The 72,089-nt window shown below is 42.9% G+C and overlaps 1 protein-coding gene across 1 annotated transcript; it reads right to left on the bottom strand.

Moving 5' to 3' along the window:
* Positions 1 to 11,863: 11,863 nt before the first annotated feature.
* On the bottom strand, positions 11,864 to 57,409 carry LONRF2 (LON peptidase N-terminal domain and ring finger 2). The gene is made up of 13 exons (XM_049856374.1): positions 57,358 to 57,409; positions 55,323 to 56,576; positions 49,285 to 49,403; positions 34,461 to 34,583; positions 32,005 to 32,166; positions 30,235 to 30,436; positions 27,780 to 27,879; positions 27,389 to 27,503; positions 22,754 to 22,872; positions 21,498 to 21,656; positions 17,767 to 17,929; positions 13,463 to 13,612; positions 11,864 to 13,139 (listed from the first exon to the last, which is right to left on the bottom strand). The coding sequence occupies exons 1-13, from the start codon at positions 57,407 to 57,409 to the stop codon at positions 12,948 to 12,950; spliced, it is 2,910 nt and encodes a 969-aa protein (XP_049712331.1). The 3' UTR covers positions 11,864 to 12,947.
* Positions 57,410 to 72,089: the final 14,680 nt, after the last annotated feature.

The following is a 72,089-nucleotide window of genomic DNA, read 5'->3' as shown; positions in this document are numbered from 1 at the left end:
CAGAATCTTTTCGAACACCTTTCCAAGTGAAAGCATTGAACTTGTCCAGGACTGACGGAGTGGGGAATCAGCTTGGACTGAAGAGGGAATAAGGCCGCTGTGCCGTTCGTCAGGCTGCGAGGGCAGATGCAGACAAAGCCAGCAGCAGGAATCACTGTTTCTCTCAAGGTCCTGCTGCAGTTTAAACACCTAACCAGCCCCTCTTGGAGTGGTTTTTTCCCTCCCAATGATGACCTCAGACCCTCTTTGTTGTTCTCACCAGTTGCCTTCAAGTCGATTCCAACCCGTGGCGACTCCACCTGTGTCAGAGTAGAACTGTGCTCTGCAGGGTGTTCAGTAGCTGATTCTTCAGAAGTAGACCACCAGGCCTCCAGGTGGACCGGAACCTTCGACCTTTAGGTTCGCAGCCAAGCGAACCATTCCCACCACCCAGGCCTATCCAATTGCTAAGCCACCCTGGTCTTGTGACAGCACCCTATCCCTAGTGACTTCTCACTTCTCCTAATCCCACCTTGGAAATTGCAGCCTGTGCAGAACTGATCCCTCCTTCCCTTAGACCCTCCTCGGAACCCTTCAGTGGGAGCCCAAACCTTCCAAAGGACACTGGCCTCCTCCAGGGGCTGGTTAACCAGTAAACACTGTATGCACAGGCTTGCACTGAGCAAGATACACATGGGCTTAGTTGTCTTCACTTGCTAATCGTGGTGAGCAATTTCACTTGGGTTTCACCACATCGTTGCTATGGTGGGGGACAGGTGAAATTGTGCACCACATACTGGTGGGAAGGCACAGTTGGGCCCTTGCCTACCTTGCTTATTGGGTAACCCAGCCCTGCCTCCTCCCTCTCTGAGAAGCACTCTGTGGACCTACGAGAGGATGCACCTTCCTACATCAGTAACTCTGATTTTGTCTCTTGGTCATTGGCTGATTGGGGTTCCACACCAGAAAACTCACCTTGTGGCCTGCCTTACAGCTGGGGCAAGGGCAGTGGCCAAGTTCTGTGATTCAAAGCCCCCACTTGGAACTCCAGCAGGGAAGGGTGCAGGAGGAGGAATGGGGCACCAGTGTGGAGCCGTACTGTCACAAACACGGTGGAGGAAGTTTAAGGCCCTTCAGGAACAGCACTGGCAGGGCTGCAGATATCCAAGCTACATGGCCAAGTGCCAGGGCCCCTTGTGTCACAGCACGGACCTAGAGCAGGTCCCTTTCCTGCTCTGGGCCCTACCCACAGTGGGAGGCCTTTCACTTTACCCATATACAGGCCATTACCCTGTCAGTTTGTCCTACTGTGGGGGCTTGCATGTTGCTGTCATGCTGGAAGCTATGCCACCGGTATTCAGATACCAGCAGGGTCGACCGTGGAGGACAGGTTTCAGCTGAGCGTCCAGACTAAGACAGACTAGGAAGAAGGACCCGGCAGTCTACTTCTGAAAAGACTTAGCCAGTGAAAACCTTACGAATAGCAGCAGAACATTGTCTGATACAGTGCTGGAAGACGAGCCCCCCAGGTTGGAAGGCACTCAGAAGACGACTGGGGAAGAGCTGCCTCCTCAGAGTCCACCTTAATGATGTGGATGGACTCAAGCTTTCGGGACCTTCATTTGCTGATGTGGCACGACTCAAAATGAGAAGAAACAGCTGCAAACATCCATTAATAATCGAAATGCGGAATGTGCAAAGCATGAATCTATGTAAATTGGAAATCGTCAAAAGTGAAACGGAGCCCTCCTTCGAAGCAAGGATGGCGAGACTACGTCTCACTTACTTTGGACACGTTATCAGGAGGGACCGGTCTCTGGGGAAGAACATCATGCGTGGTAAAGTAGAGGGTCAGCGAAAAAGAGACCCTCAACGAGATGGGTTGACACAGTGGCTCTAACAATGGGCTCAAGCACAACCAAGATTGTGAGGATGGAGCAGGACCAGGCAGTGTTTCGTTGTGTTGCACACGGGGTCACTATGAGTTAGAACTGACTCAACAGCACATAGCATCATCGTCATACAGGCCTGAGCAGTACTCCCAGGTATGTAACATACTGCCTCCAAAGCCTACAGCAGCTTCCGCCATAGCGTGCTTCTTTCTTCATGGTGGGACGTGCAAGATGGAACCATTCGTCCTTTACTTTGGGTGGGGTGTCCTGCATGCCCCTCATCACCTCACCCCTAAACATTTTACTGAGGTGGCAAGCACCTGAATCTTTGTAGGGTTTATCTCCCATCCTCTGGGGTGTGTTTACCTATTCCTTCAGTCTGCTGGCCACATTCTGTTCCCCCAGTTTGATTAGCATGGTATCAGTAATAGGCTGGATTAAGGTGATGTTCTAAAAAACGTCTAGATGGGCCCAATCTTTTTAGACTATTTATGACAGAGCAGGAGAGTCAACGTTAGCAAAATCTGTGGATTTTTTGTTTCATGTGAATGCAAACTGTTTTCTGTTCCTCCTTTCTGGTAGGAAATGCGTTGGTGAAACCAGTGGCAGTAGGCCGTCTGCCTCGGTCCACGTTACCGTGTTCTGATAAAGCTGGCACACCTGGCCTGGCAGGCTGTAGTCACGGCTAACATGCAATTGTCTGCTCTCATTGTCCCAGATCCACCAGGATTCTGCAAGGCCAGACTAGTAAATTGTATGGAGAAATGACGGGGCCACCTACCTCGCATCCTTTAGATATTTAAATGGCATTAATTTCTACTACCCCTCCTGGGATATGGTATTGTTTTAATTCACCCTCATGGCTGTGAGAAGAAATTCAATTTCAGAGGTTTCCACTTGACCCTCTCCACTGTGATAGTTCTTACTCCTCAGGCCAAGGACCCTGAAAGTATGTCTATTCTGATTATGTATTCTAGGACCAAGAAAGTGAATACTGGCTGGTCTGTAACCCAGTGGACCTACAGTGAACCGGATCTTGACCAGGACTGCATTTATCACTCGGTCCTCGTATTGTTACCAGTTACTATCGATACCCACTCACAACTATCCCATGTGTGTAGAGCATAAGTGCTCCATAGTGATTTCGAGGCTATGACCTTTTGGAAGCAGATGGCCAGGCCTATCTTCTGAGGCACATCTGGGTGGGTTTGAACTGCCATCCTTTTGGCTAGTAGTCGAACACATAGCCATTTGTGCCACCCAGGGATCCCTTGGCCCTCATACCCCACTCTAACAGGGGTGCCCTGATGATGTTTTCTGTCTCTGGACAGCAAAGTTGACTTGGATCAGGTGTTTAAGATTCCTTGAAAGGTTACAGATGCCTCTTCCCGCGGTGCACTGTCCCCTCAGTGAATGGCTGAAGGTACCTTTGGAGAAGACTGGGACATGTATTCCCATGTACACTTGCTGTGATATTGTAGGGCCCTTCCTTCTGGAGAGCTGATCTCGCCTTTAGTCAATCGGTTCTGGGTCTGCAACTGGCTCAGAAATGGAAACGGATCGAGGAAACATGACTTTTTATTGGGGCAGTGCCCCTTACCCCCCTAATCATTGATCCTTAATTCCTTTCAGTGATTCAGACTAAGTAGTGCCTTGTTGACTGTCCGTGTATTTTGCCCCCATGGTACCTTGTTTCGGTATCCATCACTGCACCCACCCATGGCTGAGCAGCTTTCCCACTCCATCCTTCTAATCCTGCTACTCATTGCCTCACTGGGTCCACCCAGCTTCTGCCATCAGGCTCTATTATTCCAGAATCCTGTGACCCCAATCTCAGCTATCAGTGAGCTGAACTCTATGACGGCTTTTCCCAGCATCAGCCCTGGCTTGGATTTCCTAGTGTTGCTGGTGCCTTTTCACCAGGGCACACTTTCAACTGCTGGGGTCCTCGCCAGTGTGTTAAATCCTGAGCTAGGCCCAGGAGAGTGCTCCCAAATCCATCTGCCCTCCCTTATTCAACCCTGTACTCCAATCCCCTTGACACACCTTCAGAATCCCATCCTGACCAGTCTCCTGGCTTCTGCTGATACGTGCTGGCTAGGTTTTAGAACTGCTTTGGGATATAGCGCTTCTCCCCCCTTATCAGGGCCAGAATGTCCCTGGATGGGTTTTGTTTTAATTTACCCTTAGTTTTAGGCCTAGTGACCAGGAGGGGCATTTTAGGCCTGGTGGCCAGCTCCTAAACCTCATCTTGTCGCCTGATTTCTCAGCCCATTCCTGGTACTAACTGTTGCAGCCTGGCTCTATGGAAGCAGAATCTGAGTTTTGCAGGCAAGATGTTTATCACAGTGTGCCCTTGAGATAACACCTGCGGGATCCATACCTGGGGAAGGATGCAGGAACGTGCACAGACAGGCGCCCAGCTCTACTGCAGGCCCAGCAACAGCTTGGGTGAGCTTGCAAAGAGCTCTGGAGCTAAAAGGGTCCTTCAGAGTTGTTCCCAGTCGGGCTGAGATCAGGCCTCGATACTATCACTGGATCAGCCACTCAATGTGAGCCTCCCCAGGAGAGGATGTGGCTTTGGGTGCGGTGGCTCTGAAGACCCAGCAACCCCTGAAGGGGCTGAGAGCTGAAAGCCATTCTCAGCAGCTGGGGCAACTAGTCCTACATTGGAGGGGATCTAGGCCATGTACCACACATGCGAACCACAGATCATCACGTGAGTCAAAAATAAACCTTTGTCATATGAAAACACAGATTCTGGGGGATGCCTGTTAGTATAGCACCACGTAGCCTATCCCGACTGGTGCACTTGACTTCACGCAGAAAAAAGGGAAAATATCTCTCAAGTCTCAAGAACAGAAAGAGGAACCTGTCCTGGAACTACGAACCTTTTTTTTTTAACATGTCAATTCTGTAGTCATTCTGAGCACACACGGGTGGGTGAGTGAGGCAGACTGTTGCAGTAAGTGGCCCCTAATTTTTTCCTGCCTCTCTGCCCTTGGTTAGGCCTCTCCTAACACGCTCAGGCCCCATCCGGCTAAGATCCGCTGAGCTTGGAGGGAGGCCCAGGGGAGGGCACTGTGGGGGCTGCAAGGCTGGGAATGGGCAGCTTTGGGTGAGACTCCAAGGGTTAAAGCTATTGTCCTCATGTGGCATGCTTCTTACGAGTACTCTACACTGGGGTTTCTCAAACTCAGCACTATTGAAGCCAATCACCTCAGCTCACTTAACCAAGGTTTGGATCTATGTGGCCAGATAAAGAGGAAATCCATGCAGTAGTTCTGGCAGCTAAAGGCAGGGATGACCAAAAGAAGGCAGGGCTGGGGACAAAATTGGGTATTGAAGTCATTCACCCTCCCAGCAGAAAGATCTCCCTGTAGGGATTCCCCATTGGAGGTTCTGGGTTAAGGAAAGGATTTCCCTTCCAGTGGCCAAGGGAACCAGAATGACTTCTCTGCTGGGAAGGCCCCAGGCAGCTTATAAGCAAAAGTTACAGACAGCAGTGGGCCCAGACACCCCAGCTTCCCTCAGTCCCATAAGCCACACCCACGGAAACAGCTTTCTTCCCACTCCGGCTTTTTCAGCCTCAGGCAGGCCCACTTGGTCCTACCACCCCAGTACACCAATCTATATACTAACAAGCAGTGGTAATCTTATTTCAACACAGAGTTACATGAAAAAGAATCCCCAGCTGTAGTGGGGGATAGTGTAACTCCCCAAGGAAATATTCTTGTCACTTTAGGGGGGGTCTAGTTCAGGCTAATTGATCACGGAGGCAACACTGCCCCCACATTTTCCATGCTTATTGCTGTCCAGAGCTTCCAGGACCACGTCGAGTAAGAGTGGGGACAGCAAGCAACCTTGCCTCCTTTCTGTTATTTGGCAAAAACCATTCACTGTCACCGTTTAGTATGTCAGCTGTAGAATTTCTGCACTCTAGTTTGCTCATGGAGTTTAACACAAATGAATGCTAGATTCTGTCAAGGGCCTTTTCTGTGTCAATTTTGATATGATCATGTTTTTTCATTAGCCTGTTATGGTGGGTTACATGAACTGATCTTCAAGCATTCAAAGTCTTCAATACTTGCAATAAATCCCAGTTGCTCATGATATGCTAATTTTCTACACACTGCTGGATGTGACTTGCTAATATTCTCTTAAGGATTTTTCTAAGTCTTTGAGGAATATTGCGAAGGATTTTTTTTCTTTCTGATTTTACTGTCAGGGTAATACTGCCTCATGAGGTGAACAGTGGTCTATTTTCTGGAATAGATTGTGTACTGTTAATTCTTTAAATGTTTGGTAAAATTCTTCCAGGGAACCATTGGGTCCTAGAGATTGCATTTTTAGCAACTGTTGAAAGTTTATTTTTTAAATAGTTGTAGTATTCAGATTGTCTACTCCTGGTTGAGTTTCATACTTTCCTAGGAATTGGCCCATTTCTTCTAAATTGTCAAATCTATGAGCATGAAGTGGTAATATTCCCCCATAATCTATTGGCTACAAGATTTGAAGTATTTTCCTTACTTCCTGATCTTTTACTTTCAGCCGACGTCCCACCCCATCCTGCTTTACAAACCAGGCTTCTCAAGAGACACTAAGTGGGGAAAAGTCTGCAGATGAAGCTAATAGAAGGGACTCCATCCTCACTCCCTAGGACGTTTACTTTTATGTGATCCAGGAAATCTCTCAAAGGGAAACACAGCAGCAAAATCACTCCCAGGTTTTAAGCTTTGAATCCACCAACAACTCTGTTCCACTGCCAACTACAAATATTCAGTAACGTGTAACTGGTAGGCGCAAAGTATTAACACAAGAACAAATGAAATAACTATAGCTACTTCTAACGAACTGATGAGACCAGAGAACCCCTACCGAACAAAGTACAACTTCCTGTGAGCTTAGGAAGGTTAAGCTTCAGGCTCAGAGTCCCTGGGTGGAAAGCTTGTCGGTTCAAACCCACCCAGAGGTGCCTCAGAAACGGGCTTGGCAACCTACTTCCTGAAGGTCAGCCCTGAAAATTCTATGGAGCAGTTCTACTACTCTGCACACATGGAGTTGCCATGAGTCAGAATGGAGTTGAGTAACTTTTTTAAATGCTTCAGGCTCCCTGACGCAGGTCCCCCTTTAAGGAGTGCGTGGCGGGGGGAGGGGGGGAGAGATGGACTAGCAATGTGTTTCCATGGTCATAGAAAAAAACCAAAACCACTGCCGTCGGTCGAGTTGATTCTGGCTCACGGCAACCCTCTAGGACAGACGAGAACTGCCCCCATAGTTTCCAAGGAGTGCCTGGTGGATTCCAACTGCCAGCCTCTTGGTTGGCTGGCATAGCTATTGTGGCAAGATCTGCCATCAACAAGACTTCCCTCTATCACACCTCCCCGCGTGCAAGCAAGCAGCTGTATTTCCTTTAGAGAGTGGAGGGGAAAAAAGGCATGATTGTGAATTTTAGGGATTTACTGAAATCACGTGCGGTCAATTCTGGTTTCTCTGGTGGACGAGGAAGGATTAAACATCTCATGTCCAGCAGCAGACCACTCTCTCCTCCTCTGAGGGAAGGTGAGTCTGCGTTTCTAGAGCCGTCGGCGAGGTCAGACGCTGACAGCTTCGTTCGGAGATTACTCACATCAAGATGCACCTCTTAAACCTTCAAAGCATTGGCCCAATTCAACAAGTAGGTAAATCTACAATACAGACTTTGTTTGCCAAAGAAGATTCATTTTAAATATTGTATCTAAAAAATCAGACTTAAAAATTTAGAACACAGTATTTCAAACACATTTAACTGTGTTTTTTTTTTTAAAAAAAAACAACAGTCCCTCAGCTGCACTAACCACACGAAGTGCTCAGCAGCCGCTGTACCGGGCGGCACAGACACTGAAGGAAAGTCCACCTGGACAGTGCTGGAGGGTTTACGGTTAGTCACTGAGAAATCCTGAGAAACGCCTGAATCTTACAAGCTTATAAAAGACATTTGAGGTGCTCCCAAGTTTTACAATAACCCTAACATAAATGGCATTTAAAAATGAAACCTCTAACTACAGAAAAACAATGTTTTTTCAACCAGGCTAGTTCAACTTAGCTTTGTCTTTAGAAATGACAAAATTGTCCTAGGAACAGGTGATTAGCCTGCAGCCACAAAAACAAAGGAAAAAAGATGAGAAAGATGTCAGGCAGTTAACAAAAATAGCTTCCTGTATTTTGTGGAGTGGGGTATATTGGCTTTTACAACTTACCTCTTAAAATTCTAAATATGCATTTGCACACCTAATTCTGTAGTTGTAATTTTGTATTCTTCAAGCACCACCCCTGCCCCTCCAAGCAAACCGTACAAGCTCTGGTTCCTTTGACAACCTGTATCTGCCCTGGACAGAACTTACCTTAGAAAGCGAGCCGCTGACAGGTTCTGCCCTGATTTTTCTACTACTGAAACCAGACGGAACAGTTCTGTGTCCTACGCACTGATCTGATCTAATCTCTACGCATTTTAACCCTATTATCTTGGTGTGATTATTTAAAAAAAAAACATTCACATTGTTCAAGTTTAATCATTTATTCCAAATAGCACACATTAGATAACAATTCTAATGGAAATGAACAGTACAATACATGAAATAAAATTCGCAACATTTAAGGGTAGCCTCACATAAGCAACAAGAAATGCCAAATATTGTTATTATCTCTTGAGCCCTGACTGGAATTTAGGAAATAAAAGGCCAGGCGGATAATCGGTATTACATGAATGTGGTAACACACTCCTTATCTCCGAACAAGTAAAGCTTGACTTTTATCTACCGTCAACTTATCTGTTCAAACCTGCTCTTCTAATTATGGGGGGCGGGGGGGGGGAGGCATCCAATTCTTATTTGGTAAAATCATTTCACAACAGTAAAGCACGATTTCCACTATGCTTGAAACCACTACAGGAACAGAGCACACGGCTTTCAAACCTATTCACGCTTTCTTCCAGAGTGAGCCCATCACTTAGTGTAAAACTTGACAAAAACTATTAATGTTAAAACAGTATGGTAAATGACGACGACCCCAAAGCAACATTCTAGAATGATCCCAATGAACGGCAGAAGGTTAGAGAAAACATCCCGGCTGCCAACTCCTTTTCCTTTTTAAAAGGACTCCCTTGACTTACGCAAACTGTATTACTGTTATTATTATTCAGGTCCCATCTACCCACCTGGGGAGTTGCCATAATGCCAAAGGAGCCTCACAGGGCTCTCCTGGCTCCCTCCCTGCTCTGTGGCACTGAATGAGGACAGGTGGTTCCATTGCTGAGTTTCTGCACACGCGAGCAGTGTGCAGACCCAGGTGTGCACCTCTGCAGAGATAAAGACCCATTCGAACCTTTTCTAGATGCTGTAGGCAGAAACACTACACTGAGCTAACTTCCCCAACTCTGCTGAATGCAACGGTGGCGTTTTAACTTCTTTATTCTTTCACACTACCGCAATGTTCTAACATTCAGACTCACCTAAAAGCAAAACCACTGTTAAGACTATCTTAAAAGACTCAGCAGACTTTGGTGATATCTCTTTAGTAGTTAAATTGAGAGAAAACTTTGAGATGAAGGAGTCAGGTGAAAAGACCTTGGCTTCGGAGTCAGAATTAAACAGCTGATATTTGGCAGCATTCAGAGTGCAGCTTTCCTCATTCCACCTGCAACGGCCACCCTACCCATTCAGATCTAGCTCCCTGGGAATTAGGTTCTGGTAGACCACAGAATCACCACAGCGCCCTGAAACAGGGATGGAGCTAACGCAGCACCACCAACCGACCTCTGCTGGCTGCCGCCCTCTGTGTTTAAAAAAAAAGGGGGGGGGGAACGGAGACCCCCCCCTTCCTTCCCCCACAGCCATAACAAAACCTCACACTTTAAACAAACCACCCATGTTTATTTTTCTTCCTGGTTGTTATTAGTTTTCATATCTCATGTTTCTTTTTTCCCTTGAAATTTTTTTTTTTTTTAAGAGACATCATCTTAAAGAATGGTATTTACCCGAGCAATTTAAGTAGGGGGAGGAAACACAAAGAAACAAACCAGTGCTTTAAAAAAAAAAAAGAAAAACAATGAATTCTATACAACACAGCTAGGATAGGTAACAGTTTGATTCTGACAACTGCCGATTTTCAAATAAAACCTGAAAACCAGAATCTATAGGTTTAATCTTGCATTGATAATCCGAAAGTCATGACACATTTAAGAACTGAGTTCTACACTGTTGGTAGTTTGCCTTTTCGTGGAATAGAGGCGTTCAGAGGAGCCAGGACACCTGTGATCCTAAAAATGGGATTAACACTAAAATTTGGTGTATTAGCTGGTTTCTGGGATTGCAAAGAGAGGCCTTAAAACTTAAAATCTGTTTCCTCATTTGGAACTTCAGAACACTCTAGCTTTCAATTCTGAAGATGAGGACGGGGACACTCACAAGATGTGAGATCCCCAAAACCTCGCATGTTCGGAACACCGTCAGTCAGGATCTCAGCTGCATCTCAGGGGCATAAGCAGATGGGTCAGCCCACCTGGAGGTCAACGGAAAATAACCTAACACAGCATACTGAACTTCAAGAAGCAACATTACTTCCTCACGCACTATGACTACAGTGAGATTCCGCTTTTGTTCCAATTTAATGAGGGCATTCTTGTCAGAACACATTCAGTAAAATTAAACTACAGCGTCCTAACTCTGAATGGGAGATTACATGTTATTTTCTGAGAAACCCTTAGAAATGACTTTCCTTATACAAAAGAGCCAGAGGGAGGACTGCTCAGCTTCAGCTAATCTGTAGCAAACTGAAGTTTGTTTTTTTTTTTAAAGCTGGCCAAAAGAAGCTTCTTTATACCATGACTGGGGCATAGCATGACCATGGTCGGGATTCCCAATAAACGATGTCATCCGGGTGCACAGCACCTACTCCATCCTCGAACTATGTGGAGGTGTGAAGAGAGCATGGAGTCATCAACGTTCATTTCCTCTTGTATAAAGAACAAAGACTTGTGTTGCTGTACTCTGCATCGCTACCGTTGAACAGGCTTTTCACATGAGAACACTCAGAATGAGAAGACTCAGAGGTAGAGAGAAACAGGAAGGAACGTTTCTGGTTTTAAGAACAGGGTTATAACACGTAAGGAGCGAGGAAGAGAAACGATAGTTTCCAACTGTTAAGAGAAAAGCAGTAATACAGAGAAATCTTTTTATCATTCTCAATACAGAAACAACTTCGGGAAGGCTCCTAGAAAAGTTACAATACACTGGGGTTCATTAGACACCCCAAATGGAAATAGCAATTGTAACTATCTGAACACAGATGTAAGAGAGAAAAAGCCTTCCCAAAGGAGAACTGAGAATGGTGAATGCCTAGCAGTTTCCATAAACTACTTCTAACAAAGGCCTTTTGGCATATCAGATGCAGTTTTAACTGATCAGGTGGGGATTTTCATGGCTAATAAAGTTAAGCACCATTTTTAATACATGAATCCATGCAATCCTTTAGAAACCACTCGGCTAAACTGCCTTTAAACCATGTTGAGGATTGGCAATTCAAAATACGTGAGGCACTTGAAAATTCTGATTGGAAAATGCCTTCAAATTTTCTCTTTATACCTATGTTAATAAAAACAGTGTTTTCTAACTCCCACAAGAAACTAAGCTTTAGCTGGAGAAAACTACAATTAAAAAAAAGTAATACAATAATGCCTAATATAATTCTTGATGGACTGATAAACCACCAACATTAATATTATAAGATATATTTCCTAAAACTCGAAGGCCATACACTTTGACCGAATAAAGCAAAACCTCCAGCTGTGATTTGCTTTATATTCTAGTCTCTGTCTTCTTTCCGGTTAAGAACATTCACCTCACAGACCAAGAATCAACCACACAAACCATCTGGCTAGTTGGGCAGAATGGTTCAGTCCTTCAAGTTAAAACAGTTATTCTAATCAATACTTTCAATATGCATTAGAGGTTGGAGATTATACTCATCTTTCTTTAATATATAACACCGGGTCTAGTAACACTAAAACTTGTTTAAAAAAACAAAAGTTTTACCTTAGTGTCAGAGAAAACCTTGCTGAGTATTTATAGTTTATGCCAGCCTCCCTTCCCATCCTATATTCTTTTGGTGTATTTTCCTGGGACACAGTTCCATTCCACAGTACCTTTCTAACATCTTCCCCCATTTTTGGAAGAGTGAAGAACTCTGACTGACTCATGGGTCTATTTTCTAATGCAAATACTGGCAGAAAAAACTAAGATTTCCTAAATGCTTAGTACCCATTGACTCAATGAAATAATGCTTTCAAGATTTTCTGTGGACTGGTTTGATTGTACGTTGGACACCTCAATGCACATACAGCGTTAACTCACTTCTGTTCACATTTTACTGAGTGTTTAACTATTTACCCTCAAACCAACTACACTATTCTGAGAGGCATCTTCTTCAACTCTGACATTTATCTGATGTCAACGTGCAATTTACAACATCTGGGATTTCTATGGGATACTAAGCACCGCTCTGTTCAGTAGCCATTACTTCTTGGATAAAAACTAATTACAATGCCTTCGGTGAACACTGGTTTGGTTTCTCCATTTTGCAGACAATTTCCCAGTGACATACAAAGATCAAGAACATTTTCTGTTAGCCTGTGCTCTGAGAAATCTGCTTCCAGATAAAAAATGTGGTTTTCCTTTCACTGGCCATAATATGCTGTTCCCACCTGGAATAACAAGATACTGTGCTGTGAAAGCAGCCCTTTCTTGCCAAACCCAAACCATGTGTAAACCATCTGTGATGTTCCACTGTTTGCAGACACATCTGCTTTGATGAGATTTTCTTAAGCTGTTTTCCAACCAAGGGCTTCAAACTTCAGGCTAAACTTACAGAGGGTCAGATTCCACCAGGCAGTCTTTTAACTTTTGAGTTGGAGTCAACCTTTGGTAAATGCTCCATTTTGTAACCCTATCATAAAAGATTTTTACAAAGCCAAGACGGGATAGCTACTAACCTGTGCTTAAAAATACGAGGGCTTCCAGCAGCCTTAACAGAAAAAGAAAATCAATTATTTCCCCAACGGGTGTTAGCCAGCTCTTCACTACTTCTCGTCCTAAGTGTGACCCGTTGGATGCGTCGAATGATAAGGAGACGCTCTCTCAGTGAGGTCATGCCCAGGAGAGCCACCTGAGCCTTTTGTTCCAATGGCAACACTGCCAGGACCCACCAGGACCAAGCAGGACCATTAAGATGACTCTGCAAAATAAACAAAATTATTGCTTAAAATATAAGCCTCTTCCCCAGGTTGGCCTCTTGTTTAACCAAGAGACACGTGGCCAAGAATTAAACGCAGTTTCTCGTTTACACCTACCTCACGAAGCATCCAGCCCTCGAAACACCAGTTTAGTTTTACATCGTACATTTAAAGGTGGGGAACTCACATAAGGTCCCTCTTTGGTCTGTTAATAAGTGGTTCATAAGCCATCGTAATGGAATATAAAACACAGTCCTGGCAATAATGTTTCCTAGTACCCTGCAGCAGGAAGTAATGGTATCACAGAAGAAAAAAAAGACTGTACCTGTGGCTCAGAGTCCTTGTCTGGCATTGACCCAAAACGACTTATAAGTTGTTCTCTCCTGCGATCCTGAAGACCAGCAAACCAGGAAACAGACTGTTGGTAAACTGAATCATGAAGACTGACGAGGTTTGCATATTCCGGACCCTCCACCTTGTCAAGGAAAAGGAGACAACCATTTTACCAATTCACCGTTAAACAGGACACAAAGCAGTGACCTCTGCTGCTTCTGCTCAGTGGCTTCTTGGCATTTATTACTTGGACACTATTATCATTTCCTACAACTCATAACTGTTTCGCAAAAATCATGTACGCTCAGTACACAAATTTAACATAGTTGTGATCTATCAACAACCACGTTAGTATTTCTCTTAACAGCTTATCTCCCACACTATCATGAATCATGTTCGATGTCTGCACGCAATTACATATCTGAGATGCACTGTAATTTACTTAACTGTTCATGTAGGATATTTTTTGAACGTTCCCAACTTATTTTTAAGACTAACACAACGACACAAATATTTATGCAAATGCGTTTTTCTTCTCATGGCAGGGAAGAGAATTATTTCTCCCAAATAGTTTTCCAGCAGAATCACCGAGCAGAGTTAGGTATTTAAAGGACCGTATTCCCCGTCACCAAACTACATCCCAGAAGATGTGTTATGGCAACTATACCTCCCATCACCTTACCCTTCTGCTGATCAATCTCAGCGAACCGTGCGCCCTCACACCTCAGAGGTACCACTCTGCTTCTGAGTCCCCATCTCCTCACACCTCAGAGGTGCCACTCTCTGCTTCTGAGTCCCCACCTCCTCACACCTCAGAGGTGCCACTCTCTGCTTCTGAGTCCCCATCTCCCTATAAGTAGTTTTAAGTTACATCTCAGTCCTACTTAGGAAAACCCATCAGAGGGGAAAGAACACTGAACTGGGAATCAGGGAACGTAGTTCAGTTGTGGCTTCACCACTGATGCGTGTGTAAACACAGCCTCGTTAAGATGCCACTTTCTCACCTATGAAGCGAGAAATACACCATTAATGTCCTTTCTGGTTGTGAAACTCCAACACCTGTGACACTTTTTTTAGAACTGAGAAACTACATTAGAAAGCACAGAATCATCTTCAGCTTTTAAAAGGCCGTTGTAGCTGTTAGGTGCTGTCCAGTCGGTTCCAACTCATAGCGACCCTATGCACAACAGAACAAAACACTGCCCGATCCTGTGCCACCCTTACAATCATTGTTATAGCCACTGTATCAATCCACCTTGTTGAGGGTCTTCCTCTTTTCCGCTGACCCTCCCTCCCCTCCCCTTTACCAAGCATGATGTCCTTCTCCAGGGACTGATCCCTCCTGACAACATGTCCAAAGCACATAAGACGCAGTCTCACCATCCTCGCATTCTGGCTGCACCTCTTTCCAAGACACATTTGTTCGTTCTTTTGGAAGTCCACGGTATATTCAATATTCTGGACTAACACAATTCAAAGACGTCAATTCTTTTCCAGACTTCTTATTCATCATCCAGCTTTCACATACATATGATGCAACTGAAAATACCATGGCTTGAATCAGGGAGGACCTTCGTCTTCAAGGTGACATCTTTGCTTTTCGATACTTTCAAGAGGTCCCAGTTTGTTTTTTTTTTTTTTAATTAACTTTGAGCTTCAAGTGAACATTTACAAATCAAGTCAGGCTGTCACATGTAAGTTTATATACACCTTACTCCGTTCTCCCACTTGCTCTCCCCCTAATGAGTCAGCCCTTCCAGTCTCTCCTTTCGTGACAATTTTGCCAGCTTCCAACCCTCTCTACCCTCCCATCCCCCCTCCAGACAGGAGATGCCAACACAGTCTCAAGTGTCCACCTGATATTATTAGCTCACTCTTCATCAGCATCTCTCTCCTACCCACTGTCCAGTCCCTTTCCTGACTGCTGAGTTGTCTTCGGGGATGGTTCCTGTCCTGGGCCAACAGAAGGTTTGGGGACCATGACCGCCGGGATTCCTCTAGTCTCAGTCAGACCATTAAGTATGGTCTTTTTATGAGATTTTGGGGTCTGCATCCCACTGATCTCCTGCTCCCTCAGGGGTCCTCTGCTGTGCTCCGTCAGGGCAGTCATCGATTGTGGCCGGGCACCAACTAGTTCTTCTGGTCTCAGGATGATGTAGGTCTCTGGTTCATGTGGCCCTTTCTGTCTCTTGGGCTCTTAGTTATCGTGTGACCTTGGTGTTCTTGATTCTCCTTTGATCCAGGTGGGCTGAGACCAATTGATGCATCTTAGATGGCCGCTTGTTAGCATTTAAGACCCCAGACGCCACATTTCAAAGTGGGATGCAGAATGTTTTCATAATAGAATTATTTTGCCAATTGACTTAGAAGTCCCCTTAAGCCATTGTTTCCAAACCCCCGCCCTTGCTCTGCTGACCTTTGAAGTATTCAGTTTATCCCGGCAACTTCTTTGCTTTTGGTCCAAGGTCCCAGTTTTGAACACAAACTAAACATTCATGTCTATGTAAGATATTCTTAAAAAGAAACTAATATTACCTTGTGTTGTAGCTATGTAAAGCGCCCCGTCCTAGAACAAACACGTTCAACATGTAAAGCCCTCACCCACGACAAGAGGCAGGAAAATCCTCACCAGGCTTGTTATCGGTCAAGCAGAAGACCCTGAGAATTACCTCATTTAGTTATACAGTCTTAACACCTAACTCTCTGGTCTACAGGCTTTGGAGTCCAAGCTGCCTGTGTTGGCCTCCTCTGCCCCAGAAAGCTGTGTGTCCACAAAGCCTGAGACCACCAGAAACAGTAAACTGGAAGAGGGGCAAAGACAGCTGGTGCTGTAGGTACACTACTCACAAGGATCACAAACATATGTCACTGCCCCCACCTCCCAAGTGATTTCTAGCGTGAACTGTGGCTCATTATGTGGTGTGGCTGAACGTTCTCACTTCTGCATTTCCAATATATACCAAAGAATTAGAAAGAGGGGCACAATAATTCCAAAGATTCCCTCTTTCTAAGCATTTTTAACTTTTTGGTGGCGGTATAATTTATATGCAGGAAGATGCATACACTATAAATTGTTTAAAGAGTTTTGCCAACTGTACATATTCACGTAGACACTGAACAAGACAGGGAACGTCTCCTAAAAACATTCCTCAACCCCCTTCCAGTCAATTGCAATGCCCAGCCCACACCTGACTTCATCGCCAGTTCCACCTGTCCTGGAAATCATTTAAACGGAGCCATACAGCATGTGTTGTGTGTGTCTGGCTTCTCTTGCTTTGTGTAGTGTCTATGAGAGGCACCCGTGTAGTCTCACCTAACAGCATTTCTTCCTTTTGACTTGCTCAGCAGTATTCTATTGCATGAATATACCAGTTTATCTACTCACCTGTTAACGGGCATCTGGCCTATTTCTGGAGTCGTGGCAGTACAGCGGTTTCAAGAGCTCATCTGCTAACTAGAAGGTCGGCAGTTCAAATCCGCCAGCCCTTCCTTGGAAACTCCAGGGGGGCAGTTCAACCCTGTCCTATCTATAGGGTTGCTAAGAGTCAGAATCTACCCAGCGACAATGGTTTTTTTTTTTTTTTTTGCTGTTGTTGGGGTGTTTCTAATTTCTGGATATTGATTAAAAAGGCTACTATGCAAAATCTTACGAGTCTTTTTGAGGATCTCTTCGAATTATCTGTTCTAATATCTGGTAGGCACATAAATAATTCCTAACAGGTAGAGTCCAAGTCTTTATTTAACTTTAAAAGGTATTATTTAAGCACAGCTTCGTATTACTCCTCAATATTAACTTGTTTCAATATCTAGAACAGGGATCAGCAAACTACTACTGCTTGCAAGTCAAATCCTGCTAACTATGTGTTTTTATAAAGAAAGTTTTGTTGGAAACCAATCACGCCCATTTGTTTACATCTTGTATGGCTGCTTTTGCGTTAAAACAGCAGGGCTGAGTAGTCCTAACAGAGGCCGTATGGGGCACGAAGCCTAACACGTTTACTATCTTCCCCCTTTATAGAAAGGTTGCTGAACCCTGGAGTAAACCCAACAATAAATCACACCACACATTCTGCAATGTGCAGGTGGACATGTGCTCTGATAATAGTGAGATGATTTTAAGGAGAAATTTTCTCCATCAACTCCAGGTCAAACATCCACTGAGGTAAATTCTTAAGCTTAAGAATTAAGGAGAAAATAAGCAATCTGATCAATAAAAATCTGACAAAGTTTTCCCACAATGCCGAGGGAAGCAAGGTGACTGACTCCCATTAAATGGGTCAGTAAAATAAACGTTACCTTTTCATCTCCAAAATACTCAATATCCGCAGTGTTGTAACCATCTCTGCGACGATAGCGCAGGACTCTGAACCGACTAGCTCTAAGAGCATCTACGTCGATACTCCCATCGGGCAAACTTCTGACGTCCTGGATCTCCATCGTGCAGCCGAACTCTGAAATCCTGCAAGGACACGTAAGAGAAAGGACAGTGGTTTCTGAAGTGCACGAGGCCTTTTTTTTTCTTCCTGCGATGAGTTTGGGTGAGAGAGAGGTGGCTGTAGCCATAAGATGGTAGCAGAAGGAGTCCTTGGGATGGATCTGTTTTGACTACTGTGATTTCTGCTCTGATCTGTATTTTGTGGTGATTGTGGTCGTGGTCACGTGTTAAAGTCGCAGACAGACGCACACACTACCTACACATACTGATACCAAATACACTAACAAAACCTAAAAAATCCAAACCCGGTGCCGTCAAGTTGACTCAGACTCATAGTGACCCTATAGGACAGAGTAGAGCTGCCCACAGGGTTTCCAAGGAGTGGCTGGTGGATTCGAACTGCCAACCTTTTGCATAGCAGCTGAGCTCTTAGCCAATGTGCCACCAGGGCCCCAAATACACTAAACACATACTAAATATACACGCTCAATGCAAGCTGGTGAAACCTCCATAGGGTAAGCAGATTTTATCAATGCCATTTAAGTCTTGATGGTGATGGTATACTCTAGTTTCCTTAAGTAAAGGTACATATAGCATCTCTCTGTATTATTTCTTAAAATTATCTCAAAAAATTCAAAACGCATCTCACCACAGTCATGATTTGGAATGGTGCACCAGGCAACACAACAACCGGTGTTTATTATATGTTAAAAAAACACAGGAAGACAGTAACTTATAGACAATGGGATTGTCTGGCTATTGCTAAGGGCCACTGCTACCCTAGAAAAAGACAAAAACATGCACAACAAAAATACAGAAATCCACGTTCAAAAGTTAAGAGAATTTCAAGCCGCAATGCATTAAACAGAGTATGGGGCCCATTTGAGTGTGGGGCCCCTGTGCAACTGAAGCCAGCCCGCGGCACAGGAGCCAAGGTTAAAGGGCCTTTGCTCTCATCCGTAGCCCAGTCTCAGTGGGTTTTGACCCTTTCCCTCAGGTGAGAGTTTGATCGCCCACCCCCACGGCCTTAAGACTTTTACTTAAGGAATAGGGTCCTGGCAGGGCCTTTCCCGCAGCCAATGCCCTGCCCTAGCCCAACTCTTCCTCGTGAGCACCTGGCAAGGTGTCTGTGGAGAAGAACCTGTGAGGACAAACACCCCTCTGTCTACACCTCCCGGGAGACCTATACACTCACACTAGCCCCGGTGGTCATTAGTAATTTCATAAAAAAGAAAAACTTAGTCGAATTCTTCTTACACACATTTGTCTCTTTCTCCTGGGGTATGCCCCAGGTGAGCCAGTGCCTCATCTAGTCTCCCCTCGGCAGGGCTCTCTTTCCTTGGATTTCAAGCTACCAGTTTACCTGAGCACCCTCAAGACACTCATGATTCTGTACTTTATCTGTTTGGTTTTTGTTTGTTCTCTATCCATGGTGGAAGTGAACTCCTGTAGCTTGTTTCTTCCCTTTTGCTGACGTTCAATGAACAAAGTTTTAATAGTCAGATTTCTTGGCCTCTTCATGGTCTATGCTCAGTGTCTTGTGTAAAAAAAATCATCTTTTCCTATTCCCTCACTACAAAAATAGTCCTCAATATCCCCTCTTAAAAGTTTCTGTATTTTGTTTTCCACATTTCAAGTTAGAATAGTGTACGTGTTACCCTGTGAATAGAATGTCAGGTATGGAATAGATTTTTTCCTGTTGGGACTACCTACAAAGTTTCTCGGCACTTTCTGCTGACATTTACTTTTTTTCACAGAAATTATACAAAGATCTCAAGTTTATATATGGGTGAACCTGTCTCTGGATCACTATTCTACTAATCTACTCATCTACCCCAACCTACCTTAATATGATTTCTAACCTTGATGTTCTCCCACCTTGCTCAGTTTTTATCTTTAGCACGCCCATGGCCTAGGTCTTCCACTTCTCTATAACCCGTAACAAACCAGACCTGTTGCTGTCGAGTGAATTCTGACTCACGGCAACCCTACAGAACACAGTAGGAACACCCCATAGCACATCCAAGGAACGGCTCGTAGATTTGAACTGCCAAGGTTTTGGTAAGCAGCTGAGCTCTTAACCACTATGCCACCAGGGCTCCTGCTTTTTCATACTGATTATAAAAATCAGCTTGGGAATTCCACAAATAAGCTGCCTTGGGATGTTCAGTGGGACTTACTTTAGATTCATAGACTAATTTGGGTAGAACTGTTATCTCTAAGACATGGAGTCTTTGCATCCATGAACACACTTATTTCTCTCCATTTATTTAGGCTTAATATTTCTCGATAAAGTTATAGAATTTCCTCCATAGAAGTCCTATGCGTATTATAAAGATTTATTCCTAAGTATTTGTGGCAGGAACTGCTGGACGGCTCTAAAAAGTCATTCTCTACTTCTTCCTGGGCACACAGGTGGACTACATTTCCCAGGCTCCCTTGCAGATGGTCGGCAAAACTAATGGGTGCTCTCTTCTGCCACGTGTCTGCCTCTTTCATGGTCTTAATCATGCGCCAGCTACAACATGAGGTAGTCACCTAGTCATGGCTGTGCCAATGCTGGTAAAATCCTAGGGGATCAGGAAGCCAAGTGATAGGAAGGATGCTATGTCCCCAAACCAGATTCACCACTCACTGGTCCGTCTGTCATACTGTGGTGGCTTGTGGTGTTATCAGGAGGGATCAGTCCCTGGAGAAGGACATCATACATGGTGAAGTAGTCAAAAAAAAAAAACACCCAAACCTGTTGCCATCGAGTTATTCTAACTCAGAGCGACCCTGTAGGACAGAGTAGAACTGCCCCATAGAGCTCCCGAGGAGTGGCCAGCGGATTCAAACTGACAGCCCTTTGGTTAGCAGCCAAGGTCTTAACCACTATACCAGCAGAGCTCCTGGTGAAGTACAGAGGGTCAGTTAAAAAGGAAGACGACCTTCAATAAGCTGGACTGATGGACTGGCTGCAACAATGGGCTCGCACATACCATCAACTGTGAGGATGGCACAGGACCAGGCAGTATTTTGTTCTGTTTTATGTAGGGCTGTTATAAGTCAGAGCCAACTCTATGGCACCTAAGGACAATGACGACAAACCATCAGGAAAGATGCCTTCTGACTTGGAACACCTTCCCCTAGGATGAATGATGTGAAACCAGGAGACTTTTTTTTTTTTTTTTTTTTAAATGCCATGAGTTTTGTTAAGAATGCAACTTTTCTGACTGTGGAGATACAGAGAGGATTCATGGAGCAATATTCCTGGACCTTGAAGGCCGAATGGGATTTCTCTGCATACAGAGGAGCTGTGAGAAAACTCCAAGCAAAGGGACATACGTGATAGAGGCACGGAGGTAGGAAACCCGTAAGCTGTATTTAGAAAAGGGCATGTCATACAGTAGCAGACTCACAAGTATGTTTGAAAAAAGGAAGCGGGAGATGGGCTAAAAGCCAGGCTGAGATTAGATCGTGGACAGCCTGAAACGTATCCCGTGTCACATAATGGGAGCCACTGGAGATTTTCAAACACTTCCTAAACTGTTCGAGAAACTACGAATTACGCCACTTAGCTAGGGCCTCTGGAATACCGATTAACTCTTACCCTCTATTTTCAGTAGACAAACACATGCCAAACCGCTTGAGGCCAGTTTCCATGCATCTTCTTATCATAAGCTGATACCACGGCTCAGAGACATGGAGCACACAGGTGATCACAGGGAAGGCCGCGGAACACAAGAAGATGGGAATGTCTCTGGTCAAACTGGAAAGTAAGGAAAAACATTAGCCTAGAAACACAATCCACTGGAGACAATGAAGCGCAAAACCAAACCCACTGCCACCAAGTCCGTTTCAGCTCATAGCGACCCTACAGGACAGAGTAGAACTGCCCCATAGGGTTTCCAAGGAGCAGCTGGTGGATTCAAACTGCCAACCTTTTGGTTAGCAGCTGAGCTCTTAACCACTGCACCACCAGGGCTCAAACTACTTAGTCCCTGTAAAATAAATCTAACCAACCTCAATTTTCTCATTTATACAATAAAACCCTCAGAATGGAGTATTAAGTGGGAGAACAAAGCCAGAGACTATAGCACGAGGAAGTTCTGAGTTCGTCTGGGGTCTTCTGCGAATCCCATGTTATTAATTTTACTAAGAGAACATGCCATGTTATATGACTACACTTATAGACAAGTTACGTCTTATGGCAGCTACAAGTTTCTAATAGAAGGAAAGCTACGTAATCGTCAAAGGTAATGAGTTCTAAATAGAGAAGCGTGGAAGAGGTATCTCAGTAGTTAAAGGTTACCATGACACAAAACTTTAACCACGTTAAACGATTAAAAAATGACTATTATTAATTCTGCCTTGGTGGTATTAGTGGTTAAGCACTCAGCTACTAGCCAAAAGGTTAGTGGTTCCAACTCACTCCGTGGCAGAAAAATGTGTCAGTTTGCTTCCATGAAGATTTACAGCCTTGGGAACCCTATGGGGCAGTTCTACTGTCCGACAGGGTCGCTATTAGTTGGAATTGACTCGACAGCAGTAGGTTTCGGTGAGCCACAGAACTAGGTATTGCTTTCTCTATTTCTGAATACTTTTCTTGATTCCAAAGAAAACTTTAGTTATCACTTATCTAAATACAAAAAGCAACTACATAAATTCTGTTAAAACACTTTAGAAACATTTTCTGGAACTTCTTGCAATTAAGTTTCCATAAACTCTTTGTACTTAATTTTCTCCAATTTACAGGCTTTCTAACTTCTCTGCCAAGACAAAAATCTGAGATAAAATCGTGACGTTAATAATTTTCTTCTTTAATCTGAACTCAAATCCAAGTACGTACAGCATATGAGCACTTACCTGGGTAGATTCATTTCTTCATCGTAAATTTTCTTCCTGTTGTACAAATCATCTGACAGATATCGGGATATTATTTCTTCGATCAGAGGAGTTATTATAAGATTTCTTCTTAACAAAAACTACAACCAAAGAAAACATTATATTATTGTTACTGGGGAAACCAGCACAACTTATACAAGGTAAGGTCGTGGAAGCTCCATAAACACATCCAAACTCCCTAAGGGACTCCCTAAGGGACTGAAGCACTCCCTAAGGGGCTAAGGGGGACCATGGTTTTGGGAAACATCTATCTCAATTGCATAACGTAATTTATAAAGAAGATGTTCTACACTCTACTTTGGTGAGTAGCATCTGGGGTCGTAAGAGCCTCTGAGCGGCCATCTGGGATACTCCACTGGTCTCACCCCTTCACGAGCAAGGGAAAATGAAAAAATCTAAAGACACAAGGCAAAGATTAGCCCAAAGGACCAATTAACCACAGCTTTGACCAGACGAAGTCCAGTACAACTAGATAGTGCCCAGCTACCATTACTGACTGCTCTGAAAGGCATCATAATAGAGGGTCCCGGACAGAGCTGAAGAAAAACAAAGAACACGATTCTAACTCAAAAAAGAAAAGACCAGACTTGCTGGCCTGACAGAAACTGGAGAAGCCCTGAAAGTATGGTGCCTGGACACCCTTTCAGCTCAGTAATGAAGTCACCCCCGAGGTTCACCCTTCAGATGAAGGCTGGACAGACCCATAAACCAAATGAGACTGAACAGGCACACCAACCCTGGGGCCAAGGACTAAAAGGCAGAAGGGGAAGAAGAAAGCTGGTAATAGGAACCTAAGGTTGAGAAGGGAGAGTGCTGACACGTCATGGAGCGGTTAACCAATGTCAAAAACAATATGTGTATTGTTTAATCAAAAACTAGTTTCTGTAAACCTTCACCTGAAGTACAATAAAAAATTATTGTTGTTATTAGTTCCTATCCACCATACAGTACTGTTTTTTGTCTCCACATATTCCCTGACATTTATAATTGAATGAGTCCTAAACACACTGCCAAGTTTCCCTTTCTACACCAGCTAAGGGTACTGCAGCAACGGACTGGGAACTACACGTTCGGCCTTTGGAGACAACTGTCATTTGAGAATGACAGGTAACAGAGTAACTGCTAAAAGAAATCTTTACTTAATTCACAATACAGTCCGTCCCTCGGAGACCATGGGGGATTGGTACCAGAACCCCCGTGGATACCAAAATCCATGGATGCTCAAGTCTTATATAAAATGGCATAATATTTGCATATTAACCTATCCACAGCCTCCCTTTACTTTAAATCATCTCTAGATTTTTTTCTAGATTAGTTGTAATACCTAATACAATACAAATGCTATGTAAATACCTATTACACTGTATTTTTTAGGAAATAATGACAGGGAAAAACTTGTTTCCCCCAAATTATTTTCCCTGTATGGTTGGCTTAATCTGTAGATGCAGGATCCACAGATATGGAGGGCCAACAGTACTGCCTCTTAATTGTTGTTATTGAAGACGTAGGTATTTTATAAAGTATCAGTTTATGACAACCTTTCATTGAACAACACAGAAAGTTTCTTTTACTTTCATTATAGTAACCAAGACATCTGTATGTATATATAATGTAATTGATAGTTCACGTTCATAATAACACGTATGAGGACACATAAGCTCACGAAGTAGCTTCTGAATTGAAGATCAACTTCTGATTTGGCATTTTAGTTCATTTTATTATATTCCGGTTTCTGGAACACTGGCAATCCATGTATACCGTAGTTTCCACATAACCATTCATCCATTCAGCAAAGATTTCTTGAACTTCTGGTATGTGTTCTGGTCCCTGGAGATGCAGTGTGTGTCCTTAAGGAGCTTATACTCCAGTGACAACCTCTAGGCACTGCCTCGTCACACAGCCCTTTACAAGGCAAAGTCGAGCAGAGAAGTGAATAAAAGGTTCTGTGCTACCAACACTGGGCACAAAGATACAGATTTTACTCCTGTGTGAACAGGCAGCAGGTCACATACTAAGTTATTCTGTTAGCGGAAGAGACAGCAAGCATTGTAGGGTAGAACATAAGAGCCACCAAAAAATTGCTATACAGACTACGGAACACATGGGCTTATCTACCCACCATCATGATAGCATATAGGGTGATAACTGATATTCATGATGATAAAAATTGAGATCCAGTATATAATTTAACAAAGCAAGTATGTATACACAGCATTTCAGAAAGGTATAAATCATACTTAAGAAGTCTTGGCAGTAAAGGAAAACCATATTTAAAAACCCACGTGTAACGACTCCTCTTACCATGTCAGATGAAAATATTAATTCTACTGTATTGGGTTGGGTTATTTAAAAAGAACTTACTTAAAACACATATGCGGAGTTCAATATATTATTACTCTTATCTTATGGATAAAGGAGGAAACAAAAACCCAAGAGGTTAAAAATAACTCAAATTCCTTAAAAAGACCAGACTTACTGGACTGACAGAGACTAGAGGAGCCCCAGAAACTATCGCCCTAAAATACCCTTTTAACCTGGAACTGAAGCCAATCCTGGAGACCACCTTTCAGTCAAGAAATAGGTTAGCCTATAGAATAAACAATTAACACCTGTGAGGAATGTGCTCCTTTAAACAATCAACTATAGGACACCAAACAGGCAACACATGCCCAAAAGCAAAAAGATGAGAAGGCAAGGAAGGGCAGAGAAACCCCACGGATGGTGAGACAGGGCAGGGAGGCTGGAAATGGCTAGAGTACTGACCCACTGCAGGGATGGTAACCCATTTCACTGAACAATGTTGTGTAGTATGAACTATCAAATGGGAAGCTACTTTGCTGTGTAAACTTCCACCTAAAACACAATAAGCCCAATACCCGTTGCCACAGTTAATTCCGACTCAGAGACCCTACAGGACAGACTGGAACTACCACACAGAGTTTCCAGGACTGTGATCTTTATAGAAGCAGACCATTACATCTTCCTTCTGTTGAGCGGCTGGTGGGTTTGAACCACTGACCTTTTGGTTAGCAGCTGAGCACTTTAACCACGACACCACGAGAGCTCCTAGAATAACAGTAAAATGTTCAAAATAACTCGTTAACCAAAAAGTCAGTGGTTCGAATCCACCAGGCACTCCTTGGAAACCTTCTGGGACAGTTCTAACTCTGTCGTTATAGGATTGCTTTGAGTCGGAATCAACTTGACTGCAATGGGTTTGGTTTTTTTTTGGTTATACTTCAGTAAAAGGAGGAAGCCCTGGTGGTGTACTGGTTAAGTGCTACAGCCACTAACCGAAAGGCTGAAAAGTGTGAATCCACCAGGAGCTCCTTGGAAACTCTACAGGGCTGTTCTACTCTGTTCTATAGGGTCACAGCGAGTCTGAATCCACTCGACAGCAATCGGTTTGGTTTTAATGGAAAAGGATTGAGTAGTTTACATCTGGGTTAAATAAACATTAACAGATCAGCTTCCCTGCTGAGTTTAGGTTTTCCTGGTTTTGATTTCAGATCAAAGACAGCACCATGGAGGGTGCATGAAAGGGACTCGGGCGGTCTTCAGCAACGACCTAGTCTTCCGTCCTACGGAAACCGAGCAGTGCGGTGTGGCTGCACCTTGAAGTGAGGTCAGAGCCCCCATGGCACATGTTAAACACAGTTACATTTATGTCCCCCTAAAAATGTGTTTATCAATTTGACTGGGCCATGACTCCTGGGTATCATGTGATTTTTCTATGCTGTAAACGTAAACCCCGCCTCTATGTTAATGTGGACGGATGGGCAGCAGTTGTGTTAGTGAGGCAGGACTCAATCTACAGGACTGGATTGTGTCTTGATGCCATCTCGAGATATAAAAGCAGCGAGCAGAGAGACAGGAACCTCACAGCACCAAGAAAGCAGTGCCGGGAGCAGAGCATGTCCTTTGGACTGACCCAGGGTGCCCGTGCAGAGAAGCTTCTAGTCCAGGAGACGACTGATGAGAAGGCCGACGTAGACAGAAAGCCTTCCCCTGGAGCCGACACCCTGAATTTGGACTTTTAGCCTACTTTACTGTCAGAAAATAACGTTCTCTTTGTTAAAGCCATCCACTTGTGGTTATTTCTGTTACAGCAGCACTACGTGACTAAGACACACACACCATAATGTCATCTCGACCATTTACGAACAACACACAGTAAGGACTCGGTAATATTAACCATTTTCAGTATATCCCAAGTATAATCTGGTGTAGTGGTTAAGGGCTACGTCTGCTAACTGAAAGGTTGGCAGTTCAACTCCACCAGGTGCTCCCTGGAAACTCTACGGGGCAGTTCCACTCTGTCCTACAGGGTGGCTATGAGTTGGAATTGACCTGATGGCCACGGGTTTGGGGTTTTTTTGTTTGTTTTCAACTACAATTTATACCTGAAAATTTCCTTGAAATTTAGTTATTTCTGTCTCTACTAAGCCTTCCTGTTGAATTTTTTGAGCAAACACAGGAAAAGGATCCATCTACGGCTGGAAAAACCCCACCTTCTGTAACAGGGCAGAAGAAAACAAGCCAATGAGGCGTGGATCAGAAGAAGAACCGTCTTGCTGTTTCACAGAAACTACTTACTTCAGGAAACGTTTCTCCGCACAATGGACAACGTGGGGCATGGTTGAGGCTGCGCTCGAAGCATTTTAGGCAAAATGTATGTCCACAAGGAGTAGTGACAGGCTCAAAGAACAACCTGGGGGGAGAATGAGTGTTTTCAGCAAGAAAGGTTCATGAAAGACTTCCAGTGATCCTCTATTTTTTTAAATAGGGATTCTTTATGCAATCTTCTTGTCTAGAATTCACTGACACCATTTCCATTTCATAATCTCCCTTATCAACGTTCTGGAAAATAAATCGTAACTGAGATATTAACCAATTTCTGTGATAATAAAACATCCCTTATGTGTAGGTACAGAATTCAGGAAAGCTGAATTTTTCAGAGAGCTGCATGGATTCTAGGTCACCCTACCTCATGCAAAAAGAACACCGGAAGTCAGTCACATCTATGGAGAATCCAGGACTTCCTCTCATTTCTGAGTCCACGCACCCTTGAGGTAAGAAATCTGCATCTGAAAAGAATTTAAATGCTGTTATTAACAGCTGACCATCTGAGTGATAACATGTAATAAATATGCTTCCTCTGGAGATAAAATGTGTTAAATTAATGTAACAGAGGACACTAGGGAGGAACAGTTCCTGTTTGCTTAACAGTATATAGTAATAACTTGGACGGTAAGCGTGAGCTAGTTACAATTCTACCTCAATTTTCTGCTATCTTTGACTCTGAAGTCACCGCAGCACCACCTATAGGAAGCATTCTATGACCTCACAGGTTATCTTGTGACTTCACTATCAAAGGGCAAGCAGTAGAAAGTAAAGGACTAGGATTTGTTCACTATGGTAGTTCTGGTCAATGTTCTGTTGGCCCGTTGGATAATAAATGGAATCTTGTGACACAAAGAATGACTTCATGGCTCTTAAACGTTCAATATTTTAGTAGGTATAAAGATTGTATGTACTTCTTATAGAAAACGACAACGTCATTTACAAAACACTTTTACATCCTATAATTCTAGAACATACACAAATAATTTTACTAACTGATATATCCCTATGGAGTCTATTACATTCAAAAAATCAACTTAACATTGGTTTATGTACCTACATATACCACATGACAAAATTTTAATTTCTAAGAAATCAGCTTGACAGCTCTATTTGTCTCTGTTCTCCCCTTTTTCCATCCTTTTCATCACTTAAAATGCCATTTTCCCCCAAATGAACCAGACACTCCACCAGCCTGAGACCAGAAGAACTAGATGGTGCCCGGCTACTACCAACGACAGCCCTGACAGGGAATACAACAGAGTCCCAGAGAGAGCAGGAGGAAAATGTAGAGCAGAACTCAAATTCACATCAAAAGACCAGACTTAGGGGTCTAACAGAGACTGGTGTAACCCCAGTACTACTGCCCCCAGAAGCACTGTCAACCCAGAACTGAAACCACTCCCAAAGCCCACTCTTCAGACAACGAGTAGACAGGACTACAAAGCAAAAAATAAGTCACGTGAGGCATGTACTGCTGCTTAGTTCAATCAGGTGTTATGAGACCAAATGGGTAGCACCTGTCCAAATGCAGGATGAGAAAGCAGGAAGGGACAGAAACTGGTTGAAAGGACACTGGGAGCTCAGGGTGGAAAAGGGAAGCATGCTGTTGCATTGGAACGATTCTAACTAATACCACAAAATAATACGTGTATAGGAAGCCAACACAACTTGTACAAGGCAAGGTCACGGAAGCTCCATAAACACATCCAAACCAAGGGATGGAATTGCTGCACTGAGGGCTGTGGGGGCCATGGTCTCAGGGGACGTCTAGCTCAGCTGGCCTAAGAGTTGATAAAGAAAATGTTCTACATCCTACTTTGGTGACTACCATCTGGGGTATTAACTTTGGTGAGTACCAGCTAGGGTATTAAAAGCCCGTGAGCGGTCATCTAAGATACTCCTTCCGGAGCAAGGGAGACTGAAAAAAACTAAAGACACAAGGGAAAGATTAGTCCAAAGGACTAATGGACTACATTTACCACAGCTTCCACCAGACTGAGTCCAGTACAACAAGGTGGTTCCCGGCTACCACTGACTGGTCTGACAGGGATCACAAAGGAGGGACCCAAACAGAGCTTGAGAAAAATATAGAACAAAATTCTCACTCACAAAAAAAAGACTAGACTTGCTGGCCTGACACAGGCTGGAGAAACTCCGGGAGTATGGACCCCAGACACCCTTTTAGCTCAGTAATGAAGTCACTCTGGAGGTTCACTCTTCAGCCAAAGATTAAACAGGCCCATAAAACAAAGGGACACACCAGCCCCGGGCAAGGACTAGAAAGGAGGAGACAGGAAAGCTAGTAACAGGGAACCCAAGATCTCGAAGGGAGAGCACTGACATGTTGTGGGGTTGTTAACCCATGTCATAAAACAATGTATGTACTAGCAGTTTAATAAACTAGTTTGTTCTGTAAGCCTTCATCTTTAGTACAACTGAAATATGTGTATACATTTTTGAGTGAGAAATTAACTTGAGCACAATTAAAAAGTTTCTGCAAGCAAATCCTACAGAGAAAAAAAAAAATTCCCATTTTCCCCACCCACCCTTTGCATTCTATAGAAGTCACCCATAGCCACAGGTCAGGCTTTTTCAAAGTTTTCATCTTTTTTCTCAAACTTTTTTTCCTCCCTCTTCCCTTCCCCTTGTTGTAAAGTTCACAAAAATGGAGTACTGTCTTAGTAGTACCAACTGTGGTAAACACATACTCAAATACTTTAAGTTTCCTGTGTTTAAAAAACAAAACCAAACCAAATACTGGCTAGCATTCTGTCACCCTGGAGTCACACGGCTCTGTGACAGAAGGGATTACTGACCTTTCTTGGGGGTTTTCCCAGGGGTGTCCACATCGGGCACGTCCTCCAAGCCATCTGGAAACTGTCTCTTTAAACCAGTGCTGGGTTTTATTGAGAGGACACTGTCTACCATTTTTTCATCCTCTTTGTAGTTTCGACCCATTAGAAAATACAGAACCGAAGAGTTGATATCTCTAAATACGTAAGCTTTACTGGATGGATTCTGGGTAAGGAGGAAAAAAAGAATCCTGAATATTAAAGAAATCTCATCAAAAAAGAGAAAAAAATCAATAACCCATCTTAGAAATCTTTAGAACAAAGAGGGTTTACTCTTCCTTTATAATCGGTGTCGTGTATTAGCTTCTTCTCATGGTGAAATACAAGATACTTTCTCCCTAAGACAGAGCAGTTCAACACCAATCTACACAGACAGACACAGACACACAGACACACAGACACACAGACACAGACACACAGACACAGACACACAGACACAGACACACAGACACACAGACACACAGACACAGACAGACACACAGACAGACACACAGACAGACACACAGACAGACACACAGACAGACACACACACACGCCCCGCCCTGGTGGAGCAACAGTTAAGAGCTCGGCTGCTAACCAAAAGGCTGGCAGTTTGAACCCACCAGCCACACCCTGGAAGCCCTCTGGGGCATCCTACTCTGCCTATAGGGTCGCCGTGAGTTGACATCGACTGCACAGTAACCGGTTTTGGTTCTTTTGCTGTGTATATACTCACGCGCTTATACAAGCAGTCCACGGGTTACGAACGTCAGACTTACGGATAACTCGTACGTACGAGTGGACTTTCATAAAATATATATTAAAAATGTGAAATACAATGGTTCATAATAACGAACGCACGCACTCGTGAAAACATTTCAGGGTTCAAGTGTTTTGTGTTTTATATGCGTAGACGTAGAATATATAGTATGTACTAAGACAGACACTGGACTGACAAATAACTGTACGTAGTTGTCATGACTTAAACCTACAAATTCAACTTAATAGCAGACTTAGGAACAGAACTCGTTTGTGACTCGGGGACTGCCTCTGTGTGTATATATACATATATATGCACATATATATACAAATATGTATATACACATGTTTATATAACCTGTTGCTATCAAATCAATTCCAACTCACAGCAACCTACGGCAATGGAACTGCCCCAGAGGGTTTCCAAGGCTGGCTGTCATCTTTATGAAAGAAGACTCACATCTTTCTCCTATGGAACAGCTGGTGGGTTCAAACCACTTACCTTTCATGTTTAGCAGCCAAGCGCTTAACCACTGCACCATCAGAGCTCCTTATATTAATGTACGTGTGTATGTAAAAATAAATTGTTATACATATTACACATCTATATACACACCAACGATGTACGTTTTTGTGCACGTATACACATGCATACACACATACTGTATACGTGTACATGTACGTGTGTGTATAAACAAACTTCACCTATTCAAATAATTCCTCTATTTTTCTCTCCAAGCCAAAATAAATGCAGATCTCCTGATGTTCTGGGTTCTTAGGAGGTGTCCTAAAGTTCCTTTTTCAATCTTCACATTCACTGTCTTAGCCGACTTCCTTTAAAATTTCCAGCTCTCAGATTGAGAAGCACCAAACTGGTCATGAGAAATACTTCTAACTAAACTAATGCCACAACGTCTAAATAACTTGAAAAACATTTAAAATAAAAAATTATGTAAAGCTTAATCCAGGTCATACTGACGAACATGAACTCCACACCTTAACACACTCTGCACTGTGACCCCATTCCGGAGAAACTGAGGCACTCGCGTGGCTGCTGGACTGCGACATTAATCCGGTGTTCAGCGTTCCACTTGGGATGGAAGATGCTGAATTTTGATGCACATTTCTTGAATTTGGAAAAAGTAACTCACATATCACCTGTAAGATTGAGAAGAAAAAAGTATTTTAAAACATGTTTGAAAAAACACATGCCTTAAAGATTCCGAGGACACTATGAGGCCAAACAGGCTTAAGAAAGTGAAAAGGTCTACCATATCCCAGTCTTCAGCCTCGCAAAAATTCAGAGGTTTTTGAAACCGTAGTCTTATGTTTTAAGCATTCTGGCTCCCAATCTCCTTCCATGTCACTCTTTCTAAAAAAACCCCACTGCCATCAAGTCGATTCCGACTCTCAGCAACCCTACAGGACAGAGCAGAACTGCCCCCTAGGGTTTCCAACGAGCAGCTGGTGAGTTTGAACTGACCTTTTGGTTAGCAGCCGAGCCCTTAACCACGGCACCACCAGGGCTCCTATCTAGGTTGTAGGGGTTTCTCAAGTTGCAATTTAACCTGTGATCACCCACAGGACTGAACTATCTCTAAAAGACTGCTCTAATTCTTAAGAGCCAGAACAGCCACTTAACAAAGAACTTTAAAGGAAGGAAGATGATGGGCCATGATTCTGGCTAAAAATAATGAAGGGCACTGACTGCCAGTAAGCCATTCTGCCTGTCACTGAGATGGTTGTCCAAACCTCAAGGACCCAGGAGAATCCAACAGTCTGAAGGAGACAAAAAGAGAGTAAAGCTCAAGTCTTTTTCTCCCTCTGTTCTTCAAGTGTCAATGTGACTGCCCTGGAATCCATGGCTTACTGCATCCTCAGACTTCTGTGGCCAGCAGATGTGCTGGTGGCTAACAAGAATGGGACCACAATGGGTGGCCATCAACAGGCTGATACTGCTTTTGGCATCATCTGTGACACTCAACTGGCGACCACCCATAGGATGCTGGAGGGAAAGGACACCACTCTGTAAAAGCACCAGACATGAGTCTGCAAGGCCTAAACCCTGGTCTTGTGACCGTGGTCAACACACTGCTCATCTTCCTGACCTTGGACTGAATTACTCACAACGCTGTCAGGAGGATCAGCTGAGATGTGTTCTAAGATTCCAATGAAATTTTCACACGGGACAAAGCAGGCGGGGATAGTCAAAACAGTAGACTCAAGACTCAGTATTATTTTGACAAGTGGAAACGATGGCCAAAAACCAGTAAGTGAAAATCTAATGGGATTAATAAGGACCAATCGACTGCCTAACAATAAGGATTTGAAATTGTTTACTGAACAGTTCTTACAGGAAAAAAAAAACACCTAGGTATTTTGGCTCACTGCATTTCTAGTGAGAGTCAACACTGCCTATATTGCCAGGCTAAAAATAAACACACCCCAAGATGTGGGCCTAAGAGAAAACAAAAGTTCACTACCTGTAGCTGGCAGACCCGGCTGCTGAAATTTGGGGGAGTAGGGTGCCCCCCAAGGAGGAAATTCTGAAAACCTGTTCTATGAGAAAAGGATGTTCGGCCCGAACAACAACTTAACGCTGATGTAACAGCCGTTCTCAATGACCTGAAGGTGGTCTGAAAAGTAGGAGCTGGAACTAACCCGTGTTCTGGTGCTCAAGGAAACAAATCTGGAGCTGTTACGTGGAAATTATACAGCAGATGTACCATAGAAGTTGATGACAAATAACGTTCAATCAGGAAAAAGAACTAAGGGCCACTGGAAATGCTAAGATTGGGTGACTAACGTACAGGGTTCTTCAGAGCACAGCTCCTACACTGAGTGTGACTCAATGACCCCCATGAGTAAGACTCGGCTAAACAGTTATACATTAGAACACGTTATGAGCACCATGCTGGCAGAGCTTTGCTGAAAATTTCAAGTCCACCATACAGCTGGGTAGCGTAGTGGTTAAGAGCTCAGCTGCTAAGCAAAACGTCAGCAGTTCAAATCTACCAGCCACTTATTGGAAACTCCATGGGGCAGTTTTCCTCTGTCCTATAGAGTCGCTATGAGTCAAAACCAACTCGACAGCAAGGGGTTTGGTTTGGGTATACTAACTGTAAAACTTGAAATGACAACCTCTAGGAAAAGTATTTTTTTTGCTCTCTCAGACTTACACATCAACCTTGCCTCACTTAATACATTTCATTATTTCAACCAAATTGTGAATATGTATGCTGTCTCGTTGAAATATCCTGCTTTATTTGTGGACAGATAAATACAGCATCTAACTGGTCGTTATTAAGTAAACTTTATCATTACTATGTTTTTAATTACACAGTCACAACCAGAACTACATTTCTTGATTATTTTACACGTGAGAGTTATTCAACATGGACACGAAGATTATCGACATGACTTCTGAAGAAAAAAGTTAAAGGAGATCATACCTTCTGTGTTTCTTCCTTCACTGGCTGAAATTCAGGATTTAAGGCAAGGCAGTAGATGAACTCCTTCAACATTTCTTTAGTTCTTCCCAGTCTAGAAAGAGCTTCAGCTTTAATGTGATGTCCCTGGAGTAACCAAAATACAAGGTATACGTTTTAAAAGACTGCATTCAAACAACCCCGACAAAATCATTACAACTACTTGTTTGATTCCACATCAAGTAGGACCAACACAAGTTCACCAAGAACTAGTTCTACTACCAACTCCCTGCCTTGAACATTCATTAAAACCTCAGTGTCTCACAAATGCCATCTGCAGTCACACACACGTCACCATACCTGGAATTTGCTGCCCGAAGCAGCTCCAAGTGACACCCTAACAGAGAACTGCCTGCCCACCAACACGAAATTCATCCACTAGTTACAGGTCAATATCACATCGCTGCCTTCAACAAGTTTAGTCTTGTGGAGACAGACACGTCCAGAAATTACTATAATACAAGGCATATCATACTTAAAAAACCCAGTACCGTCAAGTCGATTCCGACTCGTAGTATACTTAGGTACTATAATAGAAAGGAACAAAATGCAATCTGGATCACTGATTTCCAACGGCGTTTTGTTTTATAAACGTAGTATCTCCTCAAATCTTTGAAAACTCGACTGTTTTTCACTAGTTGATGAATTCTATTTCCATCGGCTGCAGTTGCTCTGGTTATTTATCTTGCTCCTTCTCTTTGGTGCTATTCAATCTCCAATCCCTGGTGATCCTGGTCGTTTGCTCACATTTAAGACAGATGAGCTGCTTTTCTTCTAGGCTTTCTCTGTACTAAGTAGGTAAGACCATTCTCCTCATAGGCCTCACTGTCTGGGACCTATTCAGGAGGTTTCATATTCAGGCGTCTGGGAGGGGAGTCAGGCCTTAGGCTGGGAGCCCCAACAGCAGGACGTAGAGGGCTTTACTCTGGGGCCCTACCTCACGTGTTTGCAGCCATGCGTTTTTCCTAAGGCCGTTTATTCAAATTCTTGGGAAAGGAGGCTATGCTTTTTCTCCCCCATTCACTCCTGCTTGGAGGGTGAATCGGCATGGTCTAGCAAACCTCATTTCTTACACTCTGTCCTCAGAACCTGATCCTCTCTGGAGTTTCTGCTCTTCCATCCATTATATATCCACATTCCAGAAGTTTGCCGAACTCTAATTCAATTAATACTTCCCATTCTCTTCAGTTATGTCCTAACGCTGGTTTACACTGTCACATTTTTACAGGTGTCATTTTCCTACAATAAAGTTCAATAATTTTAGGTGTACAACATGAGGAATTTCAGCAAATGGATACAGTCATGTAGCTACCACCACAAGCACTAGACAGCACGCTTCCATCACCCCAAAATTTTCTCACGCCGTTAAATCACTCCCTAAACCCAGTAACCACTAATCTATTGCTATAGTTTTGCCTTTGAGAATTTCACACAAATGGAAACACAACACGCGGTCTTTTTTGTCCCTTCCTCAAGATTGATCCATGTCGTGGCACACGATCAACACTTGATTATATTCCATCTCCAAGTAGAATTCCACTGTACGGATACGGACGCTTTGCTTATCCATTCACCTGTTGAGGGGAATTTGGGTTATTTCAGTCTTCGCCTGTTATGAAGTAAACTGCTTCGAACGTTTGTGTACACGTTTTTTGAATGCGTCTAGGTTTTTTCCCTCTCCTGGGAAAATACCTAGGACTGTGACTGTCTGGGTCACACCGTGAGCACATGTTTGGCTTTAAAGAAACTGCCAAACTGTCTTTCAAAAGCCTGTCCCATCCTGCATCCCCATCAGCAACGTATATAAAAGTCCCAGTTGCTCAACATCCTTGTCAAGTCACCGTCCTCGTGTGGTCTCTCTAAGCCACTCTACAAGGTGTGTGGTGGCATTCACTTCATTTCCCTACGGACTAATGACATGGCGGATTTTCCTATGCTTGTTTGATATCTGTATGTCTTCTTTGGTGAAGCACGTACTCAAATCCTTTATTCATTTTTTAAATGAGCTGTGCAAATTATTGACTTGGTAAGAGTTATTTTCGTATGCCAGATATGAGTCCTTAAACAGATACATGCCTTGTGTCATGCATTCAATTGTGCCCCCCTAAAATACGATTCAACTTGGGTAGGCCATGATTCCCAATATCATGTGGTTGTCCTCCACTTTGTGATTGTAATTTTATGTTAAAAAGGATTAGGGTGGGTCTGTAACATCCGTACCCCCCAGATGACATCCATGATCCAATGTAAAGGGAGTTTCCCTGGGGTGTAGCCTGCACCTCCTTCTCTCTCTCAAGAGAGAAAAATGAAAGGGAAGCGAGCAGTGACAGATTGGGACCTCATACCTCCTATAGAGCAGAGCCGGGAGCAGAGCATCCTTTGGACCGGGTGCCTGCTCAGAGAAGCTCTTCATCTTGGGGATGATTTATGAGAAAGCCTTCTCCTGGAGCTGACGCCCTGAATTTGGACTTTTAGCTTACTTTACCGTGAGAAAATAAACTTCTCTTTGTTAAAGCCATACACTTGTGGTGTTTCTGTTATAGTGGCGCTAAATGACTAAGATACCTTCCAGATATTTTTTCCAATGCTATGTTTGCCTTTTTTTTTTTAATAGTATCTTTTGAAAAGCAGAAATTTTTAATTTTGACGAAAATCAATTTACCAGCCTTTTATAGTTTTTTGTGTTCCAACTAAGAAATCTTCGCCTAGCCCAAGGTCACAGTCTTTCCTCTGTTTTTTTCCAGTTTTGTAGTTCTCACTTAGATATTTATGTCTATGGTTCACTTTAAATTAGTTTTTAAATATAGTACGGAAAGGGTTGAGGTTAATTTTTCCAAGTTTGCAAATATCCAAATATCCTAGTACCATTTGTCAAAAATATTACTCCTTTCCCTACTGAAATACCTTAGTACCATTGTAAAAATGAATTGACTACATTTTTTAGAAGGTTGTTCAGGAATAGACTCAGTTTCATTGCTCTACGTTGATCCTTAAGCAAACAACAGAGTCCTAATTACTTCATTCAGCATTACAGTAAGTCTTGGAATCAGATAGTGTATTTCTTATAACTTCATTAATCTTTTTCAGAAATTCTTTTGGCTCTTCTATCCCTTACATCTCCATATTTATTTTAGAACCCTATGTCAATTTCTACAAAGGAGCAAGCTTACTTTGGTTTTGGTTGAGGCTGTGTTCAACCTACAGGACAATTTAAGGAGAGCTGATATCTTAATATTGATTTTCTGACCCATAAACATGGCGTATCTCTGCACTGATTTAAGGGCTCTTTAATTTCTCTAAGCAATATTTTGTAGTTTTTAGTGTACAGGTCTTGCAGGTATTTTGTTAAGTTTAGAACTACTACTTAAATTTACGTTATCAATCACTAATGCCAAAGATGAAGAAACTGAAGATTTTTACCAACTTCTGCAGTCTAAAATTGATCAAACATGCAATCAGATCCACTGATAATCACTGGTGATTGGAATCAAAGCTGATAACAAGGGTTAGCAGTTGGAAAATACGCATTGATGAGAGAATTTTGCAAGACTAACAACCTACTCATTGAAAATACCTTTTTTCAACAACTGACTATACATGTGGACCTCACCAGATAAAATACACAGGAATCAAATCAACTTTAACTATGAAAAGAGACAGAAAAGCTCAATATCATCAGTCAGAACAAGGCCAGAGGCTGCCTACAGAACAGACTATACACTGCTCGCATTCAAGTTCGAGTTGAAGCTGAAGTAAATAAAACAAGTACACAAGTGCCAAAAATTCAGATGGGATATCCCAACTCCTGAGTACATCTCACCTGAATTTAAAGACCATCTTAAATACAGATTTGACACACTGAACACTAATGACAACAGACCAGGTGAGTTGTGAGATTACATCAAAGACTTCACACACGAAAAAGTAAGAGATCATTAAAAAAGATGGGGGCGGGGGGAGAGACCAAAAAGGATGTCAGAAGAGACTCTGAAACTTACTCTGAAGCACAGAGTAGCTAAAGCGAAAGAAAAAATGATGCAGAAAAGCTGAACAGAAGATTTCAAAGGGCAGCTCGAGAAGACAAAGCATTATTAATGAAATGTGCAAAAACCTGGCGTTTGAAAACCAAAAGGTAAGTACACGCTCAGCATTTCTCAAGCTGAAAGAACTGAAGAAAAAATTTTAGCTTTGAGTTACAACACTGAAGGATTCTGTGGGCAAAAAAACTGAATCACACAGGAAGCATCAATAGAAGACGAAAGAGAGTCACTGTACCAAGAAGAACTGGTCAACACCCAACCACTTCAGGAGGCAGCATACGATCGAGGAACACTGGTGCTGAGGGAGGAAGTCAGCGCTGCACTGACGGCATCGGCCAACGACCAGGCTCCAAGGACCAGGCTCCGGGAACTGACAGGACGCCAGCTGAGACGTTACAAACAGATACAACACTGAAAGTGCTCACTTGTCTACGCCAAGAAACTCGGCAGACAGCTACCTGGCCAACTGGCTGGAAGAGATCCATACATGTGCCCGTTCCACAGAAAGGTGATCCAACAGAATGCACAAATTACCGAAGAATATCATTAATATAATGTTGAAGATAATTAAAAAAATGTTCACAGCAGTACACTGACAGGAACTGCCAGAAAGTCAAGCCAGGTTCACAAGAGGATATGGAATGAGGGATTATCACTGCTATCAGAAAGATCCTGGTAGAAAGCAGAGAATACCAAAAAAAATGTTTACCTGTGTTATACAGACTGTGCAAAGGCACTTGAATGTGTGGATTCTAACAAGTTATGGGTAACACTGTGGAGAATGGGAATTTCAGAACCCTTAATTGTGTTCCTGAGGAACCTGTACACAAACCAAAAGGCAGTTGTTTGAACAGAACTGCGTGGTGTGAAGTCAGGAAAGGTGTATATCTGGGTTGTACCCTTTCACCATACTTAATCTGTACCTACACCCATTGCCATCAAGTCTATTCTGATTCATAGCAACCCTACAGGACAGAGCAGAACTGCCCCATGTGGTTTCCATGGAGCGCCTGGTGGATTCGAACTGGCGACCTTTTCGTTAGCAGCCACAGCTCTTAACCACTATGCCACCAGGTACGCTGACCAAATCTGAGAAGCTAGACTATACAAAGAGGAAAGCAGCATCAGGAGTGTAGGAAGGCAACCTACAATACACAGATGACACAACCTTGCTTGCTGGAAGCGAAGAGGACCAAAAGTACTTACTGATGAAGATGCAAGACTACAGCCTTCAGTATGGACTACAAACCCAAAAACCAAACCCACTGCCTTGAGTCGATTCCATCTCACAGTGACCCCACTGGGTCTGCAAAGTTGTAAATCTCTACGGAAGCAGACTGCCACATCTTTCTCCCGCAGAGCCGCTGGTGGTTTCAAACTGCCCACCTTCTGGTTAGCAGCGGATCGCTTTAACCACTGTGCCACTAGGGCTCCTTAACTATGGTTAACTATGGTTACACCTCCACATAAAGAAAACAACCCTCACAACTGTACCAATAAGCAACATCATGATAAACAGTGAAAATCCTGAAGCTGTCAAAGACTTAATTTTACTTGGGTCCAAATCAGCGCCTACGGTAGAAGCAGTCAAGAAATCAAAACAACTCACTGCGATGGGCAAATCGTATGCAAAAGACCTCTTTGTAAAGTGTTAAAAAGGCAAAGATGTCACCTTGAGGATGAAGGTGCCTGACCCAAGCCATGGTGTTTTTAATCACCTCAAATACAACTGAAAGCTAGACAATGAATAAAGAAGACTGAAGAAGAATTGATGCTTCTGAACTACAATACTGGCAAACAATACTGACTATACCATGGACTGCCAGAAGAACACACACATCCGTCTTGAAATAAGTACAGCCAAAATGCTCTTCAGAAGCAAGAGACGAGGCTTCTTCTCACGTACTTTGGACTTGTTATCAAAAGGGAGTAGTCCCTGGAGAAGGACATGTTTGGTGAAGCAGTTCAGTGAAAATGAGGAAGACCCTCAACAAGATTGAATGACACAGTGGTTCAAAGAATGAGCTCAAACATAGCAACAGTCCTGAGGATGCCACCGGACCAGGCAGTGTTTCGTTCACAGGACCGCTATGGATCAGAACTGACCCCATGGCACTTAACAACCCCTGAATGTGACATATTAAAAGTTTTAACAGTATTATTTTTTAAATTTATTTTACAACTCCTTCTTGCAAGCTAGTATATAGAAATACAATTGGTTAATTGTTTGGGTTTTTACATATTTACCTTATATTCTGCAATCTTGCTAACCTATTAGTTTCCAGAGCTGATTTGTCCATTTCCTAGGACTTTCTGTATTTTTTCTGTATACACAATTATGTATTTGTAAGTAAAGACAGTATTACCTTTTCCTTTCCCATCTGTATGCCTTTTAGTTCTTTTTTCTTGCTTAACTGCACTGGCTAGGATGCAATGCTGGTAACCAGTAAGAGTAAACCTCCTTTGCATTTTCTTTTCTTAGAAAGGAATGTAGTTTTCTTCCATTAAGTATGTTAGCTCTTAAGTTTTTCAAAGATACTTACCAAACTAAGATAGTCCTCTACTATTCCCAGTTTGGCCAGAGTTTTCACCACAAGGATGTTGAATTTTTTGTAATTATCTTCATTTCCTGTATTTTTTCCAGCCTGTTAATACGAACAGATTTTCACCTGAGAGTTTTTTTTTTCCCTTGGTTTATTACCAAGGAAAAGACTGGCCTCATGAAATGAGCTTTCTCCTCTTGTATTTTCTGGAAGAAGTTTTGAAGAATTAACTTTATTTCTTTTTTAAAACACATGGTCGAATTCACCGGTGACAGCATCCGGTCCTGAAGGTATTGTGGGGGAGGGGGGTACTTTACAAAATTCAATCCTCCCCTCCCCCCCCATAGAGGCAGAGCTACTGAGGTTCTGTCTCCTTGAGCACTGGTAGTTTGTGTCTTTCAAGGCAATTTATCCATTTCATCTAAGTTGCCGGAAATGCTGCTATAAAGTTGTTCATAATATTCCCTAATTATTCTTTCAGTAGCTATAGGATCCGACTGCAGTGGGTTAGTGGGTAGAATCTGTAGTGATGTCCCCCTTTTCACTCCTGGAACAGTAACTGGTGTTTTTTCTGATCAGTCTGGCTAGAGGCTTATTTTTATAATCTCTTAGATGTCTTTAAAAAACCAATTTTCTCTACGGACTTTTGCTCTAACATATATTATTTCCTTCTCACCTTATCTTTCATTTGCTCTGCTCTTTCTAGTTTTAAGGTGGAGCTTAGATCACTGCTTTGAGAACTTTCTTTAATAAGCATTAATCCTACAAATTTCCCTCTCACTTTAGCTCCATTTCACAAATTAGATGTAATGTGTTTTTGTTATCATAGATTTCTATGTATTTTCTAGTTTCCTTTTTTATTCTTCTTGGAGCCACGGACTGTTTAGAAGTGAGTCGAACACACTGTAGGTATTTAGAGGTTTCCTAGATGATTTTTCTTCACTGCTTTTTTAATTCTGTTATAGTCAGAGAATGCTGTTTTGAAACCCACTGACTGATACTGGGTTTACCAGAATTATAATTCCATAAGGATTAAAAATAATGTGTATGCTATAGTCGAGGTACTGTTCTGTAACTGTCAATTAGATACCAACCAGAAAGGATGGCTGGTAGTGCCATTCAGATTTTATACATGCTAGCTAAAATTTTTTGACTCTTATCCGTCAACTACTGTAAAAAGTGTGTTTTAGTTCACCATTTACAACCAAAAGTCAAAACCTGGTGCCATCAGTTGATTCTGACTTATGGTGGCCCTGTAGGACGAGTAGAACTGCCCCACGGAGTTTCCAAGGAGCACCTGACAGATTCGAACTGCTGACGTTTTGGTCAGCAGGCAAACTCTTTACCACTATGCCACCAGGATTTCTGATTTTATGACTGTAGGTGTATTTATATTTTCCCTTTAGTTTCTGTTAGTTTTCCTTTCACATGTTCTGATACTTTATTTGACACATATAACCAAACCCACTGCTGTCCAGTCGATTCCGACCCATAGCGACCCTATACAGGTACATACTTAAAGTTCCTATATCTTTCTGACGTATGGAGCCCTGGTAGAGCAATGATTAAGAGCTACGGCTGGTAACCAAAAGGTGAGCAGTCTGAATCCACCAGCTGCTCCTTGGAAACCCTATGGGGGCAGTTCTACTCTGTCCTATAGGGTCACTATGAGTCAGAAATGACTCAGTAGCACCAAGTTTTTTTTGTTTTTTTTTTAGTTTGTTTTTGGTTCCCGATATACAGATTTCCTTGTCATTATAAACTTTTCCTTTTTGTGTCCAAAATGTTCTTACTTCATTAAGTCTCTAGCAGTACCCCTTGTCTCATATTAATACACCCATCTCACCTTTTGTTTGCTTTTTATTTACTCAGTTTATTTTTACAGCCTTTATTTAGAATCTATTTGTGTCTTGGTATTTAAAGTACATTTTTTGTAGACAACACAGTTGGTTCTTTCTTTAGTATGCAGTCTCATATTCCATGAGTTTTGGTTGGAAGGTTTTATCTACTTATGTTTATTGTAACTATCAATGTGGTTGCATTTATTTATCTCTATTAATTACTATTTGTTTTTTATTTGTCTCATCTGCTTTTTTATTCCTCTGCTCTTTATTCTTAATGACATTGTTTCATTTTAATACCCCCGTGCGTGATTTTTTTAGTGGATGTTTTAAGTTTACAATATCCATCTTAGAGTTATTCCAATCTACTTAGAATTAAAATTGAATCGCTGCTGGATGCCGTCAAGTGTATTCCGATTCACAGCAACCCATGTGACGAGGCAGAACTGCTCCACAGAGTTTTTAAAACTATAAACTTTATGGAAGCAGATCTCCAGGTCTTTCTCCCACAAAGCTGGTAACCTTTTAGTTAGCAGCCAAGTGCTTGACAGTTGCACTACCAGGACTCCTTAAAATTCTCAGTTATTTCAGGCCAAACAGAAACCCAGAAACAGTATGTCTCCCCCCACTTCCTATTCTTACTGATATCGTTGTCATCCATATCTACATGCTTTATAAACTCATCAATATAGTATTGTCTTTGCTTTAAAACTCAATTCTCATCACTTTCATTTGCAGGATTTTGAGATTAAACTTTTCTTAGTCTTCTGTTTTGCATGCTTTGCAGTGTGATTAACCTGGTTTTTATTTTTTTTTAATCCAGTTTTTGTAATTGTTATCTTCTAGGGGTTCATACAGCTACTTCGCTCCCCTGCCATTAACCACTAACGCCAAGTGTAAAGTTTATTTTTAGGTCGATGTCTTAACCTGGGAGCCCTTGTGGCACAGTGGTGAAGAGCTCAGGCTGTTGGCCACAAGGTCAGCAGGTCAAATCCACCAGATACTCCTTGGAAACCCTATGGGGTAGTTCTACTCTGTCCTACAGGGTCACTGTGACTCAGAATCGACTCGACAGCAGTGAGTTTGGTTTATCCTAGCCTGATTTTTTTCTCTCTTGATTTATACCATGAATATGCTGATGATGACTGCGTTCTAACTCTAGCACTAACATCTCTAGTAGTACTTGCTTTCTACTCACTGTATCCCTTATCTTTCAGCTTTCCAGGAGAACAGCCATGTCAAAACGTTCTCAACACCTCACTCATTTCAGCCTTGCTATCCCTTCGAAGCCTCAGATACGCCTAAGGTCATCAGTGATTCATCTATGGAATGCTTTGTGTTTTTATGAAATATTTAAGTTTTACTAATTGTCTTATTCTCAAGAGTGCATCCAGGTTTTACACAGCCTAGAGCTTACAATCTGGACGTCGTCTTTAAATAAAAAATCACCAATTTTTGGTAGGACCTGTCCCAGGCCTTGTGCAAGGAAAAAAAAAACCAAAACCAGTGCCGTCGAGTCAATTCTGACTCATAGCGGCCCTACAGGACAGAGCAAAACTGTCCCATAGACTTTCCGGAGAGAACCTGGCGGATTTGAACTGCTGACCACTTGGTTAGCAGCCACAGCACTTAACCACTATGCCACCAGAGTTTCAAGTAAAGAACCCTGAAGTCTAAGCCTTAGCAGCTTCTAAATCTGCTTTATCTGATTTTCCAGAGTTGTAAGAAAATAACACACTGTCTCATATACACAAAACACTGCATGGCTTAAAATTTTTCACATGCAGTCTCAATATTTGGATTTTTCATACCACAGTGTTATCAATAAATGTTTATTTAACTTTCATTTTTCAGTTTTACAGAATCCCTGTTTGCACAAAATCAAACTGATCACGCACCTATTTATATTTCTGCATATGGGCAAACATTTTGCTGGCACTGGCTTGTCTTTAATCAATTAGATGGCAACAGATTCAGTTTTTTTTTTTTTTTTTTTTTGGCGGGGGAGGAGCTTGTCTCTAGGAACCCTGATGGAGCAGTAGTTAAAGCACTTGGCTGCTAACCGAAAGGACAACTACTTGAACCTATCAGCTGCTCCACCAGGAGAACAATGTGGCTTCTGCTTCATGAAGATTACAGCCTTGAAAACTCTACGGGCAGTTCTACTCTGTCATACAGGGTTGCTGTGAGTTGGAATCAACTCGCTGGCAATGGGTTTGGCTTATCTCCAGTTTTACTAGACGCTTTCTATCAGTATCAAGCGCTGACTGGCTTGCTTTAAAGGGTCATTTTGCTTGGGTAAAATGTACTGGTGTAACATCCTCCAACCTGGAGCCCGGGGCTGGTTCTAAAATCAGAGTCTACCAACGGAGTCCTCCCCTCAACCCTTTCAACCTACCTTCCTAGTAGCACATTTTCCCTAATTCTTAAGTTTTAACAGTTAACCTTGGCATTAAGTTTCTATCATTTACTATATTTAATATGGTACATTTCTGCTGAAGATGGGCTTCACTAGGCATTCGTCAAGAACTGAGGCCCCAAAACTTACAATAAACCCTGAAGACATGGCCAAATTCCCAAAGGCTAAGGATTCATTTGCTGCCTCCGTTACAATTTTTGTTGCTGTTAGGTGCCATCAAGTCGGTTCCGACTCATAGCGACCCTACGGCAAAACATAACGAAACACTGCCCAGTCCTGCGCCATCCTTACGATCGTTGTTACGCTTGACCCCATTGTTGCAGCTACTGTGTCAATCCACCTCGTTGAGGGTCTTCCTCTTTTCCGCTGACCCTGTACTTTGCCAACCATGATGTCCTTCTGCAGAGACCGATCCCTCCCGACAACGTGCCCGAAATATGTAAGACACAGTCTCGCCATCCTTGCTTCTAAGGAGCATTCTGCTTATACTTCTTCTAAGACAGATTTATTAAGTTCTTCTGGCAGTCCAGGGTATATTCAACATTCTTTGCCAACACCACAATTCAAAGGTGTCAACTCTTCTTCAGTCTTCCTTATTCATTGTCCAGCTTTCACACGCATATGACGCAATTGAAAATACCATGGCCTGGGTCAGGCGCACCTTAGTCTTCAGGGTGACGTCTTTGCTCTTCAACACTTTAAAGAGGTCCTTTGCAGCAGATTTGCCCAATGCAATGAGTCTTTTGATTTCTTGACTGCTGCTTCCATAGCTCTTGATTGTGGATCCAAGTAAAATGAAATCCTTGACAACTTCAATCTTTTCTCCGTTTATCATGATGTTGCTCATTGGTCCGGTTGTAAGCATTTACTGTTTTATGTTGAAGTGCAATCCATACTAAAGGCTATGGTCTTTGATCTTCATCAGTAAATGCTTCAAATCCTCTTCGCTTTGAGCAAGAAATGTTGTCTCATCTGCATAATGCAGATTGTTAATGAGTCTTCCTCCAATCCTGATGCCCCATTTTTCTTCATATAGTCCAGCTTCTTGGATTATCTGCTCAGCATACAGATTAAATAGGTATGGTGAAAGAATACAACCCTGACACACACCTTTCCTGACTTTAAACCAATCAGTATCCCCTTGTTCTGTCTGAATAACTGCATCTTGATCTATGTAAAGGTTCCTCATGAGCACGATTAAGTGTTCTGAAATTCCCATTCTTCGCAAAGTTATCCAAATTTGTTATGATCCCACACGGTTGAATGCCTTTACATAGTCGATAAAACACAGGTACACATCTTTCTGGTATTCTCAGCTTTCAGCCAGGATCCATCTGACGGCGGCAATGATATCCCCGGTTCCACATCCTCTTCTGAAACCGTCCTGAATTTCTGGCAGTTCCCTGTCGATATACTGCTGGAGCTGTTTTTGAACGATCTTCAGCAAAACTTTGCTTGTGTGTGATGTTAATGATATTGTTCTGTAATTTCCACATTCAGTTGGATCACCTTTCTTGGGAATAGGCATAAATATGGATCTCTTCCAGCCAGTTGGCCAGGAAGCTGCCTTCCGTATTTCTTGACATAGATAACTGAGCACCTCCAGCGCTGCATCCGTTTGCTGAAACACCTCAATTGATATTCCATCAATTCCTGGGACCCTTGTTTTCACCAATGCCTTCAGAGCATCTTGGACTTCTTCCTTCAGTACCATCGGTTCCTGATCATGTGCTACACCTCTTGAAATGGTTGAATATCGACTAACTCTTTTTGGTAAAATGACCGTGTGTTCCTTCCATCTTCTTTTGGTGCTTCCTGCGTCTTTTAGTATTTTCCCCGTGGAATCCTTCACTATTGCAACTCGAGGCTTGAATTTTTTCTTCAGTTCTTTCAGCTCTCTGCACATGTCATTATACTTTTACTTTGTCTCAAGAGGCCCTTTGAAATCTTCAGTTCTTTTACTTCATCAATTCTTCCTTTTGCTTTAGCTGCTTGACGTTCAAGAACTAGTTTCAGAGTCTCCTCTGACATCTACCGTGGTCTTTTCTTTCTTTCCTGTCTTTTCAGTGACTTCTTGCTTTCTTCATGTACCGCTATCCTTGATGTCATTCCACAACTTGTCCGGTCTTCAGTCACCACTGTTCAATGCGTCACGTCTATTCTCCACGTGGTGTCTAAGTTCAGGTGGAGTATACTACTCAAGGTCATATTTTGGCTCTCGTGGACTTGCTCTGGAAACCCTGGTGGTGTAGAGGTTAAGTGCTATGGCTGCTAACCAAAAGGTCTGCAGTTCGAATCTGCCAGGTGCTCCTTGGGAACTCTATGGGGCAGTTCTACTCTGTCCTATAGGGTCGCTATGAGTTGGAATCCACTCGACAGCAGAGAGTTTGGCTTTGGTTTTTTTGGACTTGCTCTGATTGTCTTCAGTTTCAGCACGAACTTGCATATGAGCAATTGATGGTCTGTTCCACAGTCGGCCCCTGGCCTTGTTCTGACTGATGATATTGAGCTTTTCCATTGTTTCTTGCCACAGACGTAGTGAACTTGATTTCTGTGTGTTCCATCTGGCGAGGTCCATATGTATAATCACAGTTTATGTTGGTCAAAGAAGGTATTTGCAAGACTTCTTCATTGCAAATACCATCATTCGATCTGCAGCATTGTTTCTATCACCAAGGCCATATTTTCCAACTACTGATCCTCCTTTGTTTCCAACTTTCACATTAAAATCAACTGTAATTATCAATGCATCTTGGTTGCACGTTCAATCCCTTACAATTAGCCATGTATTAATTGTGTTTTTTGTCAGAGACACACTGCCAAGTTTTAAGCTTAAAGATCGATGCTGTGGAAAAAAATCTAACTTCAGAGGGTAATACAGATCTATTTTCAGTCAGAAACACTAGTATTTCTGACTTACAATCCACCAGAATTAAGGCTCAATCATTACTGACAGAAATTACCTCAGAGTATACCAAGAATAGAAGGTCTCAGAGCAGCAAAAAATGTTTTTAGTGAGTAAGTGACAAAGTAATTTCTAAGTTTCGTCCATCCTAGCTTCTCATCCTTGGGACCTGCCCAAGTCCAACTTTATACTCAATATGAAAACATTGTGTTTTTAAGAATTTCACTGAATTAGGAAGAAAAGATGGAGGGCTACACCTGTCTCATCTACTCCTCTGGGTTAATCCATAGATGCTGCTTCCATGTTTATAACACAATGATGATAGTAATACGCCAGGGGGAAAAAAGTATTTTTAATTATTAGCTAACAGAACATGGTATAGCTGTTAATTTCATCACAAGTTATTTAAAACTTCAAAATCCTTTATGGAGTTCTAAAATTCAAAAAGAATCAGGAAAAAGCTGCAAGTCTTATCTTTTGGCTTACTAAACCTCTTCAAGTACAACGTTAAGACATCACCATTAGATTACCGAGACCTATTTTGTATTATCAGAGGGAAAATCGTTGCAACCAAAGCACAAAACTAAGATTAGTATATATAAAAAAAAAAAAAGACACAAAATATCAACTCTCGCACTAATACCGTGAGTATGCTCACAGACGTATTAAGACGTAGCTGCTAATTATGATAATTATGTAACCTCCCTATTTAACTGCAATTTTAAAACACTTCTTTTTTACACATAATTTTATAAAATTCATTTTATCTGTATATTTGTACATCGTATAAGGCATATTATTTCTTCATTTATTATTTAATTAAAAATCTACTGAGAATAACCTAAGTCAGTTTATCTAGATCCAGTTAGTCTCAAATTGGGTTGTTTTAACACACAGCGGATTGCTGTATTTAGACTCCTGTACAGTTTGAGGAAAACGGACACTGTCTGTAGGTACCTAATCACACTTTATTCTAAAAAGGGCTACTCTTTATCAAATCCCATAGACTTCCGTTTATTATCCCCGAAGTCAACAAATACCTCAATCCAGAATGGTTCATTCTGAGAAACCGCACTGGTGTCTTGTAAAGCCTGCTCAAAGTTCTCCAGGGCTAAATAGATCTCTGCTCGCAACAGCAAGGCAGAATTGTCCTCAGGAACTGAAAGACAAGAGGAACGCAAATAAAAAAACATTTAAAAACGAATTCTCAAGTTAATTAAAATTAGAAATACTGAACTAGAAGATACTAATTCCTCTTTCCAATCATATTTAGAGTCTGGTAGTTTAAGTACATCTTAACAGAACTTCCCTCAGGAAAACAGCACCAAGAAAACCAGACTGCCACTGAGTATTCCTGCATCCACCCCAGCTACAACTTAATCTCCAGTAATTACCTGAGCAAATGCTAAATCATCTCACTACTACTAAAAAAAAAAAAAAAAACCAAAAACCAGTGGCTGTTGATTCCGATTCATGGCCACTCCTCATGTTTCAAACAGGGCTTGGAACCCATTCTTTCTGGGATCAATCATGGCTGAGAAAACAACACTGGAATAGATCCGAGTTTTTAAGATTTGGGCAAACTGGAACAGAAAAAATTATGGGAAGAGGCCCTGCTAAAAACTTAAATCTCCCTCTTAAAAAAGAAGGCACCTTATGCATCACATAGCAACCAAAACCCTTGCCCATCGCACACTGAGCAGAGTTGGAAACAGCGCTGCCCCACTCAAACGTGGTAGCTGACAGCAGCTCTCTGAATGTGTCACCATCCTCAGTCTTGGTGTTAATCCAATCCCACGCTTCAGTCTCCCGGAACGGCTCACTACGCCTCTTCTGAGTCCCCCATTCCAGGGATTTGACCTATAATCTTTCCCGTTGCAGTTATGGCTCCTGATCACCAAAAAATTCAAGTCTGTTCTGGTTTGCTTCACTAGCCAGAACTGAACTAGTTCAAAGGCAGGTTTCCTGGTTTCAGAGTAGACCAGTGCTCCATAGGGTTCTCAATAGCTGGGATCTTTCAGGGAAACCCTGGTGGTACAGTAGTTATGAGCTATGGCTGCTAACCAAAAGGTTGGTGGTTTGAATCCACCAGGTGCTCCTTGGAAACTCTATGGGGCAGTCCTACTGTGCCTGATAGGGTCACTAGGAGTCAGGATCAACTTGATGGCAGAGAATTTGGTTTTTTGGAGGTGATCTTTCAAAAGTAGATTGCTAAGCCTTTCTTCCAAGGAGTGTCTAGGTGGATTCAAATCACCAAGTCTTTGTTTGGTAGTCGAATACCGAACTGTCTGTGCCCCGCCCCCCCCAGACTCCCCAATGCTTCAGGTACTGAAGGAACGCTGGTGCCACAACAGTTAAGCACTTGGCTGCTAACCAGATGGTCGGCAAAGCCCACCCACCGGCTCTGCAGGAGGCAAGACCTCGTGATCTGCTCCCATGAAGCTTATAGCCTGGAAAACCCTATGGGGCCGTTCTACTCTGTCACATGGCGTCACCATAGGCCAGAATCAAATCGACAGCACCTCAACAACATTATTAGGTATTTAGGAAAGAAAAAAAAAAAACCTAAAGTAACATTTTTTGAAGTACAAAGGAAAATTCACACTCGAGAAACTAAAAAATGTTTTTTAACACAACTCTGGATGCTGATTTACCCCCACAATTGTACCTACAGCCTGTTCTCTGATGAAAGCAGAAAAAAGAACCTTCTTTTTCCCTAGCTTCCCCAACAGAGGAACACCTGAAAAATACGCAGGTGTTCCCACCAACAGAACACCAGCTCTGTAAAAGCCAAGAATGACTTTAGGAAATGATTTATAATATATGAAGTGGTGACTTGGCAGGGCACCGTGGAGAAGTGACAAAGCTGGAGCACATCAATGTGGCACCACTGCGGCAGGACCTGGCTCTCTCTAGCCATACGGGCTTCAGAGCTCTGTAAGGGGGCTACAACCATGCAATTTAGTTCATCAACAAATATTGTGAGCAGCCAAGCCGGAGTCTCATCTCTGTACCTAGTCAACATTTTCTTTTTCCAAATTCTTTGACTCTTTCTCGAACTAACAACTTTGACTTCTCCAAATGCTAGTACTTCTGCTCTTCCTTGACGTAGGGACTTAGCATGTGTGCAGAAAAGAACACACGCAGAAGAATGTTATGTAAAAACCTGGTGAGCAGGCAGTACTTTTAAGTGTCCTACCGCAAACACCTGAAATAGAAGACAGGACAGGGACAAGGGGGAAGGCGAAAAGAGCAGCGAGAATGAGGACTGAAGTAAAATTTTCCAAAAGTCATCATTCGCTACACTAAGACTCAGCAAACTTTTTCCATAAAGGACCGGATGGTAAGTTTTTTAAAACAAAAGGTTTTACAAGAATTTTATTTAAAAAATTTAAGGTATAGTAATTGCCACGATTTTTTTTTTTTTTTTTTTGGTATTTTTTGTAACCCAGATCTACTAAGAATGAAGTTCTTTTTGGAAGAATAGCATTTTTCTCAGAGTCCAAAATTAGTGTTTACTATCGTCAAAATCAATTACAAATTGTTCATCGATTGGATTTTACATATTCCATCACTGAAAAAAACATAGGTACTGTAAGATACTAATGTTAACCTACAAGTATGATTTTAAGTTAAACATTATTTAATCCCTAGGAGACCATTTGTAGAATTTCCCTGGATTATTCTATCTCCCGATTTAGTATACCATCCTACTGCAGATTAATAATCTTCAATTGAGAATTAGATGGCACCTACTCAATTGCAGTTAAATGTATTTTTGGAATACGATGCTGTTCGAATTGTAGTTAAAAGCCTGGAAGATACAAAACAACCCTAACTCGCTGCCTGGAGTCAATTGCCACTCAGAGCAACCCTATAGGACAGAGCAGAACTGTCCCATAGGGTTTCCAAGGAGCACCTGGTGGATTCGAACTGCCAACCTTTTGGTTAGCAGCTGAGCTCCTAACCACACCACCAGGGCTCTTTGGAAAATACACCTGCTGCAAAATTTGGGTGGGAAAAAGATCTCACATCTGGTTCCCAGTTTCTGGAAGCAAAACTAATTTCCCACTGAAAACCATAAATACAGGAAAAAAAATACAAAAGAATAGTTTAAAGGCATCAAAGGGCAACTACTGCAGGCAGTACCTGAGCAGCTTAGCTCCATGTTCCTCCAGTTTTTCCCTAAGGCCATTCTCCAACCCACAGTATGAGGAAAACAGAGCCCACAGAAAAAAGTACAGGAGATAAAAGTTTGAGGCTACTAACAGTTCAGATCTGTAGACTTCCAGAGAGGAGACCCTGCAGAAAGCGAACCCCAAAATTACAGGAAACTTTAACTTGCTGTGTCAGTCTGAACAGACTAAATTTCACTACAGTCACTAACAAATCCTAGAAAGCTTATAAAATTTCCATTGACATTCTATGTTCATAACAAGCCAGGCAGTAAAGGCTTTGATCCATGTCTTCTCACTCCTGGATCCAGGTTCTAATTTTGTTTTGAATTTTGCTGATTAAAAAATATTGTTTAAATCAATTCAACCTGCTTCTTTTCACCTTTTTCAATGTGACTACAAGAAAACTTAAAGTTACACATTTGCCTGTTGGACATGACTTTATATTGGACAGCGCTCCTCTACACTACATATAAATGAAATAGTGGGAAACTCAAAAGCACAAGCCTGTTTTTGAGTATGGATTTTTTGCTTGTAAAAATTGTACATACTGTTACAGTAAGCAATTTAATTATTCCATCAGAGAATTCCCCAACTTAAGATACAGCTGATTTACCACTTTAGTACTGAATCACAATTTATTTTGATATAAAACAAAACTGAACTTGAATCACTTTGAAGTAGCACGTGTGCCTTCACACACAGAGGACCTCAAATCTAAGTGTAGGATAAGATGCGTACTAACAGCACACGGGAAACGCTGAGTAACAGAACTCACTCAGAGTGGGCAACGCAGCAGATGAGGGATATACACGGAGAAGCGTCTCTGGGTGCACCCGGTGAGTCCTAAAAGCTGGTGGTTTGAACCCACCTAGCAGCGCCATGGAAGAAATCAAGAGGAAAAAACCCATGGAGGAGTTCTGCTCTGTAACACGTGGGGCTGCCAGGGGGCAAAATCAACTCCACAGCACCAAGTGTGGTTTTTGGTTTACAGACACATATTAAAAGAAAAAAAAAAGTTGCTGCGTAGTGGACTCTTGACTCACGCACGTCCTAGCAGAACTGCGCTTCAGAGTCTTCAATGTCTGGTCTCTGGGAAGTAGGTCACCAGGCCTTTCTTCCTAGGGTTTATGAGGACTCAAACCACCAAACTTTGGTTAACTGTGAGCACGTTTACCCACTGCACTTACAGACTTCTAAATCATATATAGCCAGTTACCACCCAGTCACCTCTCGGCAACTCCATGAAATCATATACGCACTACTACAAAACCAGTGAATTCAGAAAATAAACCACCCTCCACACACATACCCCCTCTCTGAAACCCTCAAGAGACTCTTCTCCAGGAGGCTATGAATTGAAGTCAGCCAGACGCAGGGCTGGAACAGACAGGTTTATTCACGGCTTGCAAACCGGGAGGCTGGCAGGGTCTCTGACCTAAAGCAGCCAGCTCCCTTAACCAGGGCGTATTTGCTCCTTTTGTTGGGAGTGACATACATACGCACGAACAGTGAGAAGAAATCTTTCCTCTTGCAATGCGTGGGCAGCCCACGTTATCTTTTGTGAATGAGTTTTTGCTCACAGTTTTAAACGCGGCGCACAAGGCTAATCAAAAAAAAAAAAAAGGCAACCGCCAACTACTGCCACCCCAGGAGGGTCACATAGCAGGTAGATTCGAGTCAGTGCCGGGCCTCCTGCCAGGAGAAGAAACGTGGGGACTCAGCCAATCACGGTGAAGTGCTGCAAACGCTGTAACAAAAATGTAGCAAGGGTACACTTTTCTGAAAAACAACTATTATGGGATGGTTAATAACCCTTTCATGACTGCCTGTTTTATTCCACCTAAAACAATTGCCAAAAGATTATACCCAAGTTACAGACGTTTGCTCTTATTTTAAACTAAAACCAACTGCAGCCCTGGTAGAACAATGGTTAAAAACTAGTGCTGATAACCAAAATGTCGCATTCGAATCCACCAGCCGCTCCTTGGAAACTCTACGTGGCAGTTCTTCTCTGTCCGTAAAGTCGCTAAGTCCAAATTGACTCTACCACCAACGGGTTTTTTTTTTTTTTTTTTTTTTTAACACCAATGAGTCGACCCTGACTTAGGGCGACCTCGTTTGGTTTTCAAGGGCTGATTTATTGCAAGGTAGATTGCCAGGCCTTTCCTCCCAGGTGCCTCTAGGTAAACTCCAAGTTCCAACATTTTTGGATAGTTGCTGTTTGCCCCACCCTGGGACCGCCTGGAGTAGAGTAGACTGGACAGCATCTGGAGTTCTTTCAATTAAGTCTTAACAAGTGGTGGTTGGGGGCGGGGAAGGGTGACGCTGCTATTTTTTTTTAAGCCTATGACCAAATAAAATAAGCCATACACACTAGTTAGCATAATAAACTACGCCGTAACAAAAATTTTCATGCCGTTTGAGACAAGAACATATAGTACTATCAAATGCTCTAAAGCCCCACAGAGTGGAGGAATTCCTTACACTAGCTAAAACCCCAAAACCAATCCTGCCCCTATCACCCACAAGGCACACACTCCATTCTGCGTCTCGGTGCTGGTTAGCTATCTGCGTGTTCCTGCATGACTCACAAAACCCCCTAGCACCCTCTCAGATCCCAAACAGCTAAAACAAATTTAAAAGACATCTTGGTCATACAAGACCGCGAAGCGCGGCAAGGCAACGCTGCGGAATACTTTCCTAGTTCCTGAAAGACACAATCAGTGGGGCGCACCGGCCTCCCCCACCTTGGCTACAAGGTATGTCTGTTACCGACTTTCCTTCCGTACCCGAAACAAAGCTTTTCGTAAAAAACCCTTGGTCACCCAGGCACCTCCCAACTCTGACACTCACTCAACAGCTAGGCGCGCAGGGGGCCCAGGTGCCAAGGCGGCACTTACCCAGGTCCAGGGCCTGCTGGCACGTGAGCAGCGCTGCCTCGGCTTGCTGCTGGCGCTGCAGATCCCGCGCCTGGCTGTCCAGCCTGCGCGCGACGATCTCGGTCGGGAAGCACTTCTCCAGCAGGTTGTTGAGCACCGCGTTGACCTGCGGCTCCCGCGACGGCTGCACCGCGCCCGGCTCCACGCAGGACTTACACACCGTGCGCCCGCACAGCAGGGTCACCGGCTCGTAGAGCAGCCGCGGGCAGCGCGGGCACCGGAGCAGGGCGCGGAGCGTGGCGGGCGTGGGGGCCGCCGCGGCCGGGGGTGGGGAGGGCGGCCGCCCCCAGCGCAGCTCCACGGCGTCGGCGTCCGGCTGCAGAGGCCGCAGCACCCACTCGCGCTCGCGGACGAAGCGCGCCAGGCCGGTGGCCAGGTGGCCCAGCTCGTGGGGCTGCAAGGGCTCGAACAGCGCCGCCGCGCGGAAAGGGCCCATGGCCTGGTGGACGCGGCCCCCGCGGGCCAGCGAGTTCCCCAGCCGCAGGCAGAGGCCGCGGTCGGGCCGGTCCACCCGGGGCAGCAGCATGCAGAAGATCTCGGCGGCCAGGCTGTACTCGCCCCTGCGGAACGCCTCGTCGCCTTTCTCTATCCGCACGGGGATCGAGTCCCCGTAGTCGCAGCCGAGGCACTGATGCGGCGGGGAGTCCGAGCCGGCTCCGCTGGGCGCGGTGCTCATGGTCGCGAGCTTGCGGCGATGTCGCCTCGGAGGAAAGCAGCGGAGAGAGGGTCCCAGAGCCAGGCAGCGGAGGAGCGACAAGCTGCCTCGCCACGAGCCGCAGCGCGTTTGGCACCGACGCGCGAGGACTTTCAAGGCCGCGGCTGGGGGCGGGCCAAGGCGTGGGCTGAGGGACCCTCCCCCGCGGGGCGCAGCTCCCCCCCGAGCCGGAGGTGGGGTCAGGACCACCAGGCGCCGTCGGCGCTTGGCACCACCGCGTTCCCCCGGGGCTAGCCCGAGACCTGCCCGCGTGCACCTGCCCCCGTTTCGCTTGCTTCTGTATCTACAGGCGGTTTTCTGGACGTGCCGACCCCTCCCCCCGTCGGCGTGTCCCCGAGACCCTCGCCCTGCTGGTCCCGGGCCGCCTGGTGCGTAGGCGCGCGCTCGCTTGGACGCGCCTTTCTCTCCGCGCTTCTGCCGCCGAGGGCGCAGGCCAGGCTGCGCGCGGAACAGGTGTGCGCGGTGGTCGGCGCCCACCTTGCCCAAGTCGCGGCAGCTGCCTGCCACCGAGGCAGCGTGTAGGCTATTGTGATTACCAGCTGCCTTTTAGTCGGTTCCGACTCGTAATGACCTTTGTACAGTTGAACAACTTGTGGCTCTGGTTAAAAGAGAACCCAGGAAAAGTTCGCAAGCCTGTCAGGTATCCCTAGCTTTGATGTAGGAACTTGCCCTAAATGACTGGGAAGCCGGGGGTAGGCTCTGAACGGAGCTTCCATCAATTTTCTGTTAGGGGAATTCTAGGACCGGTCTCCTTATTAACCTATTAATGTGGGAGTACCGGAAGAGGCAAGTGGAGTTTCGTTCATTTTGTGTCTCCAGGGGCTGAGTGTATAGTTAAATGTTTTTGGTGATGGGTTCAGTGGATAAGCAATTTTAGAAACTTTAATTTGTAGCTCGATAAATAGGATGGTAATTATGGAAATAATTGTGATGAGTCATGGCGCTGTGTCTAGTTGTGGCATTCATTGAGGGGAGGGAGGGCTCCCAGCCTTTGACTTGAAAAGTTAACGCAAATACAGCTTCTCAGTGACGTATTGTGAAGATGGTGATCAATGCTCGAAATATTTAAGTGGGACGGATTCTAATACGAGGGGCGCGAAGCTGAGATTGGATCCGCAAATTTCGGGGCACCGCCTTAAAATAGGCCTGGTCGTGTTAATGATAGCCGTCCTGGAATTCCATCGGTTTTTAATCCCAACGATGGGACTGCTCCTGAGTGTAGAACATCTGATGAAATTAGGATTCGAATAGGTATTTCCATTGGCAAGCCGACTCGGTTACCGACTTCTAGCCGTCGTGGCTCTCCGGGATTACAGTCCTCAGTAGGAATCATGTAGGAATCGAAACTTATGCCTTCATTGTCAGTATATTTGTAGCTTCAATATCATTGATGACCTGTGGTTTTTAGTGTTAATAGTGGGTTCTTCCGGAAACCTTGGTGGGGTAGTGGTTAAGTGCTACAGCTGCTAACCAAAGGGTCGGCAGTTCGAATCTGTCAGGTGCTCCTTGGAAACTCTATGGGGCAGTTCTGCTCTGTCCTGTAGGGTCGCTATGAGTCGGAATCAACTGGACAGCCCTGGGTTTGGGGTTTTTTTTTAGTGGGTTATTCGTCAGTCATGTAAAGAATATGTAAGGAAGGCAGAGCAATTAAGACAAGGATAGAGCTGGAAGGATTGTTGGAATTGTTTCTACTTTTTGAGCATCTTTCATGCTAGTATGATTTAGCTTAGTGGTGAGCATTAGTGAAATAATATATACGATTAAATATTAATAAGGAAAACTCTTACTAGGGTGTGGTCTTGGAAGTGAAGAAGTTCTTCCGTAGTGGGCGATGTAGCATCTTGAAATCCTAGTTGACATGGGTATGACATAGAGGTTTAAAGGGTTTCAACCTATAAGTTAACTTGGACAAAGTTAGGTGATTATTTTACTAACACCTCGCTTATTGAGAAAGTCATAAAGGTTATGAGGTTGGCTTGAAGCCAATTGTCAGGTTCGATTCATTCCTTATATTAGATTCTGACATACGCTGGCTCTTCAGATGTGTGATAGGGCGGTGGGCAGCCGTTGAGTCATTCAGCGTTAGCTGCTGTAAATTCAACTGTTGACACCTCCCATTTGGAGGAGAATGCTTCCCAGATTACGAAAATTATTAAGGATCACCGCTATGAGAGAAATGAATGACCCTACAGAGAAAACAGTATTTCATGTCGTGTAAGCATCTTGGTAATCAGGATATCGGCGTGGCAGTGGCATGTCTGATACACCAAGAAAATGCTGAGGGAAAATGTTAGGTTAACGCCAACAGATGTGATTGTAAAACGAAATTTTAGCTCATGTAGCATTGAATGTGTATCCTGAAAATAGGAGGAATCAGTGAACAAACTCTCCCCTGATAGGGAAGACTGCACCTATAGATAACACACAGTGGAAATGTGGTACAACCGTGAGTATCGTGTAGAACAATGTCTAGTGAAGAATTGGTAGGTACGATACCTGTTAAGCCTCCTACTTGAAGTAGGAAAATAAACCCTAATGCTCCTAGTATGGCTGGTGATTATGGAATATTACCGCTGTGAAGAGTGGCTAACCAGCTAAATGCTTTTACACCTGGCAGGATGGAAATAATTCTTGTGGCTGATGGAAAGTCAGCTCAGCTGTCTACATCTATACCAGCGGTGAGTATGTAATGGGCTCATGATGAAGCCGAGGAAACCCATTGATGTTATAGCCTCTGTAGCCAAATGGTTCTTTTTTTCCTGAATAATATGTAATGATGTGGGAATTATACCGAAACCTGAAAGAATAAGAATATAACTTCCAGGTGACCAAAAAATCAGAATAGATTCTGGTATAGGATAGGATCGTCTCTTCCCGCTGGGTCACAGAACAGGGTGTTAGGATTATGGTTGGTTAATAGCATAGTAATCCCTGCTGCTGAGACTCAGAGTGATAGCAGAAGCAGCTCGGCAGTAACTAGGGCAGATCAGACAAATGGAGATGCTTGGTAATAAGATATGGCTGGGGGTTTCATATTAACAATTGTAGTAATAAAATTAATGAGCGCTAGAGTTGAAGATACACCTGCCAGGTAGAGCGAGAAAATTGGTAGGTCTACAAAAGCCACTGTGTGGGCCAGGTTTCCTGCTAGGGCAGGTAGACTGTTCAGCCGGTGCCAGCACCTGCTTCTACTATAGAAAAAGTTAGTAAAAGTAGAAAAGGGGGGTAGAAGCCAGAAGCTTATATTGTTTATTCACAGGAATGCTGTATCAGGTGCTCCAGTTGAGAAAGGAACTATTCAGCTTCCGAATTCTCCAATTATAATCTGTATCACCGTAAAGAAAATTATTATGAAGGCCTGGGCTGTGACGATGGAGATTTGGTCGTCCTGACCCCTGGAAGAGCACCTGGTTGGCCTAAATCAGCTCGAATTAAAATACTAAGAGCGGTTCCTGCTGTTCTGGCTCAAGCAGCGAACGATGTCTTTATGATTGGTTGGAAATAGTCAACAATTGAGGAACGTGGGTAAAATGGCTGAGTAAAGCATTAGATTGTAAACCTAACACAGGACTCAGTCCCCTTTTTACCAAGCCCTGTGGTATAAGAACTTGTCAAATTGCAAATTCAAAGAACCAGCTTCAATTCTGCCAGGGCTTTTCCTGTCTTTTTCTTCTAGGCAAGAGAAGTAGATTGAAGCCAGTTGTCTAGGGTATTCAGCTGTTACCTAAAGTATCCATGGGCTCAGCGCCCACCAATCTAGGACTTAGCTTAATTAAAGCATCTGGTTTGCATTCACTTAAAGTAACCTAGAGCCTTGCTGTCCTTATTTCAGGGATTAAGTGTAATATACTTGTTCAGGACTTTGAAGGAAACCCTGGTGGTGTAGTGGTTAAGAGCTATGGCTGGTAACCAAAAAGGTCAGCAGTTCAAATCCACCAGGCGCTCCTTGGAAACCCTGTGGAGCAGTTTTATTCTGTCCTATAGGGTCGCTATGAGTCAGGATTGACGATGGGAACAAGTTTGGCTTTTTTTTTTTTTTGTTTAGGGCTTTGAAGGCTCTTGGTCTTTACTAACCTAAATCCCTATTCTAGGATTAAGAGGATTTGGGGTGAGTAGGAGAAGAAGGTTAGACAGAATGATGAGAATAGATAGGGTTATTAGGTAGCGGGCGCTTATGAACTCATTTTTGTTATTTATAGATGGAAACATGGTGAGTAAGGAGGAGTCGATTAGTCCTATGTAGGAGAGCTTGAGTAGTGCTAAGATGCCATGCAAAGTGGCAGGATAATACCATGGTTTTTAGTCAATTCTTGAATGTTCAATCATTTAGGCATGAAGCCTGTGAGTGGAGGGAACCCCCAAGTGATAGTAAAGTGGTTATAGGTAAGATTATTGCCTTCAGAGTTGTATTTCATAGCAGGGGCAGGGATGATGTTGAGACAGAATTATATTAGAATAATAAAAATGGAAAGTGTCGTTCAGATGTAAATGACTAGGTTAAGGAGTGTGAGAGATGGATTACTATCTAGGATAATTAGTATTCAGCCTATATGGGTGATGGAGGAGTAGGCTAGAATTTTTCACAGTTCTGTTTGGTTCAGGCCTCCCCAGCCCACTACTCAAATTGATAGTAAGCCTGGTAGTAGAATAAGGTTCACGTTGTTGGAGGGAATAATTTGATATAGAATTGATAGGGGTGCTAATTTTTGTCAAGTTAATAGGATTATTCCTCAGGTTAATTTGGCTCCTTGAGTTCCTTCTGGCACTCAGAAGTGGAATGGGGCTAAGCCTAGTTTATTATTAATGCTGCCAAGGCTATGCCTGAAGCTATGGGGTTAAATAATTTCATAATTGTCCTGAATATACGAAGTTAATTATAATGGCTGTTATGAGTATTATGGACTCGGTGGCTTGGGTTAAGAAGTATTTCTGGCAACTTCGGTAGATGGTCGATTATAGGTTATGGTTAGGATTGAGGTGATAGCAAACATATTTACCTCTAGAATGCTAGAGGTGATGTTTTTGGTAAACAGGCAGGGTCTATGTTTGCCAAGTTCCTTTCAGTCTTTTTAATCCTTCTCTTTATGCATACTTATGTTGGGCTAACAATTAATGGAAAAAAAATAAGGTATTAATTTGTGTATTGAGTTTATTGGGTTGTTAACTATCAGCAGTCATCCGTTCTGATACAAGCTTATGCACGGAGTAGTTGTTCTTGTTACTTACATTAATATTATTTCTTTTATTTTATATAGACACCCTGGTAGTGCTACGGCTGCTAACTAAGAGGTTGGCAGTTTGAATCCACCGGGCGCTCCTTGGAAACTATCGGGCAGTTCTGCTCTGTCCTATAGGGTCGCTATGAGTCGGACTCGACTCGATGCCAGTGGGCTTTTTTTTTTTTTTAATAGATTAGTCCAGTATTGTGTCTAGGAGGTGGTTAGATTTTTGTTTGTTTTAGTATTTTTAGAATGTGTAATTGAGCTTTGACACTTTCTTAATTGATGGCTGCCTTTAGGCCAACTATTTTTTTTTTTTTTTAGGCCAACTATGGAGTGAAACATCGTCTGTAGCTAAGGTGGTGTCCTGTGTCAAAAGAGCCATATCTCTTTTGAATAACTAATAAAATTTACGTGAGGATTATTATTTCTTCAGTAAATTTTAGGTAGAACTAAAATTTATTCTGGACAATCAGCTATCACCAGGCTTGGTTGGCTTTTCACCTGTACTTAGGGGTCTTCTCGCTATTTTGCTGCATAGATTAGTCCTGGAGACTGTGGGTAGGTAGGTCCTCTGGTTTCAGGGTCTCTGGCTGCAGTTGGCTGTGCCAGACTATTCTAGTTAATTCATTATGCAAAGGGTAGAAGAGGTAATCTTTGCTATTTCGTTCTGTTCATTTATCTTTCTAGGTTCCCTTGTGGTACGATCTCTATAGCACCAGAGTTAAATTTCCATCTCCTATAATTTTATTAGGGATTAAATGTTTTGATTTAGGTTATTATGTTAGTCGAATCTGGGGTTGGTTGGGCTATATTTAGTTCGAAGTGGTCAGTGTTAAGTGAAAGCTTCTGGGTGTAGGCCAGGTGCTTTATATTAAGCTACACTTTGAGTTATCCAAGCACGCTTTTCAGTATGTTTAACTTATTATGACTTGTTTCCTCTCATATCTGATTAAGTTTAAGTATGAATAAATGGCTAAAAAATATTTGAAGATGGTAACGGCGGCGTGTGTGTGCTTCATGGCCTGATTCAATTAAGCTCTCTATGCTTAATTTACTGCTAAATCCTCCTTCAGTCATTCCTTTCATAATGACATTCCTCTAATAGGATCTTGAAGAGAAAATGTAGCCCATCTTAAACCACCGCATAGGCTACACCGTGACCTAACTTTTTTATGGCAATTCTTGAGCTTACCTTGATGCCTTTTAAGGGTTTGCTGAAGATGGCGGTGTGTAGACTGAATTAGCAAGTGGTGGTCAGGTTTATTGGGGTTTATCGATTATGCGGCAGGCTCCTCTAGATGGATATAAAGCACCGCCAAGTCCTCTGAGTTTTAAGCTTTTGCTAGTAGTCCTCTGGCGAATACCTTTGTAAATAGTTATTAAGGTTTAGGGCTAAGCATGGTAAGGTATCTGATCCCAGTTTGTGTCTTAGCTAGTGTGTATTCAGAGCCACTAAAGTCACTTTCATGGGTTATTTTTATCTAATCTGTGGCTTTTTACGGCTTAGACAGGATTTAACTTTATCTTACATGGTCTATGCCGGTGTTTATTAATTTGGGTTAATTGTGTATGACCGTGGTGGCTGGCATGAAATTGACCAGCCCTCTATTAGTATAACTTAAACTTTCATTAATAGCTCAGTTTTTGTTACTGCTGTATCCTGTCGGGGTGTGCTTGAGCAAGGCCTTATGAGCCGCATCGGTGTGTGCTTGATACCAGCTCCTTTCTATCAGCATTCTCACTGGGGGCAGATACTTGCATGTATAAACTTACTAAAAACTAATAAAAAAGGCAGGACCAAACCTTTGTGTTAATGGAGCAAGGAGAGGGCTCCTCTAGGAGTTTTCAGCGCCTTGCTTTGTATTTAAGCTACATTAACCAGGCAGGGACCCGGGCGGGGGGGCTCTCAGACGTCTTAGTTATAGAAAACGGTGGGGGGTGATAAGAGCTAGTTTTGAGCAGATTTTAAGATCTGGGGACATAGCTCTTAAAAGAAAATTAAGTGGCATATTAGTATTAGAGGTAAAAGAATCACCTGTATTGGCTGGTGCATAAATAAGCGAATTTACTAGTTCATTCATACCCTTTGTCTATAGTATAATCTTGTTTTTACAGTTTGACAAGATGAAAAAATATAGAAATTAAGTCAAGGGTAATTAAGGGGGAGGAGGGTTTGCTTTATATAGCTTATGCGTTTGTGCAGCGCGTTCACTGGGAATTGGGTTTAAAAAATTTTATGTCCTGGAGCATTGACTGAATAGCACATTATGGTTGGTACGCTAGCGTGTACTACTCAATTTAAGCTCAGCTACAAGTTATGTGACTGTTAGGGCCTGAGACGGCCACAGCTGCGTCATACCATCCCCAAAATTAAAAAGATAACCAGATGCGTGACCCCACAGTTACGTTTTGATCATAGGCTGATTAGGCACTAGTCCATCAAGATGTCTTATTTAAGGGGAAGAAAGAACCAGATGCCAAGTATAGATTCAGAATAGAAACCCCCACAATTGATGGGCCCGGAGCGAGAAGAGAGGCATAACCGAGCGGGTTGCTGGTTTCTCGTTTCTCGGAGATAGGTAGTTAAGAATAGATTACTGGAGGTGATAAGCATGTTGGCAAGGACTTTCATGGAGATGTGTTATGTACGATGAAGAGTTGAATATACTGTGCAATTCTGTAAATTACATGGGATGAGAATATCCATGATGTATTTAACAGGGGTAATTAGCGTTTTAGCATGAATGGTACGTACTTGCTTGTATGCATGGGGCAGATAATGTACGACTATACAGTATGGGGTGTTCGAGATTAAGCATAAATAGTACAGTACAGTTGGGGTTATATACACAATGCACGACGTACATAGTAAATGTTGATATGAGCAGAAAATAGTTTAAATAGAATTTCAGCTTTGGGTGTTGATGGTGAATCGAAAGGCTTCTTCCCTGAATGTCCTTGGAAGACGAATCTTCATTTATGGTTTACAAGACCATGGTAGTGTGTTACACAACGAGGACCTTCACTTAAGGAGATTGTTTTCAGTTAGTCTGACAATTGCCATAAGGACTAAGATGACAGAGAAATACAGAATTGATGCTAGTTGACCAATGATGATATAAGGTTGGCAAACAATTTATTTGAGTGTAATTAAATCAGCTACTAAGATTCAAAATAGACATTGGCTGAATGGTCAGAATATTAGGCTTCGTCGTTTGGACGTGTATAGGAATGGCAGGGGTGCTGCAATAAGAATAGAGAGTACGATGGCTAGGATTCCTTGAAGCTTATTTGGAATGGGTCGTAGGATGGTGTAAGCAAATAAGTATCATTCCGGCTTGACGTGGTAGGGTGCTTAGTGGGTTGGCTGGAGTGTAGTTGTCAGGGTCCCCTAATATGATTGGGGAAAATAAAGCCAATAGGAGTAAGAATAGAATAAGAAGGAAGAAGCCTAAAAGGTCTTTAATGCTGTAATAAGGGTGGAATGGGGTTTTGTCTGGGTCTGAGATTAGCCCTGTTCGGTTCCTGGAGCCTGTGTCATGGAGGAATAGGAGATGCCCTGCTCCTAGGGCAGCTACAGTGAAGGGTGGAATACAGTGGAAAGCAGAGAATCAGGTCAGAGTGGGTTTGCCTACTGGAAACCCTCCTCACATTCAGCTCGGTCTATACCGATGTCAGGGATTGCTGAAAGAAGACTGGTAATTACGGTTGCACCTCAGAATGATATTTGTCCTCACGGGAGCACATACCCTATGGAAGCGGTAGCTGTTACTGCAAATAATAGGGCGAGTCCAGCGTTTCAGGTCTCTAAATAAAGGTAAGAGCCATAGGAAGTTCCACATCCTCTGTGTACGTACAGGCAGATGAAGAACACGGATGCTCCGTTAGCGTGTAGATATGGAATGAGCCAGCCACAGTTTACGTCTCCACAAATATGGGTGACAGGTGGGAATGCGGTTATTGTCTCTGATGTGTAGTGTGTCACTGGGAATAGTCCTCTTAGGATTCGAATAAAACTCTTAATTTAGACAGAACTCTGACTGTAATAGGACATAAGGAAATACCAAATTTGGGTGCTGGGACAAGGAGGAATTTGAGAAACAGGGAACTGTATTATTTTTCCCTTGATAAAGCAGAAATAAAATCTTTTAGAATTTCTTCTGAGGTGGAGTACTGCAGACAGAAGTTTCTAGAGAACAGGAGTTAAAAGCTTCCTTTGTGTCCAAGCAGCAGTTAAAAGTGATCTTTCTGTGCTTATGAACCAGTTTTGAGAATTTCTCCTTGTATGTAGTCTGTTTTCCATTCCCCGTTGTTCTGTTTTAGTCTCTGTATTTACAGTAAAATGTATTAAGATATTCCAGAATCTGTACTGTTCATTTTCTCAGACTGAAATTTCTTATTCTAAATTTGTTAGTTTTTTGTCCATCTAAAACTAGTGGCTAAAGAAAATACGAAGTACTTGGAATAAACCTGGCTTTGGGAAAGAGGAAATCCTTAGTGAGGAGAGAAGAATTTAGACCAGTTTGGAAAAGGGAAAGAGACAACTTTGCCAGCCCTCTAGTCTAATAATAAAGAAACAAGCCCAGAACAAGCAGCCCCTCCCCCTTTCTATGCGTGGTTTTTACCCCCAGTTGTCTATTTTGACTGATAACAGTTGTAGTCCTGGTAGGTTTTGGTCTGTCTCATTACATAATTCTTCCAAACTCCCTTTTTAACCACTCTATAGTTCAGCTGCTAACCAAAAGGTTGGCAGTTTGAATCCACCAGCCACTCCTTGGAGACCCTATGGGGCAGTTCTCCTGTGTCCAATAGGGTCACTATGAGTCATAATTGACTCTGCAGCAGTGGTTTTTTTTGCGGGGGGGGGGGGGGAGGCGGGAAGGGTTAGGTTTTTATCTACTTTATTTAGTAACAATTCACGTGTATTTTAAAGTTGTTTGTAAAGCAAATTCACAGTGGAGAGGAGTGTGCTGTTTCATTAGGGGGGCAGGCAATTAGGAGTGTGTAACCAACAAAACAACCAACCCCCTGCCACCGAGTCGATTCCGACTCATAGCGACCCTATAGGACAGAGTAGAACTGTACCATAGAGTTTCCAAGGAGCGTCTGGCAGATTTGAACTGCTGACCTCTTGGTTAGGAGCTGTAGCACTTAACCACTACACCACCAGGGTTTCCTAGGAGTGTATAGCAAGGTATATATAAATTTTTGTATGAGAGACTGACTTGGTTTGTAAACTTTCACTTAAAGCACAATAAAAATTAATTAAGAAAAAAGCAAATTCACAACCAACGACCAGGAAGCAACAGGAAAAAGAGCATCCAAGGAGTTAAAATTGGTGCAAGGAAGACAATAAAGATTATGAAACCATATGATCTTAAGCCAAAAAATAAAAACAAACCCATTGTCATCGAATCAATTCCAACTCATAGCAACCCTGCAGAGTAGAACTGCCCTGTAGGGTTTCCAAGGAGGGACTGGTGGATTCAAACTGCCAACCTTTTGGTCAGCAGCCATAGCGCTTAACTACTATGCCACCAGGGCTTATTTATTCTTATTTTAGACAACTTTCTAGCAAAAGAGCAGAAAGGAGAAGCTTGCTGGAGGTATAGCTACTGGGAGCAAGAAGAATTTAAAGCAAAAAACTACAGAATGTATTGTGAGATTTATAACAGAAATACGATGTCTGACAAAAATAGCACAAAGAGGGAAGGAATGGAAGTGTACTGTTAATGGGGTTTATATTACATGTGAAATGGTCTGTCACTTGAAGGAAGATTGTGATAAATGGAAGATGTATACTCTAAACCCTAAAGCAACCATCTTAATAAGAAAGAGCTATCGCTAAAAAGGCAACAAAGGAGATAAAATGAAATTATTTAAAAACAAAAAAAACTTCATGCAAAACTCAGCAGAAAATGAGGGGAAAACAGATCGAAATATATGGTGCCTACCAAAAAACCCATCTTAAATATGAAGATAAGTTCAAGCTAAAAGGAGGGATAAAGATGTCCATTTCATTTTTGACAAATTCCAAATTTTCCTTGATTGATAATTCGTACATTGCATGTTCTGATTACCAATGGATGTTTGCAGCTGTTTCTTCTCATTTTGAGTTCTGTCACATCAGTAAATGAAATAGAATACTTGCCGAATCCTGAAGTACAGTGCTGTCAGTCAAAGGATGACATGCATATACCTATAAGGAAGACCACTTAATACGACTACTGTACAAATTTATGCACCAACCACTAATGCCAAAGATAAAAAAGTGAAGTTTTTACCAACTTCTGCAGCTTGAAATTATCAAACATGCAATCAAGATGCATTAATAATTGTGATTGGAATGCGCAAGTTGGAAAAGAAGAAGGATCAGTAGCTGGAAAATACAGCCTTGATGATACAAATGATGCATGATAGAATTTTGTGAGACCAATGACTTACTCATTGAAAATACGTTTTTTTCCAACAACATAAATGGTGCCTATACATGTGGACCTCACCAGATGGAATACACAGGAATCAAATTGACTACATCTCTGGAAAAAGATGATGGAAAAGCTCAGTATCACCAGTCAGAACAGCACCGGGGCCAACTAAAGAACAGAGTATCAATTGCTCATAAGCAAGTTCAATTTGAAGCTGAAAGAAAATTAAAACGGTCCACAAGAGCCAAAGTACAACTTTGAGTATATACCACCTGAATTTAGACACCATCTTAAGAATGGATTTGATGCATTGCACACTAATGACTGACGACCAGATGCATTGTGGTATTACGACAAGGACATCGTACATGAAGAAAGCAAGAGACCATTAAAAAGACAAAAAAAAAAGAAGACCAAAATGGATATCAGAAGAGACTCTGAAACTTGCTCTTGCACGGAGCGTAGCCAAAGTGAAAGGAAGAAATGATGAAGTAAAAGAGCTGATCAGAAGATTTCAAAGGTTGGCTCGAGAAGACAAAGTATTAAAGTACTATAATGGTATGTGAAAAGACCTGAAATTAGAAAACCAGAAGGGAAGAACACACTGGGCATTTCACAAGCTGAAAAGCTGGAGAAAAAAATTCAAGCCTCAGGTTGCAGTATTATAAAATTCTACAGACAAATAAATTGAAATGATGCAGGAAGCATCAAAAGAAGATGGAGCTGGTTCACAATAAAGCTTTGTTTAAGGCTTCGATTTCATATTTATGGAAAAAATAAGATGCAACCACAGTTCTTCTTTCTTAAATTTCATCACTGTTGATTTGGTTCTTTTTGTGTTGACAACAAAAAAAAAAGTGCAACTATCAAAACTAAAAAATTATAGAGTGATATTGCTGCTTGGCTCATTTTAAATATACAGTACATGAGTCATGCTTTATAATTTATACGGTACATGAGTCACCATTTAAATATACAGTACACGAGTCATACTTCACAAACAGGTGAAATGAATATAAAGTTGGAATCACAAAAGATGCAAATGACTTTTCAAAATCAACACAATGTGTTCTGAAACTTTTTATGACTAATAACATACGCTTGTGATCGATGGCCTGGGCGGTTTTGAATGGGACATAGACCATTAGTACTGCTACTTAGCTAAACTTCTGCATGGTTCATAATTTTTAAAGTGTGTAGTTAAAATGCATGTTATTCTTTCTTCCATTCTTACAAGTAGGTACCCATTTGCAAAACAGAAAGCTGATAATCAGTAATCGCCCTATAAAAGACGCTAACTATGCTTAGCATTGACTGATCTTGCTCTAACCTTAAAATATTGTGATCATTGGCCTCTGTTGGATTATTCTAAAGCTCCCCAAAATTACCTAGCCATCTTTAATAGTAATATTACCGTGGAGCTCTGGTGGCACAGCGGTTAAGAGCTTAGGCTGCTAACCAAAAGGTTGGCAGTTCAAACCCACCACCTGCTCCTTGGGAACCCTATGGGGTAGCTCTGCTGTGTCCTATAAGGTCACTGTGAGTTCAAAGCAACTCGACAGTGATGGGTTGGTTTTGTCACTACTGTATGCATTATTATTCTTTGTTGCTGTTTTATGCCTTCATATTAGCAAAATATGAAATTCTGTATAGAAAAAAAAGCAACCTTTGATCTTAAAAAAATGAAAAACCTACTCCCCCACCCCCACCCCAGCAAGAAACAAATTGCTTGTTCTTAAGAACCTCCCCACCTAGTGTTTTTTAGTGCAAGCAGGTATACTGATAGTGTTAGGGACAGAACAGCTAAAATTTAAGAAAACCCCATAAAGTAAAACAGGGAAAAGGAGAAAACTGCATGTGTAAAACAGAAGAACCCGTTCTTCTTCCCATCTAGGTTGTGTCCCACAATAGGTTGTGTTCGACAGGGACTCGAACCAGGGGAGCCGGAAAGAGCACAGGCATGGCACCTCACAGCGCATCTGGCCACCTGTCCCAGAAGGCTCCAAGGCGGAACCATCTGGGAAACAGGTGCACACGCAGCACCAGGAAAGGAGGAGGTTACCTGTGCCTTAGGGCCCAAAAAGGCAATAAGCAGAAAGGGCAACCCCCACTGGCCAGGAGAGCCCCTTCCACATCCGTCTCCTGTGTAACTGTTCAGCCTGCCCGCCCTTCGGGGCTTTTTAACCTTTCAGAGTGGGTAACATCCCTGGGCTGGCCCCCTGTGTGGTGATTTCTCAGTAAAGGGGATTCTTTTAATCTCATCCCAGCCTCCTGGAAGAATTCTCTCTCTAGGAACGGCAAGAACCTGGGTAAATCCGGGAACAAGGTGGTGGATTTGAGCTGGTGACCTTTTGGTTAGCAGCCAAACTCGTTAACCACGGAGCCACCAAGGCCCCAATATACTACATTAAAAAAAACACAGTTGCCATGGAGTCTGATCGGACTGTGAGAACCCGACGTGTGTCAGGGTAGTACTGTGCTCCACAGGGTGGTCAATGGGTGAGTTTTCATAAGCAGATCACCAGGCCTTTCTTCTGAGGCACCCACTGGATGGACTCAAACCTCCAACTTTTAGCAGCCAAATGCATCAACCATTTGCACCACCCAGGGACTCCAGAGTGGTACGCAAAAAACGAAAAACCCACAGCTGTGGAGTCAATTCCGAATCATGGTGACCCTATAGGACAGAAAAGAACTGCCCCGTAGAGTTTCCAAAGAGCACCTGGTGGATTTGAACTGCCAACCTTTTGGTTAGCAGCCATAGCAATTAACCACTACACCATCAGGGTTTCCTCCAAAGCCCTGTAGAGTTTCCAAAGAGCACCTGCTGGATTTGAACTGCCAACCTTTTGGTTAGCAGCCATAGCAATTAACCACTACGCCATCAGGGTTTCCTCCAAAGGGGTAGGGCTAGGTAAATCACCAACTTGTCTTTAGAGAGAGGGGGTAAGACAGGGGGCAAAGGCCCTGAGATTGGAGGGTGGCTGTTTGAGAAATATCCAAGAGACTGGTGTGGTTAGAAGAGAAGCAAGTAAAAGAGAAATAAACTATCGGGGAGGTAATGGGGGTTGAGTGTGGAACTGAGAGAACAGAAGGGGCCCCAAATCTGCAAGACAGAGAACAGAAAGGGCCCCAAATCTGCAAACAAAGTAACAAGAAATGGGCCAGGGGGCAGAAATAAAGAGATTCCCCAGAACAATGGGGGCACGGGTATCTAAAAATAGCCTGCAAACTTCTTCAAAGTTGCCTTTCAGAAGCAGCTGGAGAAAACCAGACCCAGGGACATGTGCAGAATATCCACCTGTGACCGCTGTGTGACCTTCCACCAGGGGCAGTGAGGGGCTACAGCCCCAGCCAGGGAATGGGACCCGGGGTGAGAGACTGTGCAGGTGCAACACCCCATAATAAGTCCTGCTATGAATCCCAGAGGCCTCTGGGACAGGAGCCATCTTACAAAGGTGCTGCGTGCACATTGTAGTTAACATATCCCTGCCTGTGCCTGTGAATAAACGTGAAACTTTTCTTGCCCAAGAACATTTAAAAACTCAGGCCCCTCTTCTGTTCTGTGAGATGGGGGTATGCGTTGCTCTATGCCTTCCTCATCTCTGCTTGCAAGCCTCTACAACAAAGCTTTGCTCGTGTGGACAACTGCGTGCCTTACCTGCTCGTTCTTGACCAGTGAGAGGCAAGAACCTCATCCATGTAGCGGAGGGAACAGCGTCAGCGCCCTTGTTTGGATTATTTGCGGAATCTCTATGCCCTGCGTATGTGACATCTTTTCTCTCCTCAGAACATTTCATCCACAAGAACCTCTGGCTCCTTCCTCTCTAAAGCCTTCTCTGCGAATCTCCAAAGGTTAGGGTGTTCATAGCTGCTCTGAGAGATGCTAGGTGATTACTGCCTACTGGAGTGACTTCGGCTTAGTCCTAGGCCTGACTCCTGTAGGAGGATATTCATATTTAGAAAAGGAAACTAACTCAGATGCATGCACGCTGCTCTGTCATTTAGAAACTCATTTCTACCCACCTGTGTGTAGCCCACCCTCTTCACTTTGTCAGGGCAGTAAAATACTGACTTCATAGTCACCACCCACCCACCCACCCACCCCACCCCCATTCTCACATTTACAAACAGCTCAATTAACACACCCCTCAATCCAAATTAGCAACTTGCCATAGTCTAACCCAACAACCTGTATGCTCTGGCTAGAGGTTGAATACCCAATAGATGTAAGCCTGAACCAGCTTACTTTTTTGGAGTGAATTCTTTAACAAATCAATAGTCTAAAACCACTTAAATACTTAAGAAAGATAAGTGAGATGAGCCATTAGCCATCTGCACAGGTGCCAACTTAAAAAATAAA

This window comes from Elephas maximus, chromosome 17 (assembly GCF_024166365.1).
Source record: "Elephas maximus indicus isolate mEleMax1 chromosome 17, mEleMax1 primary haplotype, whole genome shotgun sequence".
In the NCBI taxonomy this organism is placed as follows: domain Eukaryota; kingdom Metazoa; phylum Chordata; class Mammalia; order Proboscidea; family Elephantidae; genus Elephas; species Elephas maximus.
This window is presented reverse-complemented; position numbering and strand designations above follow the sequence as displayed.

What these genes read in the sequence shown, in the direction of transcription:
- LONRF2 (XM_049856374.1), bottom strand. Translation starts at nt 57,409, where the DNA reads ATGATTCCTACTGAGGACTGTAATCCCGGAGAGCCACGACGGCTAGAA. An exon ending in ATGAACCATTCTGGATTGAG is followed by an intron (nt 34,584 to 49,284) that starts GTATTTGTTGAC and finishes TGGTTACTCCAG; the next exon opens with GGACATCACATTAAAGCTGA. An exon ending in TGAAGGAAGAAACACAGAAG is followed by an intron (nt 32,167 to 34,460) that starts GTATGATCTCCT and finishes TCAATCTTACAG; the next exon opens with GTGATATGTGAGTTACTTTT.